At 41.5% G+C, this 72,089-nt stretch overlaps 1 long non-coding RNA gene and 1 other non-coding gene across 2 annotated transcripts; one reads left to right on the top strand and one right to left on the bottom strand.

The window, feature by feature from the left end:
* The first annotated feature begins 20,738 nt into the window (after positions 1-20,738).
* Positions 20,739-20,845, top strand: LOC123643036. Its single transcript, XR_006736613.1, has one exon. It is a non-coding gene; the product is annotated as a U6 spliceosomal RNA (small nuclear RNA).
* A 13,350-nt stretch (positions 20,846-34,195) lies between these two features.
* Positions 34,196-45,733, bottom strand: LOC123642257. The gene is made up of 4 exons (XR_006736416.1): positions 45,541-45,733; positions 45,261-45,353; positions 44,599-44,663; positions 34,196-34,353 (listed from the first exon to the last, which is right to left on the bottom strand). It is a non-coding gene; the product is annotated as an uncharacterized LOC123642257 (long non-coding RNA).
* Between the last annotated feature and the right edge of the window lie 26,356 nt (positions 45,734-72,089).

Here is a 72,089-nt window from a genome sequence, read left to right as displayed (position 1 = left end):
AAAGCCTGACAAAACCAAAAGGCAGATTTCCTTATGATCTAATAAGATAATTTTGTCTTCATAGTTAGCAAACTGCTGTTGCTAAAATAGCACATGAAAGAGTATGCTCAAATATTCCCTCAATAGGAACAATGTGCATGATTCAGACTATGAGCAATGACAGCATAGGATAACTTTGGGAAAATGCACACAATTGCCAAATCATATCCTCAGGCACCAGAATGTGTGTGAATCTTCTACCCACTACCAACTCATGTCTCTAAGATATGTTGACACATTTATTTGTCATGTTTCTTTAGTCTGCAGTGTGGGGTAATACAAAAATCACTGGGTTCCAGGTCAGAAGTGTTAAGAGTTCCAGTCCAGGCTCTAATACTTACAGCCTTGTTCATGCCACTTGACCTTGCCTGGTGTCAGTTTCCTCATCTGTAAATTGGTGTTAATAATACCTATACGGCTTTCTTCACAAGTCTGTTGTGAAGATCAAATGATATGCATCTATTAAAGCTTTGTAAATTAGAAAAGTTAAGCATTCTATTACTGTAGGTTTTTCTACTTATACCTTTGGCTCTACTTGTGACATTTCTTTTCCTCAAAATCTTTTTTGAAAATTAGGAGCCATCTAGCAGATCTTTCAGTGACCTCTCTCAAGATCAAATCACTTAACTTCTTGAGCCTCTTTATTTATAAATGAGGAGTTGGATTAGAGGGATAGGCCAAAAGTTTATTTAGAAGCAGAACTTTTTAAATAAAATTATTCAGAATTTCATCATGTAAAATGGACAAAAGCAGGTTTACTCTTGGGTGAGATGGTTGAAGCTGGAATGAGGAGAACTCAGAGTCTTATCTAATTAGAATTCCTTCCCCCTTTCAGGCATCCACTATGGTTCCTCACAACAAACCCAAGGTCCTTCGCACTCTAATCTCCTACAGTGTTGATGATATGATTCTAGTCCTTACATTTCTATCATTCTTCAAGCAAAACTCTCTAGTATAGAGAGGTAAAGAAAAGCTGTAGTATGTTATAGATGGACAGATGTCTTGGCTTCCCCAGTGACTTTGAATACCAGATAGTTCATCATTCCATCATTTGAGTCATTCTGAACTCTTTCTAGCCAATTAAAAAATTTGCTGAAATGTAGCCAATGCAATCTAACCAGAAATGTGTCAAATTCCTTGAGATGGAAGATGTCTTTACAAAGCTATGTAAAATATCTTAGCAGCCCTCATGGAGTGGAGAACTGTTCATAAAACTATACAAGTGAATATTAAATGGGCAATTCTCCAAGTTGTTCTGCACTAGTTATACAGCAAAACTGCAGGCTTTTTGAAACTCTTAAGTAAGAGTGACTCAGAGATGAAGAAGCCACTTACAACAAAGCAAGCAATGCAATCCCGTTTCTCAATGGCCCAAACAAGAGAGACTGCGTAGGGAAGTTGGCTTCAGGATACACAGATCATATAATCATAGAGTGTCAGAGCTGGAAATGATGTTAGAGAATAACCAGTCTATTTTACATATGACAAATAAGAAGTCCAGAAAGACTGTGAGCCACCCAAGTTTAGGGATTCATTCAAGCTTCATTTTAAATAAACATTACCTGAGTGCTAACTATTGCCCAGTGGTAGGGATAGGAAGGAAAATAAAACATGATCCCTGTCCATGTGGTGGGAGAACACAGACAAATAAGTCAATAATTGCAGTTATATTGTTGCAAAACCAGGAATCACACTCTGTGTCCAAGTCTGTAAGCTAGTGTCTATCTCACCATCGCACACTGCCTTTCAAATTTAAAAGCTTGATTCCAGGTGTGGTGGCCCACCCTGGTAATCCCAGTGACTCAGGAAGCTGAGGCAGGAGGATTGTTTGAGCCTAAGTGTTCAAGGCTGCAGTGAGGAGCCATGGTCAGTGTATCTAGAGGTATATATATATATACATACATATATATATGTATGTATATATATATATTTTAAATCCCAGGCTTGTTCTCTGATAGAGATATATTAACATAAACTAAGCCTAGGTCTTTGAGGTACAAAGGTACTTATCCACCTTTCTTGAGGACCTACAAATAACAAAGAGGACTCTATCCTTACATGAAAGGAAATTCTTACAAAGATTTTTCACCAGTACTTATAAAGACTTCTTAGAACACTGAGGAAATAAAAAATGGGAAAGTCTTACAAAGAAAGTTAATCATTTGCTCTAACTTTTGAAGAAATCATCACCAACGTCAAAGTCATGAAAAATTCCATTACCTACTGGCATACTTTTCAACTTACTTAAGCAAGAAAAGGAGATTTTAATTAGCTGTCTTCATAGGTTTGTTTTCCTTTAGTACATAAAATACTGAAGAAATATACAAATATTCAAAGATTTGTACCATTGTGCAGAAAAAAAACAAACATAAAAGCCAAACAAAAACCTATGGCACACCTATAAAACCTCATTTCTTCATTACTGGCAAGATTCTAGCATGAATTCTTTCTTATCAATTCCTCCCTGGTGTGTCCTTTATAAACTACATTATAGTTTTCAACTACAATGAAGTAAAACTAGCATAAATACCTAACAAGAAAACTCTAGGGAAAGACACCAAAGTCCTTTCATTTATTTGACAAAAGTCTAGCATTAGTAGACTGGAGGTCAGGCTGCTTTATAAGCAATTCATTATTTATCCATCCCTTTATCCATTCATTCATCTATCAAGCATTTACTGAGTACCTTCTACAGAAATACCATGGTACCAGAAGCTGTGTAGAATACTAAAGGCATAGAATAGAATTTCTCAAAGTGTAGTTTGAGGACTCATCTGCATCAGAATCACCTGGATAACTTGGTGTGTGTGCTTTTTGGTTTTTTTTTTTTGAGACAGAATCTCACTGAGTAGAGTGCCATGTCATCAGCCTAGCTCACAGCAACCTCAAACTTCTGGGCTCAAATGATCCTCCTGCCTCAGCCTCCTGAGTAGTTGGGACTACAGGCATATGCCACCACACCTGGCTAATTTTTCTATTTTTAGTACAGACAGGGTCTCAGTCTTGCTCACACTGGTCCCAAACTCCTGACTTGAAGCAATCCTCCCACCTCAGCCTCCCAGAGTGCTAGGATTACAGGCATGAGCCACCGTACCCGGCCTGGATAACTTGTTGAAAATGTGGGTTCCTAGACCTTAGTATTGAGCTATTATATTGGTTATAGTTCTGGGTTGCAAGCAACAGAAACCAATTCAGCTACCTTAGGCAAAAAAGGAACTCACTAGAAGAACATCAGAGGTTCACAGACTTGACCAGAGATTGAAACCAAGGAAGCTTTAAGTAGAACCACGACAAAAGTCATCCTGCAGGAACAATGTGGTCTGCATGCTGTCACAATCCCAAGTTCTGACCTTATCATTGCGTCACTGCTCTAAACTGAAAGTTCTGAAAAAGAGCCTCCATGTGAGGGAACCTAAGGCCAGACTCAGATGATTCTTTCTAAGCCTGTGCACGAAAGCAGATTCCCCAAAAGGGAGATGATGATAAAAATGGGAAGTACAGTTAAATGCTGGTTACCTATTAAATCAGAATCTCTGTGTGCTAGGCTGAGGATTGTCTACATTTTTAAACAAGCTTCTCAGATAATCCTAAAGTATTCTAAAGTCTGAGAAGCACTGAGGTAAAGGATATTATTTAAATGAAAGTGGAAAGCATAGGCTAGACATTGCCCCCATCTCTACTCCTTGCCCTCATTAGCTGTCCATTCCATCAGAAATGAGCATCTTTATAAAAAGAGATATTATGCTTATAAAGTCATTACAATAGAATGTATGTGCACACTCGCATTTTTATGGAAAAATGTCTATGTGCATAAAAGAAAGTTCAGAAGGCTACACACCAAAATAGTAACAATGAAAAAATTCCAAGGAAAATAAAAACAAATGCATGAGTTATGTACAATATATGCACAATAAAAATAAAAATATTTTCTGTTCATGACCTCAATTGATAAGAAAAAAAGGTAAAAGTAATCCAAATCCTTTATTTTAAACTCTTTTTTTTTTCCCAGACCTGGTGAACAGTAAGTATATTTTAAATTCTTATGTATACTTTTTGTATTTTCTAATTTTTCTGGAATGAGGAAAAAAAAACCCAAATCCAACGCATTGGTAGTACAATTGATAATTGTGAGTGACTGTGTTCAGATTTTCACATGGCTGATAGTTTTAGGCTTTCCAAAAACACTACATATCAAATTTTTAAGTTATAGAAATTTTCATCAATGTTACTGAATGTCAAATGAAGAGAAATAGTTGTCAACAAGAACCTATTGTGCAGTGAATTAAGTAATATATTTATTAATTCAATTCAACCAAAATTTGAATACCCTCCATATGTATAGTTTTATCCTAGGAAACAAATTATAGAAAAAAAATGTAGAAGGGTACTAGCTAAAGAAAAAAGATAATTTTAGTAGGAAACAACTAAAGAATAATGTGAAAGCAACTTATAAACAAACACATGATGGTATAATCTAGATTCTAGATAGTGTCTAATGTTGGTTTAACAGCCCTACAGCATATTCATCTCAAACTAACTCTAGTGGATGCGAGCAAAACAAACAATCAGCTTTTCTTGTGTTGCATGACACAAGATAAGCATAAACATAGGCATAAACTCACAGGCAGTTCTGAAACAGCATCATCCACTGTGTGCTAGTCGTGGCCCAGGGCAACCAAGAACATCCTGGCTCTTTTTAACAGAATAGTATCTACCAGTCACCAATAATTGCCATGCCTCTAGCTGATCACATGGCTCAGAGGCAAAACTGAAAACAGTGACCCAACAGAGCAGCTAGTAGCTATGTTCAGGCTACTAGGACAGTAGCTGGCTCCTAGTAAGAGCTCAGTATATGCTCCTTGTTGAGTAGTCATTCATTCTGAAAGAGCTGCTGGTGACACACTGATCTAGCCAACCCTTCTCCCACCCTTTCCTCCTCATTTTCTCACTCCTGTGGGTCCGTGATTCATAAAACACACAAAGAAAATAATCATCCACAATGTCATCTCTGAAGGACATAGGAAATGTATATCTGGATGTAAAACACTTAAAAATACTAAGGTCTCTAAATACATTGTGAAATATAACCTAAAATGTGCATTTAGCTAGAGGTCCATCTTAAAAAAAGAAAGACTAAAAAGCAATTCGGGTTCAAACCAGAAGAGATTTTGTGCGGTTTTTATTCATAATATTTCAAGCTTTGTCTCTAGGAATCTTAGAGAGATTTGCTAACAGCATATTAAAATGCAGGTAGCTGGTTAACTCACAAGTCAAGTCTTGTAGATGTAGACCATTATTATTATAATTATTACAGTTAATTATTATAATAAACATTTATGTAACACTTTACATTACCAAAGTGCTTTATAATATTCTTGGCTCTTATTCTGCTGATACTAAATCAGTTAAAGCCAAAAGCAGTTCTTTTTTAATTCATTAATGAGAATGAAGTTTGACTGTTTTGTGGAACCTACAGAGAAAAAGACAGATGAACTAGAAGTTTAGATATTTGGTATAAATTTCAGTTAAAATACTCAACTGGATGATTTATCTAGGAGTGTAATGAAGCTGTACACATTTAAAAAATTAAAATTACTAAATGTTATTTTATTTTAAATTTTCATTATAATTATAGAATACAACAGATATTGATAGTCTATATTAGTGTTTTCACAACTTTTCTGATGATATGAATCATAAAGAATGTCTGTTAAAAATATAGTTCCTTAGTTCCCAAGCCTTGGAGTTTCTGATTCATTCAGGTCTGGGATGAGACCAGAGAAATTATATTTTTTTAACCAATACCACAAGAATTTCTTATTATCAGGGAAATTTGGGAAACAGTAGTTTCTGTGAACCAGTATCCAACTCCCAGATGCCATAGACACTTGCAACATATAAATTTTACTTGTATAATCAATCTGTAACCCACTGGGCTCTAGACTTTCAACATTGTTTTTGATCTTTATAACATTCCATAAGATAGAGAGTGTTACCATTTCCAGGAATCAAACTCTGAAAGATTGAATAACTAGACCAGCAGAAAAGTTGACTAACTAGACCGAGATCTCAAACCCAGGTCTTCTTGTCTCCAAAGGCTATGCTGAATCAATATACTGTCTATATTTTCTTCTGTACATTGCCAAATCTCACATCTCTGAAAAGGAAGACAGGAGAGGAAGAGGAAAACAAAGTTCCATTAAGCGCACATCAGCTTTTCAAGAGGTTATTGAATATACATAGTAAGTTAAAAAAGTAAATCTACCTTAAAATTCTCCAGTTGGAATGTAAAATTGTTAAAAGAAGAATCATGTAGAAGTCCCAGGTCTACTGGGAAGTCTACTCTTTCAGAGCAGACCAGAGAGTAGATGATCACAAAATAGATTGAAGATTATAGTTAATTCTATAATAGTGTTGAGGTAGATGTTATTGTGTTTGGAAGAACCCCTTCCAGTTAAGAAAATAGAGGAAAGAGTAAATAGGTTATGATATTTGAGGGGATCTAATATGTTATTTCTCTGAAGTTGGCAATTCAAACTTTAATGAGATGGGCCAGGAGTGGTGGCTGACGTCTGTAGTCCTAGCACTCTGGGAGGCCAAGGCAGGTGGATTGTTTGAGCTCAGGAGTTTGAGACCAGCCTGAACAAGAGCGAGACCCTGTTTCTACTAAAAAAAAATAGAAAAAAATTAGATGGACAGCTAAAACTATATAGAAAAAATTAGCCAGGCATGGTGGCACATGCCTGTAGTCCCAGCTACTCGGGAGGCTGAGGCAAAAGGATCCCTTGAGCACAAGAGTTTGAGGTTGCTGTGAGCTAGGCTAACACCACGGGACTGTAGCCCAGGCAACAGAGGGAGACTCTATCTCAAAAAAAATAAAACAAAACAAAAAAACCTATAAGGAGATCATCATTTTCTGGTGTGCAACTCCTAGCTTCCACCAAAGGAGACTAAGACAAAAGCAAAGCACTGTATGTACGTCCAACCTCTTGTTCTGCCTTGTTGCTGAGAAGGGAAATTCTTCAAAGACTTTTTTTTTATATTATTTATTTCAGCTTATTATGGGGGTACAAAAGTTCAGGTTATATATATATTGCCCATGTCTCATAAGAATCATGTTGTCTTTTACACATGTAAGAAATAATTCACCTGAGTTGAGCTAACTTTTTCAGAGAATACAAGCCCTGAGTTGAGCTAGTTTTTGTGCAGAACACAAGCTCTAATGTTACCTTGAAAGACATAGCAAACAAAACCTTCAGCCCTTTGATGCAGAAATGGGACAGATAGTCCATGACAAGAAAGGGGGAAGTATGTCAGCAAGTTGCTACTGAAATTAATGTCTCCACCCTTTTAGTTTGTGGTATTGGTCTAATGTAGACAATGGTGATTATTTTTCAATTTTATTACAGGATGTGGCTGCTTCCTTGGCTTTCAAAAAATTCTACTTCCTTGGTTTCTTTCTATCAACATGTCATAATATTTCTGCTTTACAACCATGAGGTGAAGTGGTCTTGGAAATAGACTAGTGTGTACATGGGTGGGGTGGAGTGGGATTTATAACTTCTGGGAGACCCCAGTTTGGTAATGAGCTTAGCTCAGGGAGCTTCCAGAAAGGTACCAGACTCATCATCCAGGTGTAAGCCTGTATATTGAGAAGGTCATTGTAAAAGAATCTTATAGGCTGAGAAGGCCTGGCTATAAGGCAACGTCAAAAACCATGTTGTTCCATTTCTTCTTATGTAAATGGGATACACTAGAAATTAATCTAAGAATTTTGTGTTAGAAAGCTAAATGATATCCCAAGGGAGATATTTAAACATTTGGAAGAAAATTGTTTCAATCTCTTTCGAAGCACAATTTGCATGGGAGGAAGCATCCTAGTGATTAGATAACATTCTAGGTTCTAAAGCACTAGGATGTACCACTACTTTGTTAACCTTGACAGGGCTGGGTGATCTCTGGTCTGTGGACTGTCTGGCCAATAGCTTGATTCTTTTTTGGCCCCAAGATAATATTCTGGTCACTACCCAGTAGCCCGAAGAACATGTTTCCTTTGGTGGATTGACTTGACTGTTAGTGCCTTGGAAGGAAGGCTGAAAGGCGAGAGAAATGAAACGGCTATGAGCAGTGGTTAAACAGTTACTTCTTATTTCAAAGGACAGTGGGAGAGGAAACCATACTTGAAGTCCACAATGAACTGCAAGGTATGAGTGGAATAATTTGCCTGCTCACCACCAGCTTCTCTCTCTGGTCCTTTTGCTTTGCCTTCTCTTCTACTCCTTCACTCCCTATTTTTCTGTTTGTTTATGTATGTCTTTCTGTCTCCACTCTTTTTCTCCTGTCTCTTTCTCTCCTCCTTTATCAATGGTTCTTTTCCACGCATTGTTTCTTTCTTTGACTTCCTTCTGCCTCTTCTCTTTACCTACCTCCACTCTCACCCCCATCTGGAAACCAACCATAATATGACATTTAAATATAGCATTTGAGATAGTCATATTTGTAGAAGATAATTTTATGTTTGCAGTTCTTAATTTTAGAAGCATATAATCATAAGCTTGTATATAGCTTTCTTAAAAGAAAATTTCCACAGCCAAACAAGTTAAATTACTTCTACTTCTGACAGGACTTTTACTGTTTTCTGTAGGCCAGTGGGCCTTGGTAGACAAAATATTCCCTAACAAAGGGAACATATTTGTTACTCTATGAATTTAAGGTTTTTAAAAACATAATTTTAAAATAAATGTTTAATAACTCCTTTATGGACAGACTTTCTTCTAAGGCCTGCTATTTGGTGATATTTTGTTGTGTAAATATACTGGTTACATTAACATAAATGCAATCCTCTAGATAAATCAAATTGTTTTAATGAGTTTGTCCATATTGAATTTATTTTATTTATACTTCATTTTTTAGCATAAAATAAGGTTTTGAGGAAACTGAATGCATAAAGTAAGAATGTTGAAGAAAAGGGCCAGTTCTTCAAGTCAGAAAGCTCTGTTACAAAAGATGGTGTCAGTCTCCTAGGCCAGCGGTACCCAACCTTTTTGGCACCAGGGACAGGTTTTGTGGAAGGTAATTTTTCCACAGAAGGTGGAGTGTGGGGAGGAGCCCAGGAGGTGATGCGAACAATGGGGGACACCTGTAAATACAGATGAAGCTTCACTGGCTCACCTGCTGCTCACCCTTGCTTGCAAGCTGTTTTGTTGCTAGACTCCTGTCTAAATTTAAAGCATAACTCAGTGGTCCCCAACTTTTTTGGCACCAGGAACCAGCTTCATGGAAGACAATTTTTCCATGGATGGGGCTGGGGATTGCAGAGCTCTGCAGCCCGGTTCCTAACAGGCCACTGACCAGTGCCAGTCTGCAGCCCAGGGGCTTGGGGACCACAGTTCTAGGCATTTGCTGCCTTGACACTTTGTGTGCCTAAGATCAGTGGCTAAACCAATTATTCTTTGAGATACTCCCTATCTAAGAGCTATAAGTATATGAATCTGAAGTGAAAGAATCTATGTCTAAGAAATATTTTTCAGCTAGATTGTATTGGTTCTTTATACCATGCCATATTCTATCTACATGCCAAGTGGAAAATATAGTTGGAAATGTTTTTTGGCCAAATATAACTCTATTCTGGGAAATTACTTCCTTTATTAACCACAGGTATTTAGACACATTTTAGAATGTTGTATAGGTATCCATGGAATGCCTACCATGGTCCTCTGAGCCCAAGAATCAACTCCTAGGAAAAAACTGCAAGTTAATTACAAAGGCATCTGGACTGGCATGGATGTCTGCTCCTTTTTCATGCACATCCCTAACCTAACCCACATCTAGTTGCATGTGTAGTATGAGAGGGGAGTGGAAGTATCCTATTATGGCCAAGCAAGTTGGCCGTTTAGACATCCTCGCATGACTGTGTCATAGGTCTATCACACTTAACAATCCAAATCCAAATCCAATCCCCAAAAGATGTTCTATACCCAGTCTTTCATGTCTCAGTAAATAGCACCACCATAATCCCAGGAGTTCAAGCCAAAACCTAGGACTCATTCTGGTTTCCTCTTTACTTTGCTCTCAAAATACAATTCATCAACAAATCCTAGAGGCTATTCCTCCAAAATAAATCCTGAATTTCACCGTCACCACTGTTATTAACCCACTCAAAGCCACCATCATCATTCACCTGGACTTCTGCAAAAGTCTTCTGTTTTCACTGTTGCCCCTCCATACTCCATCCTCTATCCAGCAGATAGAGTTATCTCTTTAAAACATAAATCAGGCCAGGCGCAGTGGCTCACACCTACATACAATCCTAGCACTCTGGGAGGCCGAGTGGGAGGATCACTTGAGATCAGAAGTTCGAGGTTAGCCTGAACAAGAGTGAGACCGCATCTGTACTAAAAATACAAAAAATTAGCCGGGCATTGTGACGTGTGCCTGTAGTGCCAGCTACTGAGGAGGCTGAGGCAGGAGGATGACTTGAGCCCAGGAGTTTGAGGTTGCAGTGAGCTATTGTCATATCACTGCACCCTACCCAGGGGGTACAGAGTAAGACTCTGTCTCAAAAAAAAAAAAAAAAAAAAGAAACCCATGTATCAGTCAATATCTCTGGTTTGCTTAACCCAACTCCATCCATGGTCTCCCACTGTAACTAGAACGTAACCAACAATTTTGCTCTACCCTATAAGGCCCTGTATGATCTGGCTTCCGCCTACCTCTACAATCTCATCTCCTATCCTTTACCCCTTTGCTCAGTTCACTCCAACCACATTATCCTTTCTCCTGTCTCATGAACCTGCACACCAAACTCCTTTGCACTCAGGGCCTTTGGATTGCTATTCTCTCCACCTGATGTGGTTTTGCCCAGGTCTTCTCACAGCTGTCTCCTCATAATTCAGGTTTCAACTCGTGTCCTCAGAGGAGACTTTCTACCTCTCCTCTCCTAGTTATCAGACTTTTTTTGGAATTAGACACATTTTCAAAAATCGCATGCATCTATTATTTTGATTTTTAAAATTAAGGTAAAAATAAATATGTAAATAACTAAAATAGCCTCACTAGTGACTATTATATCACTTTGTTTTGTTTTCTTTATTGATGTCACCAGCTAAAATCATTTTAAGTTGGGTTTTGTTTGTTTACATATTAAGATACTATTGCCAATACCCATGCACATGGAATGGGTCCTTGATACAAATGAGAAATTACCAACATTCATATAGAACTTGTTAAAAAATCTGGTAAACAGATTGGTATCTATATCCATTTCAGTGACTGGTGAGATTCACAACAAAGTGAAAACTGAAAAGCAAAACTAATGTTGATTTGGATCTGAAAGCTCATACCTGCGTACTGCTTTTGAGGCAGTGGGGAACCGCGTGGAATTGCTGATGTGGCAGTTGAAGCTAGAACATGGGAATGCTATAGGCCAGTTTGCAGCACAGTGAGAATGGAAGAATAAGAGGTAAGGACAGTTGCCTAGAGACTCCAAATAGGATACATAGTTATGAGGAAGTGATTTAGAATTAGGGCTTTGAAAAACAATAGTTTTCATTGGTGGAGTGCCTACTATGTGCCAGGCTATTCTCTAAAAATCCTTACACAAACTCCCAAGATAGGTATTATTTCCCCATATAACAAATGAGTAAGCTAAATCTCAGGAGGTTAAGTGACTTGCCAAAGCCATATGGTTATATAAAAAGTGGAGCAATGATTTAAACTAGATCTTTCAAATCCCAAAGCAGACATGCTTTCCACTGCACCACACTGTCTTCCTTTGTCCTTGTGCACTCCACTTATTTCTGTAATTCCTGGCACCAATTTTAGAGCCTGGCACAGCATCCTAATGGAATCATGCCTAGCTGGATAGCAAACACCTCTGCTGCCAGTGGAGGGACAACTTAAGAGAAGTGGTCAATCCAAATTGGGTCCAAGGGTTGCTGACTAAGCATGTTTCAAGCTTTCTGCTCATACCTCTTCCTCTTGACTTTCTTTCCCAGCATCCTTCCACAGCTCACCTCAACCTCTATCCACTGGGGAAAGCATCTTCCAGGTGCTAATAAGAAAGTTACTCTGGCCATGGATTGAGGGGAAGAGGCAGGTCAGCAGAATCACTGCTGAAAGCCTGGCCAGACTTAGACAATGTGATCTGAAGAGCTGAAGTGTGCAGCCCACAGAGAGAAACAATTGGGTAAAATGCAAAACTAAAGAGGAGGATAAGCATAAGAGGAAAATCTTCCTGACAAAGATGAATTAATTATGGGACTAACTCCTCCATTCCCTGAGACTCCTTAAGCAGAAACCATACTACACAGGACAAGTAGTGGGGTAGTGATGGTGGGGGAGACATCAATGACTAACAGGCGCTTTCCACCTCTGAGTTTTATGAAGATGAATGAGGCATTTTTTTTTTTTTTTTTTTTTGAGACAGAGTCTCACTCTGTTGCCCGGGCTAGAGCGAGTGCCGTGGCGTCAGCCTAGCTCACAGCAACCTCAAACTCCTGGGCTTAAGCAATCCTCCTGCCTCAGCCTCCCGAGTAGCTGGGACTACAGGCATGCGCCACCATGCCCAGCTAATTTTTTCTATATATATTTTTAGTTGTCCAGATAATTTTTTTTTATCTCTATTTTTAGTAGAGACGGGATCTCGCTCAGGCTGGTCTCAAACTCCTGACCTCGAGCCATCCATCCGCTTCGGCCTCCCAGAGTGCTAGGATTACAGGCATGAGCCCCCACGCCCGGCCGAGGCATTTTTGAATAGAGGAAGAAATGAAAATAATAATAAAAATGGAGAGATGGGGCTGACTAAGGAACTCCAAAGATAGAGGAATGAGGCTTTTGGTCCCTGTACTGAGTAAGAAAAATTATTTCTTTCAACTGGAAGTTGCAGAGTTGATCAGTTCCGAGTGTTCGATATAGAGTCCGGGCTCTGCCACTTACCAATTGTATGAACCTGAGCAAATCACTTAGTCTTTCTGAGCTACAAAATAGGAATAATCCTCTATTTTATAGGTTATTTTTCACTATAAAATAGAAATAACACCACTGCAAATTAAATAAGATACCTCATGTAAAGACAGTGCCTATTAGCATGTAGTAAACACTCATAAATTACAGTAATTATTACTGGGGCATGGCTTTGTGTGGAGGGGGAAATATAGCTGGGTCATTATTATCAAGGTCACATTCTGGGGACAATTCTTCCCTTTAAACTTAATGATAGCATCTCCTTAGTTCAATTATTTGCTGAGTTGATAGCTCACACCCTCTCTTCTGACTTAGCTTTCAGCTCACAGGGAAGATGAAGCCCAGATATGACAGATACTACTTCTACTCGTAGGCAAGTTTGCCAAAGAGCAATACGACCCATACTGGTACTCCAGCTCATTCTGAGGATACAGCTATCTCCCCATGGAGAAGGGGGATATACACTAATGTGTATAATACTAATGATATTGTGCATTTATTTAGTCTTTTACAGTTTACAAAGCATTCTTACCTGGGAAAGATTTCTACAGTAATTTTATAGATGAGGAAACAGAGTCTTAGTGAAGCAACTCGATTATGGTAACAGAGATAATTGATTTTAGGAATTCACCCCCAAATCCTCTGATTCAAGTCTGGGGCTCTTTTATACCACAAGGTGCTATAGGGTACAGGAACAATCAGCAGATTAGAAAGATAGTTGCTCCCAATCATGAAAACAATGAATTTAAGAACAGGAAGAAGCTTTCAGATTACCTAATACTGTGCTTTTTAGACTGTGTCCAGGGAGGCCAGTAGGAGGTGGAGGGAGGCAAGCAGGAGGTGAGAATATATGCAGCGCAGCTTTTATCGATTAAATTTATAACATTAAAATGTTCTTTGAAAAAATCTTTAGAACTTTAAGATTGTCCTTAGAAAAGAAAAAGGAAGTTTGAAAAATCTGATCTAGCTCAACTATCTAATTTCTCTAAGAATAATATTGAGGACTAGACAGGTTAAGTAACTTGCCCAAATATCAGGACTAGTTAGGGGCAGAGCTAGGACTAGAACTCAGTCTTCAGTCACCTGCATGTTTGATAAGCATGTCATAAGTGTCCTCATGCTCCAAATATTTTCCTTTGATTACCTCAAGTGAGTCACTTACATACAACAATCAGATCATTGAGGAGAAATTAGCTGTGGCATTAGTCTCTCATGATGAACCTGTATGTGACCTTGGATCAGTCATTTGATCTCTGAACCCTCAGCTTTTCTGTAGGTAAAATTATAGGAATGATAATTCCTGTCTAGGCAACTCTTACTCTGTTGTGATGAATGTAAAAGAAAAGAATGTGTGGAGGCTAGTGGAGTTCTTCCATGGAAGGCGACTCAGCAAGTTCAATGTCTTATTATTTACAACACCTACCAAGAGTGTCATTGCTTCTAAGCTGATCTTTGCAATTTACCATCCTCATTTATTTGTGGATGCCTCAAAGGGCAATGAGGTTTGTAACCATGTCAAGTATAATATTATTGGTTTATGAAATAGTCTCAAAAACTTCTTTGTTTTATTTTTATTTATTTATTTTTTTGAGACAGAGTCTCACTCTGTTGGCCAGGCTAGAGTGCCGTGTTGTCAGCCTAGCTCACAGCAACCTCAAACTCCTGGGCTCAAGCGATCCTCCTGCCTCAGCCTCCCGAGTAGCTGGGACTACAGGCATGTGCCACCATGCCCAGCTCATTTTTTCTATATATACTTTTAGTTGTCCATATAATTTCTTTCTATTTTTTTAGTAGAGATGGGGTCTTGCTCTTACTCAGGCTGGTCTCGAACTTCTGAGCTTAAACGATCCACCTGCCTTGGCCTCCCAGAGTGCTAGGATTACAGGCGTGAGCCACCACACCTGGCCAAAAACTTCTTATTATATTGGCTTTATGATAAGACTTTGTGATTTCTTACCACTTACTTACACATGGAAGTAAATCTTTTCAGGTTAAACACCTTTCATTCTAGACAAGTTACTGAGGCAGCTGTCACTGAGAGGGTTCTGGCAAGCCTGGGTGCTCAGAGCATGCCGAGATCACAGGGCCTGTGTGTAGCTTACAGGGTTTGGAACTCTCCCATCTAACTGTGAGTTTCTTCCCCTTCAACAAGGATACTCAGAAAATATAATCAAAGACCTTCAGGCTGATCTTGAAAGCAGCCTAATTGCTTGTGACTTTGGCCAAGTTCTTAATCTTACTAAGCTTCAGTTTTCTCACTTGTTGCCTTCCCTTTCCACCTCATAGGACAATCAAGGATTAAAAGAGAGAACACAGGGTGTTTTTAAAATTGTGAAGTGTCTACTAACTAAAGGGATTGTTATGTTTAAGAGTGTGTAAAATGTTAGGATTACTTACAATGTGCATTTCAACTAAATCCTTTCAATTTATTAGAAATACCCACTTGGATTGAACAAATACTCGGGTTGAACAGAGATACGGTTTTAGTTTATTGTGGTCTCTGTGAAGAAACTAAATTTTGCAACATTGAGCAGGGCAGAGTTAAAAGTGAGGAGCCGGTTATCTCCTTACTTTGTATTATCACAAAAGAAGAAATACTTTGATATTTTCCATTAAAAAGTTTTAAATTAAAAAATAAGAAATTATAAAAGCCTTTACCAAAATTCCACTCTGAGTGCCCTAAATTTCTAACTACATCCCTTAGCAAACAGCATTTCTATGCTTACCCTTGTTGATACTTTTAAAAATCTGGACCTAGTTTCCATTCTGCAGGCAGCCCAGTCACAGAAGCCAACCAGTATTTTAAGACTGCGATGTTTACTAATGGACGTCTGGCTAGAAACAGTGTTGGCAGAATCCTGGCGGAGGCATTTACTCTCACTAATGATGTGGAACAGGGCTGCATAATTATGTCCACTTGTATTAAGTCTACCCAAGACTGTGATGTTTTGCAATGGAACCGGAAACAAACATCCCAAAAAGTCCTGGGATTTTCCTGCAAGAGGCATTATATCAGAACTGGTTCAGACTTTCCCAAAACCTTTGCCCTGCCGTTCATTTCGTTTAGGACCTTTTTCACAAAAATGACTTTACAGAGTACAGTGGATATCAGGCTGTTTTATAGAATATTTAGGGACATAAAGACAGTATATATCATATACGAACCATTCCAGGTTAGGAAAAAAACCTATCAAACGTTTCTTCGGAAACAACACCGAGTACTTTTCTTGCATTTCCTAACATATCCCAAATGTAGAAGGACACTCAATTTATACCCCATCTCCTACCCCAGGAAAGCTATTGTCAGTTATGCACTATCGTTTTCTTTTCTAGCTGTACCTGAGACTAGAAAAGTCAGCAGTTCTTCATCAATATGAAAGAAGGACAATGACATTCATTTTGACTGCCTGGACACTATTCTAGAGGAGAGTAATTTCTGTCTACTAAAAGAGATAGATTCCCAACTTAGATATGTGGGAAATCATTTGGTATTTAATAGAATTCAAATAGTGTACATAGTCCTAGAAGTGATAACTAATAAGGAGTGAGGCAAGGAAAAATGAATAACAGCGAGCTTTTAAAATGAAAATCCTTAGAATAAAGGGATAGCTGTTATTATCATGTTAGTATTACTCAGTATTAAAAATGTCAAGATATTATCATCAGATTTTTTTCCCTTCCGCCTAGTTCCTAGAGTCCAAGGAATCTTCATGCCATTTTGTGAAATAGAATGCTGCTTCAAAGATTTTAGAAGTAAATCATGAAATGAGAACACTAAAAAAGCATTAATTTCTACAGATTACTATTAAAAATCATCTTAATCCCTTATTAATAATTTAAGCACACGTTTGTCAAAATAGTCTAAAGATTTGGCTACTTTAGAAATACCTAGTATTATCTGAAACCAAATATTATGGTTATTTCAAATGGATTGGAACTTGGATCTGGGGTAAGAAAAGATCCTATGTCGTCCCTCCCTCCCTCCCTTCTTTCCTTCCCTCCTTCTATTTATCCTTCCTTTTTCCACACTTCTGGCCTTTTGGTGCTCCTTATCTAGGGCAACATTTCAGTGGAAGGAGTTCAGGAAACAATATGCTAACACGTTTGTGTGGTGGCATTTAAATATGGAGCTGTATTTGCAAGGCAAGATGCTGTAGCTGCTGCTGCTCCCAGACAGCCTGTATCAAAATGTTTGTCCTTCAATTGTTGATGCAGATGCAGAGATTATCCCTTTAATCTTTAACACCGTCAAAGTTAATATATACCCTTTACTTTTCAACATTGTCAGTGTTAATACAAACCTTTTAATTTTTAACATTTTTAAAGTTAATATAAACCCCATTAATGCTTCTCAGCTGATCAAACACAGGAATGATCACTATGAACCAGTTGTATCCATAGTTTTTCCAGGCAGTAGCCAGTAAATTTTTTTTGATACGATGTTGTCAATAGCCATAGTGGTAACTACCCATGGTTATAGCATTATTTGTATACAAAGTAATTTCACCCTTAAGACCTCATTTGAGACTCTCTTAGACCACTGCTCACCACTCCAGATGTCTTCTCTAATTGCCTCTGCCATTTGTGACCTGTGCTCTGTGCTGCTGCTCCCTCTCCCCTGGGTCATTCCCTAGATGTGCATCAACTGCCCCTTCTTTCTGCCAAGTAGAGTTAACACAGGCTATTATGTATGATAGACTTTACTAAGTGTATTAGTGCCCTAGGGCTGTCATAACAAAGTACCACCAACTGAGTGGCTTAAACTACAAAAATTTATTGTCTCACAGTTCTGGAGCTTAGAAGTCCAAAATCGAGGGATCGGCAGGCTTATTCCTTCTGAGGGCTGTGAGAGAAGGATCTGCTCCTGGCCTTTCTCTTCAACTTGTAGACGGCTATAATCTCCTTATGTCTCTTGACATCATTTTCCCCTCTAATTTTATGTGTTTCTGTGTCCAAATTGCCACTTCTATAAATACACCAGTCATATTGGATTAGGGCCCACCCTAATGACCTCTTTTTAACTTGATTATCTCTATCAAGACCCTACCTTCAATTAAAGTCACATTCTGAGGTACTAAGGGCTAGGACTCCAACATATCTTTTTAGGGGGACATAATTCAACCCATAAAACTAAGCCTTAAAGATAACAAATGGGAAACACAATTTAAAAAAGAAGAATTTAGGTGGGGCATGGTGGCTCACACCTGTAATCCCAGCACTTTGGGAGACCGAGGTGGAAGGATTGCTTGAGCCCAGGAGTTGGAGACTAGCCTGGGCAATATGGCAAGATCCCATCTCTACAAAAAATAAAAAGTTAGCTAGGCATGGTGGCACATACCTGTAGTCCCAGCTACTTGGGAGGCTGAGGTGGGAGGATCACTTGAGTCCAGGCATTCAAGGCTACAGTGAGCTATGATCACACCACTGTACTCCAGCCTGGATGAGTGAGTGAGACCCTGTCTCTAAAAAGAAAGGAAAAGAGGAATTTAAATGGAATCTCAAGTGTCATTATCCTGGAATCCACTGGCCATGCCTGGTACACAGCCCAATTGTTTCCCTCCTTATGTCCAATGTGCTACCATGTTTCTGGGGCCAGCTCATCTCCCTGGATGAAAACCTGGTAATGCCCATCACTTTCTTCCTGTGATGGTTAATTGTATGTGTCAACTTGACTGGGCCACTGGGTGCCCACATATTTGGCCAAATAGTCTGGGTGTTTCTGTGAGGGTATTTTTGGATGAGTTTAATATTTAATATAATACACTGAGCAATGTGGATTGCTTTTTAATACGTGGGTGGGCCTTATCCAACCAATTGAAGGCCTGAATAGAACAAAAGGCTGACCCTCCCTGGAGTAAGAGAGAATCCTTTTGCCTGACAGGAATTCAGCTGGGAACTCATTTCTTCCTAGTTCTACAGCAGCTTCCAGCTTCAGGACTCAAACTGGCACATAAACTCTGCAGGTTTTGTATTTGCCAGCCTTCATAGTCATGTGAGCCAATTCCTTACAATAAATCTCTCCCCCTCTCTTTGTCTCTCTATTTCTCTGGAGAACCCTGAGTAATTCACTCCCTAAGACCAGGTCCCACTTAATGAAGAAAAATCAAAAACCACGTAAGTATCCTTTCAGATAGCAACCTATCGGCCTCAGAGCCAGCCCTTTACCTTACTTAACACAATACTCAACACCCCTAATCTGAAGCCCCTACATCTGGGTTAGGCCTCTGGTTTTCAGTCATCTTTTTATGACTAAAAATGCCCCACCTCATTGATATTTCTGAAAATAATGCAAGAGCGGCCTGCCCCAAAGTCAATTCCAGCTGCCAGTCTTATTGTACTCATGGATTGAAAAATACTGAGATCCAAATGCAGAGCACTCTGCTACATGCACAAAACTACTCACATATCTTTGCATACACGTCAAACTATTGAGGACTTTCTCAAATTCTCCTTATCTGATTTCGTTTACGGCTTTTCATGTGACGTTATATATAATAACTGTCTGTCTTTTTTTTTTTTTTTTTTTTTTTAGACAGCATCTCGCTCTGTTGCCCGGGCTAGAGTGACATGGCATCAGCCTAGCTCACAGCAACCTCAAACTCCTGGGCTCAAGCAATCCTTCTGCCTCAGCCTCCTGAGTAGCTGGGACTACAGGCATGTGCCACCATACCCAGCTAATTTTTTTCTATATATTTTTAGCTGTCCAGATCATTTCTTTCTATCTTTTTTAGTAGAGACAGGGTCTCACTCTTGCTCAGGCTGGTCTCGAACTCCTGACCTCAAGTGATCCTCCCACCTCGGCCTCCCAGAGTGCTAGGATTACAGGCGTGAGCCACCGCGCCTGGCCAATAACTGTCTTTTATAGCTTAATATTGCATGTATGTGACTTTGTAAGGAATTAGCCTTGTCTAATTAACACTCAATACAAAGCCCTTCAAAGTTTTAACAGATCAGACCTGAACCTAATCAGTCTTAAAAGAGTGTTTCCAGGCTAGAAGAGGCTAAACCACTCCCCTGGCTCTGTGCCCCGACTTTCGTCTCCACTTTTGGGTTTCTATTTTCCAGGTTCTCTATGTCACCACATCACCTATTCACCCCTATCCCAAGGCTGTATCGTTCTCCTTTAAAAATTTCAACGTGGACAAAAAAATATTTTCCCTTGGCACGATTGAGACAGGCTGGTATTTTCAAGAACAGCTTTACTAAACAGGAGGGAAAACAAAAAAGAAATAATTATAGAAAACATACACAGTATAAAAATAGCCAAGTTTCCAACTGTAGGTTTCTGTTTCTAAAAATTCCATTTGAAGCAGGAAAGCTTTACTGGGCCTCAATCTCATTTACCGTTAGTCTACCACATCCCTTAATTTTGCTATATCCTGTCTCCCCTACCACCAACACCTCACCCATCCCTGTTGTGATCTTGAGCCACTATCTTGATTTTTCAAACTCATATCTCAAAGAAAAGAAACACCCAAGAACTTACTTTGAAAACTAAACTTACTTTTTATTCTCCTAATATAAAATGTCCTAGACTCACAAAGAGCCGCCAAAATGCTGGCTTACAAGAGATTTTCAAGTTTTGATATTTAAGATCCACTGGGTTTCAAATATTAGCCCTTCTCAATACTGGTATTAAACCAGCATAAACCAAAGTGTATTCTAGGAAATTATTCCTAGGATAACAAATATTCTTCACAAAGGCAGGTAGGATTCTGTGGTCAAATAAATTTGAGGTGCTCACTTCGGCAGCACATATACTAAAATTGGAACGATACAGAGAAGATTAGCATGGCCCCTGTGCAAGGATGACACACAAATTCGTGAAGCGTTCCATATTTATAAAAAAATAAAAATAAATAAATGAATTTGAGGAGCGTTGGGTTAATCTAAGTTTCATAATTTTCTCCACTGCATGATTTCTCAGACATTTTTATTCAGTCAACAAATATTTATTGCACACTTGTAATGTGTCAGGCACTGCTCTACGTGCTGAGGAAACTCTGGTGAAGAATGAACAGAACAGATTAGATCCTTGTGCTGCCCTCATGGAATTTACTTCCTAGGTGGAGTTCACCAGAAAAGGTAGACAAACAAAATCATTTCAAATAGTGGTATGGACTTTGAAGACCTTAAGGGGCAATGTTATAGAGAGTGACTGGCAGTGGGGAAGCCAGGCAGGCAGAGGGAACAGTGAGTCCAAAGACTAGGCAAGAAAAAGCTTGGCATGTTGGAAGAAGAGAAAGGAGCTTCTGTGGCCAGAGCTGAGTAACTGAGGGGGAAAGTGTATGTGATGAGGTATGATCTTAGAGGTCATGGTAAGAAAAAAAGAGGTTATTGTTGGCACAATGGGAAGCAATTTGAAAGGTTTTAAGCCTTGGCATATTTGGATTTGCCATTTGAAAAAGAAAAGTCTCCTTGGATGTTCGTGGTAAATAAAATTTAGGGGCCAAGATTACAAGTGGAAACCAGTTAGGAGGCTCTTGCGCTAGTTCCTCTGAGAGATGATAGGCGTGTCAGTGCAGAGAGAGAGAGAAGTCAATGGCTTCAGCACGTGCTTGAGGAGTAGAGACAGCAGGACTTCCTGATGGGTTAATGTGGGAAATAGAGGCCAGATAGAGGACAGTGATGACATCTAGCTTTGGGGCCTGAGCAATTAAATACACAGTGGTGTATCGACCCAGCAGGGATAGACTAGGGAAGCAAAGGCTTAAAGGGGTGAAGGAAATTAAGAGACTGTCTTATCTATGTTAAGTTCAAGATACCTACATGTGTAAGAGGTGCTATCAAATACACAGATTTTACTTACATGTATGAGTCTGGAGCCTAGGAGAAAGCTTTGAGACATAGACAGAAATTGGGAAATCATTAGCACACAGAAGACATTAAAGTCATAGAACTGGATGAGATCACTTAGGTAGAGTAGAGAGGAGCTAAGGCCCAAAGCCAAGCCCTGAGGCACTTCAATTAGAAAGCTGGCACAGAGGAGGAGCCAGCAGAGGACCCCTTCTAACATGTTCCTGTGCATTGTGACTCTGTAAGACGCAGATACAGAATACAGCATCTCCCCAATTTATTTGACTTTAGAAACTTTGTCATATAGCATCTCCCAGGGCTAGGGTTCCAAGGAAAATATTTTGAGAAATACTGTACCCTTCTAGCTACACTCCACTGTGGCATAATACCTTAACTTCTCGGGTGACCTAGGCTAGTCCTTTCTCTCCAAGCAGAGAGGTGTTTCACTAAAGCCCGTCCATCTCTAAACAAAACACTGCCCTGATGATCCAGGCCCAAAAATATGCCTGCAGGAAGTGCACACATGCCAAATGCAGTGAGGAGGAAACCAGGGCTGTCCCGCTACAGCCTCGCTGAGCCCAACCTCGAATGCTGGCAGGTTTTAGCTTTTTCTTTATAGTCATTATAATATTTTGGTGGCGGAGTAAGATTGAAGGTCTGGAGAGAGGCCCAGGAAGTAAATGCTCTTTTATTTTTGGTGAAGTATGTAACTTTGTTCAGGACATTAGCATTTGGTTGTTTCTACGTATATACACTATGCCAGAGTGTCATCTGATGCTCCATAAAGAGTTAAAGGTTATTTTTTTCTATTTTCTAGTTAGTGCTTTTTTTTTTTTTTTTTTTTTTTTTGAGACAGAGTCTCGCTGTGTTGCCCGGGCTACAGTGAGTGCCGTGGCGTCAGCCTAGCTCACAGCAACCTCAAACTCCTGGGCTCAAGCGATCCTCCTGCCTCAGCCTTCCAAGTAGCTGGGACTACAGGCATGCGCCACCATGCCCGGCTAATTTTTTCTATATATATATTTTAGTTGACCAGATAATTTCTTTCTATTTTTAGTAGAGACGGGGTCTCGCTCTGGCTGAGGCTGGTCTCGAACTCCTGACCTCGAGCGATCCACCCGCCTCGGCCTCCCAGAGTGCTAGGATTACAGGCGTGAGCCACCGCGCCCGGCCAGTGGATTTTTTTGTTTGTTTTTCATTTTGTTTGTTTGTTTGCTTTTGGTTATAAGGAACAGAAAACTCACTCAGAGGCCCATAAGTAAAAAATGTATGAGGGGATCCCTGGAAGGGAAGTCATCTGGTGCCAGGAATTTGCCTGATCTGAGGCAGCACTAGGGGCAGGTTTCTCTCTAGGACACGTTTTCCCTCCTCTCTCCTTCCTTCCTCCTCTCCCTCTCTCTCTGTCTCTCTCTCTCACACACACACATAGAGGCTCAGAGGCTCTGTAGTTTTTCTCTCATAGTATCTGAGACCTCTCACATTTTATAGTTATATACTAAGAAATAATAAAATCCTCTATGTTTGAATAGACACAATAGACACAATCTAAGCGGACCACACAGAAAGTCTTGAAGGTTTGCTTTATAAACGAGGAGCCCAAGGCCCGGGGAGAAGAGACATGACCCAGTGGAAGGAGCCCTAGATAGCTCTGGTAAACCTGATTTCTGCTCCTGTGTGATTATAGGCAGGTGGCTTCATCTGGGCTTCAAATCCTCTTCTGCAAGGAAAAGCAATTGGTTAGGGATGGCTGATCTTCAAGATGAATCTCACAGTGTGACTTGGCTGTGGTCATAGAGCTGGGTGGGTCATGGCTGAACAGGTATCACATCTATCACCTGGTCCAGTGTTTTGTTTTGTCTCCTCATACCACACTCCATTTCCATTTTTTGTTTTTTTAATCCCAACCCATTTTTCTCATCTATTTGGATTTCTATGGAAACACTGCAGGAAGGCCACATGATGCACAACTATTTTGTATCCATAATAATTAAAAATGAAAAAATTAAAAAAAAAGAAGGCAACATGTTGTACTGAAAAAAGTATAAGCTTTGAAACCAAAGAGACCTGGGTTTGGATCTATGTCCACTTTCAGTTCTATAATCTTAAACCAGTTGCTTAACCCTTTCTCAGTCTCACTTTTTTTATCTGTGAGACAGGTGTATATAACACCTACCCCATAGGGTTGCTGATCAGATTGAGACCATGACTATAAAGAATTATGGACATAGTATGTACAAACATTCCATCTCACACTTCACATCTCCTTACCTCTTAATTATTTGGGGAGATAAGGAATTACAGCAAATTGTTCATGAACCAAGATGGGAGTGAGGCATGTGATGGCTTCATTTTCGGTATAAGTAACATCTATTAGCCGGGCGCGGTGGCTCACACCTGTAATCCTAGCACTCTGGGAGGCCGAGGCGGGTGGATCGTTTGAGCTCAGGAGTTCGAGACCTGCCTGAGCAAGAGTGAGACCCCATCTCTACTAAAAATAGAAAGAAATTATATGGACAACTAAAAATATATATAGAAAAAATTAGCTGGGCATGGTGGCACATGCCTGTAGTCCCAGCTACTTGGAAGGCTGAGGCAGGAGGATTGCTTAAGCCCAGGAGTTTGAGGTTGCTGTGAGCTAGGCTGACACCACGGCACTCTAGCCTGGGCAACAGAGTGAGACTCTGTCTCAATAAATAAATAAATAAATAAGTAAGTAACATCTATCAGGAAAATATTTTAGTTCAATTCCTCTGTTGATTTTTCAAAATATTAGTCCACATTCCTTCTTCAGAAAGCACACATTCTGAATATAATTGAATCTTTTTTAAGGATTGAAGATCTTGCCATGCCTCAGGTTTATTATTCCAAACTTGAATTCAAATTATTCAGCTGCTTGGAAAAACATGCACAAGGTGCAAAACTTAGTTGGAATGTGTTGAACTCAGGAAATCTCTAGAAGTTTGTTGTTTGTTTTGAATTGAAATCCTTGTTAACAATTTCTTTGTGGTTCAGACTTCTAAATAGTGCAAACATTCCATTTATAGTTGAGGATCTTGGATACTGTGCTCTGATTAAACAAATGATCAACATATTTTTTTTTAATGCATGCCTACTTCGTTGAAGGACCTGAACCAGGCACCATTTTGGACATGAGAAAATATAAAAATTAGTTTGAGGCCTTTAGGACTATATACTCTCATTGATGAGGCAAATCATAAACTTAGAAGGAGCTACAACAGGAGCAAAACAAATGAGAGAAGGCTTTAGAAAGAAGGCAGTACTTGAAATGGGACTTGACCCATGGTAGGATTTGGACTAGCAGTCCTTGGCGATAGGAGGAATATTTGATGAGGAAGGATCTTTAAAGCAGAGAAACTACTTTATTAAGTGCATGGGGATGAGAAAGATTGGGGTACATCAAAGGGACTTTAAGTTGTTCATTTCAGAGATAATTAGTGCTAACACAGATATATAGTTGGGACATTCCTAGTTTTTCACTATATGTACTAAATATCCAGATGTCTTGAAATATGTTGCTTAGGCCCTTGTGATTATGGGAAACTGTGATCTGCTGTGCATTAGTTTATCTCTGCGGGCTGATGATACATAGGTCACAAGACAAATCACAGGGCTTCCAATCTGACTGCTGTTAGAGACCTAAACCTATCTATAGGACATCAGATAGCTGGTGCTCCAGAGACAGCCCTACTAGGACTCATTCTCCTTTCTAGAAAACCTTTAAGAACCATGGGATAGGTCCCGAGTTTGCACACCCATGGCTTGCCCCTCCTTAAACATCTCAACCCAGGACCGTGGAGGAGGGAGAGGCCAGGTTTCTCTAATCTTCCCTCCACTGGCCTCACCTGCTCCTTGTTTGCAAGCCCCACCCTGTACCCATTCCCATCCTGCACTGGCTCCTTAAAAACAAGGGCCTGGTCACTATTAAGAGTCTGAACATGTGGGTCAGGTGTGGTGGTTCATGCCTGTAATCCTAGCACTCTGGGAGGCCGAGGTGGGAGGATTGCTTGAGCTCAGGAGTTCCAGACTAGCATAAGCAAAAGCGAGACCTTGTCTCTACTAAAAATAGAAGTTAGCTAGGCGTGGTGGTGCATGCCCATAGTCCCAGCTACTGGGGAGACTGACGCAGGAGGATCGCTTGAGCCCATGAGTTTGAGGTTGCAGTGAGCTATGATGATGCCACTGCACTCTATTGCAGGTGACACTCCAAGCATTCACATGGTAGCCTCAGAAAACAGTTATCTGCCCTTACTAGAAAAATCTCACTACTTAGAAACTCTTACTACTTCGAAAATCATGGCATTTTCAAACCAAATGGAGATAAAAGTCATTGTCCAAACTTTGTATGTGCACAGGGCCACGCCCTCAGGTGGTGTTCGTTCAATGGACATCTTTGTGATGCAAGGTCAGGACCTGACATGATATCAACGTGATTTGATTTAAACCATTATCCTGCACTGTTTCCTCCCAGAAGTGTCACTGCCTCTCTCCAACCCCACCATTGTTAAGAAGTGGGCAGACACTTAGAGTTGAGGCACACAGAACAAGGAAATGTACTTGCCTGTAAATATGTCCCTGTGAAGTCTTCCTGCGTTGAAGCTAAAAGCAGCTCTCATGCAACAGATAAAACTTGTTTTCTGAAGTCTTCTATTCGTTTTTTTACCCTTCCCCCAGGTTTCTAACATTGTCTGCTGATTATCCCGGGCCTCTGTTAAAACTCATCCAGTGTGGAAAACATCCAGGCTTTCAGTTCAGTATCTCCTTTCCTTCCCCTTTTAAATGAAGGGTAGTGAGATGTAGTTGAAAAGGGTAAAGGCCTTAGAATCAAATTAGTCTGAGACCCAGCTCCTCCACTTATTGATGGAACCTCAGTTTCTATTATCTGCTAAATGGAGATAATACTTATCGCCTACCTCTAGTAATTACCCCCGAGTCCTTCACCAGCAAGGACAATGCATTCTTTATTCTTCTTTTCATGTTACACCGATCAGTACATAGCATGCAGCAGGCACTTGACACATGCCTCTGGAGTGAAATTGAACCGACTTTATATATAATCTTGCATGGATCATGAAATGCGGAATGTTTGGACTAAAAGGAACTCAAAGACCTATCCAGTTCAGTGTCAGCAAACATGAAGCAGATGCGACTTTCTCCCCACTTCTCTGCTAAATAGAAATGACTAAATCGTCACTCTATTCTTTCCAGCTGAGTGTCTTTCCTGACATGAGCTTCACAATCTTCAGCCGGGCTCCCTAGGAGGTCACTGCCATTAGATTGAAATTGTCACTGGTGAAAAAAAACTTATGTGCCATTCTGGATTGCATGTAACTTGCACATTATTACTGAAAAAATCCAGACCTAGAGAGCTGATATGATTTGGCCAAGGTCACAGAACTAATTGCAAGGTGAGTTGGAAATAGAATACAATCAGCCCTCCACATCGGTGTATTTGGAATCAGAGAATTAACCAACCACAGATCAAAAATATTTGGAAAAGAAACCAATAAAAGTAACAACCCAATGATTAAAAAATACAAATTTAAAAATACAGTGTAACAACTGTTTACATGGCATTTACATTGTATCAGGTATTGTAAGTAATCTAGAGATGATTTAAAGTATAGGGGAGGATATGTGTAGGTTATATACAAATACTACACCATTTTATATGAGGGACTTGAGTGTCTGCTAATTTTGGTATCCACGTTGGGGGGAGTCCTGGAACCAATTCCCCCCACACCCATATGTCTCCATGCTCTCCATCCAGTGCTCTATCCACAACTTACCATTTGCATTCTAACAGAAGTCTCAATGCGTTTAGGCCAAGGAGTGAGCACTGGAGGAAATTTCTAGCAAGGACAAATGAGTGCTTTGGGTGAAAAGGAGGTGGACAAGAGGGCTTTAGGGTCTTTTTGGTATTTCAGAAGGCAAGTCGATTATTCAACACACTTTCACTCAAGGCCTCTTCCAGGCAAAGGTAAAAGGCCCAGAGGCATAGGTGGATAAAATGAGGACTCTGCCCCAGGGCTTATAAACAAACAGTTAAAAAAAAAAAAACCAGGGTGATAAGTGAGCTAACAGAGATATGCTTAGAGCTCTGTAAGGACAAGAGGGCATGACCACTCATTGCCCAAAGGTCACAGAGGGCTTAACTGAGGAAGTAACTTCTGAGCTGACCCTTTCAAGAAGAGTCGTAATTGTCCCAGGCAATGAAGATGGGGAAGAATGTTCCATCAGAAGGAACTGTGTGTACAAAGGCACAGGGCTAGGAGAGAGCCTGGCATGTATAGGAAACAGCAAAGAGTTCTACGTGGGAGGAGCTTCAGGAGTGTGGTGAATGAGGGAGCAGAAGACAGGGGAGCGAGGGCAATGTCAGGAGAGGGATCTGCAGAGAGCAGCCAAAGCAGCCTGCCTTGAAGGAGTCTACAAAGGCCAATACGACATATGCACAAATCATTATATCACATGATAGAATAACCCAGTGCTTTTCTGAGGGTCACAGGAAGTGCAGGGGAGCTCAGAGAAATGACTTCCTACTGGGGGTTAAGGATCATGTCACTGATAAGTCAGGCAGGGTTTAAATTGGTCCTTTTCTACTACTGGAATTCAAGTAGAAGTGAAAGAACTGCAGTATAATTACCTGCCCAGGCCTGTTCTCTTTGAGTCATATCTTTACCCTAATAGACCTGATCCTAAATCCCAACATACTGCCCAGCGGGGTGCCCATTCCCATTACATAATGTGTTGGTCAGTTTTCTTCTCCACTCTGTTACCCGATGTCTACATCAGTGCCTGACACCCAGCAGGTGCTGAATAAATATTTGTGGAATCAGTCTCTTAAAGGATGAATTTTTATCATGGCAACTACACACTCTGGATTTTTTTTTTTTTTAGTGTCTTTAAAATATTCTGTACCTTAGTTGCCATTAGGACAACTGTATTTGTCATGCATCTGGATTTCTGACTTAGAAAATATGGTAACAGAACACACAGACACACATAGAAAAGCTTCATTCTCAGCTACAGTGTTTGGGAGGGAGGTGGGAAAGAAGTGTGGTGTAGTAAGAGCACACCGCTTCGGGCTGGGGGCCTCAGCCGCTCCTTGCTGCAGGGTTGGCTGCCCATGCAGTCTCACACCAGGGAAGCTCCTTCTTCTTCTTCTTTGCTCACTCAACACGCAGGCTTTGAGAATCTTGGGTGAAGGTGGAAGGCATTAGCATCTTGGAAAGGATGAAGCTGGGGTGCTTGTGGCCTTGTTTGATTCTTTCCAGAGCTCTGGCTGCTCTATTAGGAGAGCAAACCACTTCCATAAGGGATGAAAGAGCCTGCTGCTTCTAAATCTTAGCATCTGCCTGACACTGCTTGGAACGTAACATTTCGTGTGCTTGATTTTTACAGTCAAATGGATCATCAGTGAAAGTCATTATCAACTCTACACGTTCTATTTTTTTTAAAAACAACATTCCATTTATGTTTAATTTTATGTTCAGATGTCAAAAGTATTGGGTACACATAGATTGTTTTTTTTTTTTTTGAGTTGAGGAAGAGGCTTGCTTTATATTCTGACTTTTTGCAGTTTCTCTATCTCTTCTTGAAAATTTTGAATCCCTTCTGTATTTAGAAAACAATAGAGAAGGCTGTCTTTCTTAATGGTTTCACCATCCTAATGAAAGCCTTTAGAATTCTCTCCTCCATTTCTTTCACCACTCCATTCTAGAATCCTCTTGATTCTGTTCCCCAATTATTCTCACATGTATCCCCTCTTGTCCAGCACCTTAATTGAGGCTCTCAAACTGGGTTATCCTAACAGCCTTTTAACCAATCTTCCTGACTCCAAGATCTACTTATCAGGTCAGTCTTTGCACTGCTACCAAGCTGATCTCCTTAATACACACATTAGTCTATAGCACTCTCTTCCTCTGCAGGCAGCTCCTTATAACACAGGGTATGAAATGTAAAATTCTTAGCATGGTATTCAAGGCCACATTGAATCTTGACAATACTTTATCAGCCAATCTTTGGAAATGAAAAGTAAGTGGAAGAAAAATAAATTTATAAAATAAACTGATATATTACATAAAAACTGTTTTCCAAAACTCCACTGCAAAAAGTATATGTTTGTGTGTGTATGCGAGTGTGTGTATACATGTAGATAGAGATATGTGTACATATGCACACAGTGCTGTAAGTAGTTATTAGGGTTTCTAGGCAAGCCCATAATCTGTAAGCAATCTACTGTGCACATGCAATAAAACATTACTCTGCGATGCCAATAAATGAAACAGGAAACCCACTAAAATTTAAAGCAATTTTTAAGAAATATATCTTGACCACTGGCCCTTGAGGTGACAAGATGGACAGATAACTCCCTTTGTCATTATAGCTAACATTTATGATGTGCTTATAGTATATTAGGCCATGTTCTAAGAGCTTGCACACATTAGCTTTGTAAGTATTTGCTCTCACAACAACTTTATCAAATAGATACTATTTCCCCATTTATAAACAATGTACACATGCATCAAAACATCACATTTTACCCCACAGTTATGGACGATTATCATGTGCCAATTAAAAATAAAAACAATAAAACAATAAAAGTCCCCACTTTCAATGACAACGCTTTATTGAGAGCCATTGGAGATTCTCAGGAAGCATCGGGGCCATTGAACAGTGGAGGATGCACAGGAAGTGTTTGAAGCTATCAGTACCAGAAAGCCTGGGGAACAAAACTGGGTCAGGAGAGCATATTGGGTATACTATGTTTTGTTGAGGTAATTTTAATACCAGTAATATTTCAATATTCATAATTAATTCATTACTATAAAGAATAAACTATTACATTTTTCAGCTTTTAAAAAAGCATCAGGTAATTTGCGCAAGTAATCTCTCTAATATCAGGGTGCAGTGAGGGTCAGATGGGGGAATTCAAGAACAGGGCTGGAGACCAATGTGGTGAGAGATGGTAAAGCCTAGAAATGGGGTAAGGTTTTTGCCCATATCATTCATTCTTTTTTTAAAAATGATAGTCTATTGGCTTGATTTTTTAGGGTCAAAGTATCTATGCCAGCAAAAGAAAAACATATTACTTGAGAGGGGCGTGCAGGAGGAAGAGGTTAACCAGTGAGGGCTAACCGCAGCCTGCCTGGGGCAGAAGCAGAAAGAATCTTCAGGCCAAGTGATAGAAGGGAAGTCTCTTTCTGCCCTGGTTATCGGAAAGGTCAAAGAATCAAAACACCACTTTCGCAATGGATGATTTTACAAAACTGCAGGAGGTGTGACAAGACTTGAAAGAGAGGACACATTTTTGAAACATCTTCATGTAGTGTCTTCTTGTTTTGAAGTATTTCCCATCTGAAAATTGGGATTATTTGGTGAAGGGGCATCATCTCTGGTACAAAGACAAATACCAAGACAAATCTTGTAGGTCAAGAAAAATATTGTGAGGAAATTGGGATACAGAACCAGGTTCAAATCCAGGCTCTATCACTTGCAAGTTGTGTATTTTCAGGCAAATTTCAACCATCTCTGAACCTCAGTTCCTTTATTAATCAAAGGGGAATAATATTACCAACTAAATCTTCAGATCGTTATGGGCTTTAAATTGTGCTTCAGCTAGTCAGCATTCAGTAAATATTCATCAAATAGCAGGAGTGCTTAGTGGGATTACAGTTGATTCTTTATTTTACTTCTCTGCATTTCTTAAATTTTCTACCATGAACATATGCTGCGTTTTTGTAAGTAGAAACAAAGACAATAAAACTCATTCTTTTTAACAATGACAGGCATAATTTCTCATATTTTCACATTTACTCTTCCCACCTTTGTCTTTTCATGTCTCTTCCTGCTGTATAAAGCATGAGCCCTTCTATGCAGTGATATTCAGAAGACCCCATGGAGTAACAGTTACTCTCTATTCTCCGGCACAGCGTGATTGGGGTCAGCCGACTGTACCCAGCCTGTGCCTGCAGCACTGAAATGAGGCTGAGATCAGAGTGGCAGCTCAGTGTCCACCGGGAGCTCTGTTCTCTGTTACATATCGATTCCCATCCCGCCATGCCCACAGTCTGACACTCAGCAGGATGCTCCCAGCCATCCCCAGTCCTCAGACAGCTCCATTTTTCCTCCTCCTAGGTTCATTTATTCAGCACCAAGGCCTGGAGACCCCGACACGGGCTGCAGGAGTCAAGCCTGCAGCTGGTCTTTGGAAACCAGGGAGAGTGTGGGCGAGTGCATTAAATGAAGCAAAGCTCTGGCAGGAAACCAGCTTCTAATCTTGAAGCTTCCCCTGGTTCTCCTCTTTTCTTTATAATTTTAGGTTTGTGGGTCCCGGATCTCCATTTTTGCCTTCTGGAGCTGATTTAGGTATAGGAGAAATGACGGATGTAGGGATTTAGGGCTGAGTTAGTCCAGCCCCACAAAGCTCTGTAGCATCAGGGAGTCTAACCTGAGGCTCTGTCACTTGGAAGGTGCCTGGTCTGCCCGTCCCTCTCATGCAGGGGGCCTGTTCTCAGAGTCCCAGAGGCAGGGGAAGAGCCAGAGGGCCAGGATCTTTCTGAGTGTGGGGGCTTTGGGAGTGCAAGGTGCAGTTCATCAGCTTCCTCTCAAACCCACTCCGGCTAGTGTGTTCCCATCTCAGTAAGCTGCCGTCCACGCAACGGCCTAAGTCAGAAATCTAGGAGTTGCCCTGGGCCACTTTCCCTCCTTCATGTGCCACATCCAACTACACATACAATCCTATTTTCTCCTTTAAAATGGCCCGTGAAGTCATCCACCTCTCTTCCATTTCCACTGCTACTACCTAGCTGAGACAAACATGCTCTTCTGCCTCTATCACTGGTATCCCCAAAATAAGACAGTTGTTTGAAGGCCAGGCAGCCCCAAATGACAGCAAGAGAGAAAGGAACATGTAAAGGTCACACAGTCAATGACAGACAGATCCAGAGGGGAGCCCAGGCTTCCTGATTCCCAGTCCAGCTCTCCTCCTGGACAGCTCCATATTGCACGTGTTCATCATTCAGTGCACTGTATCAAGCCCCTGATGGGTACCAACACAGTGCTAGACACAATCATTTATCTCCCTCTGGGGTTTCTCCATTGCCACCTCTGGGGGTGGCTCATATTGGATGATGGTTTTCTGCCTGATTATTTATGTCCCCTCACTCCTGCATGTCCTTAATCACAGAGTAGGGCATCTCTCAGGCCCCTGCTGGTCCTTTCTTGCCAGCATTCCCCAGGTGGGCTTCTGCATGGTTTGCTCACAAGCAGCTTCTGAGCTAGTGAGGCTAAGAGAAAATACACACATTAAGGCACTTCTCCGGAGGGAAAAAACTCTACATGAGTCTAACACTTCAACCACAAATAAGTGGAAATATTTCCCTCTAGACTAAACTTCTCTACATAGGAAAGGGGAACAGGGAGGTTGCTCGGGTTCAGTTTTTGTTCCTGTTGCACTCCATGACTTCTTGGGAAGGAGAAGTTCAGCGTAAAAGTTTCCAGCATATCCGGGAGTCCACTGATTCATTTAGTGTGTGTTAATAAAGGTGTGCTATGTGCCAGGCATGGGGATGGGTGCTGGGAACACTGTGCCGTGTCACCTAGACAGAGATCCTGCCCTAGATGATCTTATCAGCTAACACAATCTGACCTAATCTATGACCTAGTTTCCATTTATTTATTTGTTTGTGTGTTTATTTATTGAGACAGTGTCTCAGTATGTTGCTCAGGCTGGGCTCAAGCGATCCTCCCACTTCAGCTACCCAAGTAGCTGGGATTTCATTTTTGAATACCATCTTCACAAATTTCAAGTACAGGATTACAGGATCATAGATTCTAGGATACATAAAAGAGATATTTCTTTAGCCCATTGCTTTTCCCCTCTTAGCCAATGTTTAAACTGGCTTTTACAATATCCCACGCAAGTGATCACGTGATTTCTCCTTGGACACCTCCAGTAACAGAGGATTTACTACCTCCAAGGTGATCTATTCTATTTCTGAACAGCAGCAGGGGTTAAATGTTCTTCCTTGTCTCAAGCCAAAATCGGTTTCCCTAAAATTTGTGCTGTGTTCTGCCCTTTGCGCCTATACAGGACAAGACAGTCCCCTGTACTCAGAGCGAGCCCTGACTATGTGAGGACGGTTATTGTCTCTCCCGAGCATTCTCCAAACATCTCCACCTGATGATGCTCCCTTTCCCCATAACACGGTTTTGAGCTCATTCTCTAGTCAAATGGGCAACGGACCTACTCCCTCCCACTCTGCAGAAGCATGAAAAGAATCTTCACATAAACAATCTTTTTCTCGATTCTCCCGTATTAAGTTAGAAAATCATGCAACTCGAGAACGCCCTATATATAGCTTTGAAACAAGCAGGAAAACTTTATTATTCACAAATTAGAGCTAAGAATATTGAGCTTTCAGGGTGGCTTTGAGTATTACAAGAGATAATAAACGCTGAATTAAATACTTAAACAAGTGTTGCTTGAATACTCATCATGTACTGGACACAGCGCTGGGCTCTGTGTGGGACACAATCCTGAAGAAGAGAGAAAAAACCTCTAACCTTATGGCGCTTACAGCCTGGACCCTGTAAACTAGCAGCTCTCCAAGGGTTGTGGAGTTTGAACTGAAGCTGGGGGTTCCCTGGAGGCAAATCCCCATAAGCTAAGCTGGAAGCTCAAAAATGGTACCCGCTGTTAATGATTATCTCGTGGTGAACATGGGGAAACCCATATTAATGCCAATAAAGCCTTTAGGCGTTACAACTTCCTTATAAGAGTAATACTTTTAGAAACAGAAGAAAGACCAGAGTGGTATTTCATACGAATAATAACCATTCTATCACCTACTGTCTTATTTTCTTCTCCTAGAAACCCCATATTTCCCATTATTCAAGGAGTTTTATAATAAAGGAGCTGGGTTAGCTTCCACTATGTGACTGTTTATTCCAATCTGGATCAGCTTCCTACCCGGGTCAAACCAAATGGGAGGTTCTGGTGTGGAGCAGCAGCTTCACCAAGGAAGGTACAGTTGTGCTGACAGGTGTGGTGCCAGGCTCCTTCCTCCTTCCACTGTCTGCTGCACCAATTATCCTGTCCACAGTTGTCTTCAGCCATCGTCTTATTCAGCATGCTGTGGATGACAGGATTTGCTTCCAACATCAAAGAGGCTTTCAGCTTTTCCAAAAGCTGTGCCTTGGCTTCCTTGTCATTTCACATCAAAGTTTGCTCAATGTTTGGTCAAGGAACTGATAGAAATGGAGGAGTTATTTACTGTGAAATATGTAGTCTCTTCTCAGTTGCAACCACGATTCTTCCTGTTTCTCTGTTACTGTCAGATAATCCGCCATCTTGGGTGGGGTGTGCATGAAACCACTACCTAACATCTGATGAGGGGAGGGAAGTGACCGCAGGATGTCACCATCTGTGTCAGAAGAGTGGCAGATACTTAACGGGAAGGACCTCACATTACCAGTAAAGCAGAGTTGCATTTCTGGGAAGAGGCTCCATGTCCACCACACTACTGGGATGAGAGTAAACATCTCTTTCATTAAGCCTCCTCCACTGACCCTACATGCTGACACGTTTTTAAGACTGTCTACATGGAGGCTAAAGCAACTCAATTTAGGATGCTAATCCATCATGTTGACTTCTGATTAACCCCTGTTCTGTGAATGCCTCTAAGATTTCTACTTTATCTATCATTAATATTACCATAAATCCCACCTTTAGGCAGATTCACATAGCATTCTTGCCTTTCCATGACAGGTTGCCTTCAATTGTCCTACACATTCCTTCCCTATGGTATATAAGCCTGAGGTGTTCAGGAGTAATGGTGTGAGTGCCACCATCTTTTCTGGTCTCTCCACCATCCACAACATGGCTTCTTTTCTTAAGTCCCTATTAAATGGTTTCTTTCTGAGAAACTGAACATGTTAGCCTCTCTCTTCAGCCTTTCAGCTTCCTTAGACTTTGGGGGAAGATTTGCATAGAACTGCCCACCATGAAACAGCCTTATGTCTTTGGGTATCAAACATAATGGTACTTATAGTGGCTAATATTATTTACAATTAGCCTGGCATTGTGTTTGGTACTTTATATACTCTATCTCAGTTAATCCTCACAATAATCTTCTGAGGTAAGCATTATTACTCTGTTTGCATATGAGAAAACTGGTTTATAGAGCAAGTGGCCTGTTGAGTGTGACTTCAATAAGATTCAGGCCCAGTCTGGTAATGCATAGAGCCTGTGATCTCTTCACTTTCTTTCCCCACCACCCCGTATATGTGAATCCCAATCCAGAAAAAAGGGGACTACCCTCAGAATGTACTTCCTCCCTTACTTGTTTATTCCACTCATTATTTATGTTCTTGTCTGTCTCTTACATAGGATTGCAAGTTTCTGTGAGGGGAAGATGATTATTAATCTTTGTATTCCTCCCAGAAAATAGAACACAGTAGAGTCTCAATAAATGCTACTTTAGTGAACACACACACAAACTATATTATATTCATGCTATAGCTGGAATTTCCAGCTCCTAGTTCAAAATTATGGAAAGGCCTCCTTTTTAAGATCAATAACAGGCTTGGCGTGGTGGCTCATGCCTATAATCCTAGCCTTCTGGGAGGCCAAGGCAGAGAATCCCTTGAGCTCAGGAGTTTGAGAACAGCCTGAGCAAGAGCAAGACCCCCATCTCTACTAAAAATAGAAAAAATTAGTGGGACTTGGTGGTGCATGCCTGTAGTTCCAACTACTTAGGATCTTGAGGCAGGAGGATCATTTGAGCCCAGGAGTTTGAGGTTTCTGTGAGCTAGGCTGATGCCACAGCACTCTAGCCTGGGCAACAGAGCGAGACTCTCAAAAAAAAAAAAAAGATCAATAACAAATCAAATCATCATATGTAGACTATGTGATTATAGCCTTTCAATGACTGAACAATAAAACCCCCTTTTCACTGTGGCTCCAAATTGCACATCCTCTTGCTGCCCAAACCAGATAGAAAAAATCCTCCCACCCATAGTGTGCCACTCAAAAGTAGCTGAGCAAAGATATGCAGTTGCTTAAATATGAATAGAAAGACTTGCTGCTCTGCATAAATAGAGAAGCTTCCTTAGAAGTACAAGAAACTGGTGGGAGTCATTGTGCAGAGAGCATAAGAGGAGAGATCACCCCTTTATACAAGATTGGCTTCACTTGGAGCAGAGGCAGACTGCGAGGCAGAGTTCTCAGCCGTTAGTATTTAAGGCTCTGACATCACAAAGTCATCATTCCAATTGGAATGGAAGAAACATGGAACAAACGCGTGTATAGGGATCAGCAAGCCAAGAAGGAAAACAGGCTGGGACAGTCTTAATAATAACTCTCCACAGTTATGGAGGGTTTCCTATGTGCCAGGCGCTTACATTATTTGTTTTAGTCTTTATAGTAGTCTGAAGGGTAGGTATGTTTTACAGATGTAGAAATGAAGCTTAGAGAAGTTAGGTAACTTGCCCAGAATTCTCCTTGTTGGTAAATGTAGAGCTGCGAGAATTGAACTCAAGTCTGTCTGACTCCAAAGCCTAAGCGCTTAACCATTAATGCCAATCATTAACTACACTTAACTGACCATTTCATCTATTCCTTGGTGAGCAAGAAGTAGAGGTTAAACATTAGAACCTCAGGGCATATTATTTATTGTCCTTATTTACATTATATAATAGCTAAATGTATAATCCTCATTCAGTGAGATAGATGCTGTAATTCTAAATTCATCTTTTTGTTGTCAAATTAAGCTCTAGGCTAACAACATTTTCTTTCTTTTTTTTTCTAGCTTACTCTGTCACCTGGGCTAGAATGCCATGGCGTCATCGTAGCTCACAGCAACCTCAAACTCCTGGGCTCAAGCGATCCTCCTGCCTCAGCCTCCCGAGTAGCTGGGATTGCAGGCATACTCCACCATGTCCCCGATAATTTTTTCTATTTTAGTCACCTGGCTAAATTTTTCTATTTTTAGTAGAGACAGGGTTTTGCTTTTGCTCAGGCTGGTCTCACTCCTGACCTCAAGTAATCCTCCCACCTCAGCCTCCCAGAGTGCTAGGATTACAGGGGTGAGCCACTGCATCTGGCCACATTTTCTAGATAATATAAAGAAACATCTGGACTCAGTATCTCCCTTTGACAATTTTAGTCAAGAAACTGATACCCAGAATGGGCAGACCAGATAAGCAGCAGCCATTACAGACTTGACCCTGATGAAAAATGCTACTTGTTTGACTTATATTTGTAGAATGGATTATGGTCTACCAGGTACTTTGTATCTATTATTTCATTTGATCCTCTAAGAATATTATGTGTTAGGTAAAATAAGGAATATTATCCCTATTAGACATATGAGGAGACTTGCCCAGAATTATAAAATTAGTAAGTTGTGGAATGGGACTCCAGGTCCTGAGAATTCAAAACCCAAATAAATGAATTTCTAGCCCTTTAAAATGCAAATGGAGCTGGTATGGTGGTGCACCTATAATCTCAGCTACTCAGGAGGATCAGGAGAATCGATTGAGCACAGGTGTCTGAGACCAGTCTGGGCAACGTAGCAAGACCCCTTGTCTCAAAATAAATAAATAAAACAAAACAAAAAGGCAAATGGAACTATGCTCAAATTTGGACTTTATTGCATATCTATCTTTGCTTCAGCTTTCTCATCTGTCAAATAAGGGTGAGGATGTCTATCTACCTCATAGGATTGTGAAAGTAAATGAAACCATGTAGGTAAAGCCCCTTCAATAAAGTAGTGAACAGAACAGACACGGATCCTGTCCTCATGGATTTTATAGTCTGGAGTTAGGAGGTGGGGAGTGAGAAGAAAATGTTCAATAATTACACACTTAACTATCAAGTTACAATAATGAAAAATGTTATAAAGGAAAAATTGGGTGACTTAACCTAGTGTGTGGCTCAGGGCAGGCTTTCCTAGGCAGTGACAACTAAGCTGAGACCTGAGGGATGTGTGATAATTAGCCAGGGGACGTGGGGTGGGGGCATAAGGAGCATCCTTGATGAAGAAGGTTGGTGCCCTTGAGGAAAAAAGAAATGACTTGTGTGGCTCGAGTTAAAGAGCTCCAGGAAGAATGATGTGATGGGGTGCTGGTGAGGTAGGCAGCCTCCAGGCCATGCGGGGCCTTGAAGGTCAAGTTAGACTTTTTGAACTTAATCTTCACAGCAATGGGAGGTAATCAAAGGGCTTTAGGCAAGGAGTCATCATGATTAGATTTGAGCTTAAAAAAAAAAAAAAAAAAAAACCCTTCCAGTTCCTAACTAGGGTAAGTTAGGATCTTTTAAAAACCTTTCCTTTATTTTTTTGAACAAACACTTCATTTGCACCCCTTACATTGCAAAGAGAGCTATAGGCTGTTTATTTCAAATGTAGAATCAGAGACTTATTAATAGAATGGGCAAGTACCACTTCCTCCCTTTACTACTTTCAAGTTCTAGGACAAGTCTCCTCAAAGGTGTTTCTGCTCCTACCACCTAAAGCAGTTGCTTCTTGCTGTAAGCAAGAATTAACCTCCAAATCCTGAAAGCACATTGAGAACCAGTGTGACATTATCTATTCTTTTTGTTGGGCAGACATTTATTAAGCATGAAGTGTGGATTCAGCACCATATTGGGCACGGTGGGGGGGTACGAAGATAGGTACAATAGAGGCTCTGTACTTTAAGAACTCAGTTTGGAGTAGATGTAGGCCAAGAAAATAAATAAGTAATCACAACAAAGTAGGATCTATTACAAGAGAAGAAGCAAGGAGGGAGTTACTCACAGAGCCTAGAGTCAGGAAACTTTTAGAAGAGTTGATTAGCACATGTGCTAATCGGTACATGCTGAGTAATTAAAAGTTTGAGCTGAGTCTTAGGAGGATGAGGGGAAGTTTAGCAAGCAGAATAAGAGGAGTAGGGAGTAAATAAGATCACGCATACCATAAAAGTGGTTTTTAAGATTATTTTATCAGCAGTAAACTGGATGGGTTGAAAAGGAGAGATTACAGGCGAGGAGGCCAAGTAAAAACCTGGGGCAGTAATCCCGGTGAAAGATAAAGAAGACTCGATGCTCACTCAGCAGTAACTGGGATTGTACTCAGTTTGCCTCCCGTTAAGTTGCACTCGGTAACACAGCACAGCGTAGGGCTTGTCAATGTTATTTGCATCTCCCCGTGAATGAGCGCCTGTTCTCCCTCACTGGGATGGAGACCATGTCATCTACTGAAATCCTTATACACCTCAAAACATGCACCCATCAAAAGCTGGGACGATAATTGCATTCCCTGAGCTGGGATTGGAGTGGGAGAGCTGGAAAGAGGGAGGCAGAAGAGGTAGGAAACCAGGGCTGGCAATGAGGGTCTAAAAGGATTTTGTGTTATCTTAAATTGCTTAGAAATATTATTAAATCAATCATGATACTATTCTAATGGCAGAATTTAATAAGAATAATGTTGCTGAGGTATGTTCACAGATGTAAAGAAGTTAGTAATTTATAGTTCCATTTAAAAGGAAGTAGACACTAATTATTACATTATGAATTACCCCATTTTTTAAACAAATATATGCACAAAAAGGTTTGGAATAATTTTATATAAGAAATTTATGGCTGGACACGGTGGCTCATGCCTGTAATCCTAGCACTCTGGGAGGCCGAGGCAGGAGGATCACTCAAGGTCAGGAATTTGAGACCAGCCTGAGCAAGAATGAGACCCCATCTCTACTAAAAATATAAAGAAATGATCTGGACAGCTAAAAATATATAGAAAAAATTAGCCGGGCATGGTGGCACATGCCTGTAGTCCCAGCTACTCGGGAGGCTGAGGCAGAGGGATTGCTTAAGCCCAGGAGTTTGAGGTTGCTGTGAGCTAGGCTGATGCCATGGCACTCTAGCCCAGGCAACAGAGCGAGACTGTGTCTCAAAAAAAAAAAAAAAAGAAATTTACAATTGTTTCTACATAGGTGGGATTCTGGTCATGCTTTTTCCCCCTCTCTGTTTCCTAATTTTTCTATGCGAAACAAATAATAAGGAAAACCCTGTTTTTAACAATGTAAATGAAATGAGAAAACTGAACTAAGAATGAAGACAGCAAGAAAGGTAAAAGGAAAAAGTGTATAATAGTGGATAGGGAATAGAAAAAAAGAAAGTAGAGAAAAGAGGTTGGTGGGATTGTTTTTTTAAAAACAGACTTTCTTATTTTTCCAGAAAGTTAAGGGGAAAAATATTTTTGTTCTCAGAGTTTTTCAGCATGCTTTCCAAGCCATCAAATTCCTAAATATAACCAAAGATGATTCTACAAGCAAGCCAATATAAACACAGTAACTGTTTATATTTCAACATTAACAACGTGACATCGGAGCTGCAAAAGATCTTTCAAATTAGCTATATTTGATTTTTCTCAAAAGTTTCCATTCTGAGTCCCCTTTTAAAGCACACCCCCTCCACACCCTGCATGGCTTTAAAATTTCAAGAAAAGGCAGAACCAGATTAACATAGTAACATTTGGGAGTGAGGATGTGAAAGAAAGGAACAAGAGGGAGGTGGTAGGTGGTTGAGCATTTGGGTAGGAAGGGGAAGGAGAGGACTTTTTCAGAGCCTTACCCAAAGAAGCACGACCCAAACATTAGTATTTGTTCAGATCATCTGATTAAAATGCATATTTTGATTCAGCAGGTCTTGGGTGGGACCCCCCAGGGGATACCCACGCTATTGGTACATTAACGATTTGGAGCAGCAAGGCCTTAGAATCTGGGAATTTGCTCTTCCACCCTAGTTGCATTTCACATTGGTAGCCTCTGGTTGTGACAACTTGTTTCTTTCTAACCTAATGGGTTTTTTGGGTTTTTTGGTCAAAATATCAAATAGTGGAAACTTTTCAGAAACTCATTTTGCCACAAAGCAAGATACAGTTCAAGGCACTGTGTATGGAAGTAAGTAAAAGGGGAAACAGAACATGGGCAGGAGCCCCTGATATTACATGTTATAAAGGGAACATTTGTACTGAGGAAAAAGCCCTGGACTGGTTGTGGGCAGACCTGGTTTCAATCCTGGTGATCCCTAACTAGCTGTGGCCTTTGTGCCAGTCATTTCTCTCTGTTTCTGTTTCCTTTCTGTTAAATAAAAGAATCAGTCTCTGTGGCTTCTAAAATCTTTTCAGCTCTGACACTTGAGGAGTCTCCAAAAGAGATCCTGTAGCAATAGGAGGGAGGAAAAGAAGGATGTGCCACCACACACACAGCTGCCAAGGATCCTGTACCTGTGGTATAATGGTGGAATTTCCCCCTTGTCTGCCCAGATGCAAAAATGCTAGTGGCGTGAGAGACTGGGAACTTGGCCTGGTATGAAATCCCAGTACCCTGACTTCCTGGTTTTGGCAATTTAGTCTTAGGACTCTGTCCAAGCCCCTATAAATAAGGCAGACCTTGTAAACAGGCCCTCTAGGAGTCCCATTGTAGCTCTGGCAGCTTTCAGATTCTAAGGTCCTCCATCCCCAATTCTAAGGCCTCCCTCGGGTGTCACCTCATTCCCCTGTACAGGTCAGCAAGTCAAATTCTGCCTCCTCTTGAACTTAAAGTCCCAGCCCAAAGGCCCGACTGCCCTCCTGCTCATGAACAAATCCAATTCTGGAAGCAACTGAAACGCTCCCCAACAGCACCCCTCTGGACCCTGAGGTTCCCAGGCAATGCAGACCCCATTTAGCCCCGGAGCAGCCAAGCCTCAGGGATTTGGGCAGGCTGGAAGATGACAATTCTTTCTCTGTGTTTAAGGCAGTCCCATCTGCAAAGTGGGGATCAGCCCCTAAGCTGATAAGCAGAGTGGGAAAGGGACCTGCTGGAGTGAGATTACCCGGACTCTAAGGTCCTACAGCTCCACCTCCTACCTCCACAAGCCTGTGCTCCTTAACTTTTAAATTACTAAACAGGCCTGTTGCTATTCTAACAGTTTCACAAGTCACCTATAAACATGCCAGCTTCAGGCCACTTCCTGTGGTTTGCCTAAGGACAGCTGGGAGGGCAGCCAAGTCCATCCACAGCCCCGAGACCCCCTCCCCCCGCAGACACTCACTCGGGCCATGACCTCCCAAGGTGCCCACTTGGGATGCAGGGACCTTAAGTGGCTGCAGGAGTTGTTATTTTTCCCTCCAGCCCCAGCCTAGGCTGAGCTGAATGATGTGGCTGTCTGGTACAAAGGCTGCTTTTTATAATGTTCTTCCTTGGTATTTTTGGTGTCTGGAGAGGGCTTCCTTTCCTCCCACAGTTAATTAGCAGCATCAGAGCATTTCCCTTTCCTCAACAGAAAGTCTGTTCCCACCCCTGAGGCCAGGCACAGGGGGTGGCAGGTGTGGCTAACTACTCCCTGAGGTTAACCTCAAACTTAAGCTTTAGAGCCCTACTTGGTTAGAAGCGATGTGAAATGCAGGGTTAGCTTCCATTCCGGGCAGCCTGCAAGCAGGCACACGTCCCTGGCAAGCTAGCATCCCAATCAGGTGAGGGGACAGAGAAGGGGGTGGGGAACCAATGTGTGTTTGACACGTTTGTGAATTGTTTCTGCAACAAAGACTTTTTTAAAACAACAGAGTGAAGCTTTATATATTTGAATGAGAAGCACACAGAAGGACCTATTGTCTGGAGGAAAAATTGCATGAGTAATTGTGCATGACTTCAGTCTTCCCGGTTGAAATGTTAGGCGTGTTAAGGATGATTGTGGGCATTCCAATGCATTCAGTGTGGGGAACAGGGAAGAAGGAGCTCCTGGGAGGAGGGGAGGCAGGTCGTCCAGCAAGACAAAGAAGGAAGGAACCTGAAGAGCTTTACTCCCTGCCTTGCCTTACTGGTTCCCATTTTTCCTCTTTTAATTGAAGTACCACCTCCTAGAGGAAGCCTTCCTGACCCTACCTCCTTCCCCTACCTCTCACTTTAGGTGTTCCTCTTGGTACACATCTTCTGTCTTTTCATTATTTACTAGACTGTGATGCTATTGATAAGCCATAGAGCAGTGAGCATGGACTCCAAGACCAGACTGCCAGGTCGTAGATGTGTCACCTTGGGCAAGTTAGTTATCTTCTCTGTGCCTCAGTTTTCTCACATATAAAATGATACTAACACATACCTTCTAGGGTTATTGAGAGGATTAAATGTGTTAATACATGTAAGAGACTTAGAACAGTGCCTGACATACAATATGCACTGTTGGCAATTATTTTTATTTACATCCCATTTGTTAGCACAGGATGTAATATATCATGTGTCCGTGGTTGTCAACCCTCATATGCATCATAATTGCTTGAGGAGCTTTAAAAATATATAGGCCATGGCTGAGTGTGGTGGCTCAAGCCTGTAATCCCAGCACTGAGGTGGGAGGATAACTTGAGGCCAGGAGTTTAAGACTGGCCTGGGCAACATGGTTGAGACCCTGTCTCTATGAAAAATAAAAATTAAAAAGTATCAGCTGGGCATGGTGGTGCACACCTGTAGTCCCAGCTACTCGGGAGGCTGAGGCAAGAGGATCTCTTGAACCCAGGAGTTCAAGGTTACAGTGAGCTATGATCGTGCCACTGCACTCCAGGCTGGATGACAGAGCGAGACATATAGGCCTGGACTCCATTAACTTAGGTGTGAAACTTGGTAATGGCATTTTGGAAATGTTCCCTGGGTAGTTTTCTTATGCAGCCAGGTTGAGAATCAGTCATAGATGTTCAATGAATATTTCTTAAATGAATGAATAAATGAATAAACTAAATGATATCAGAAAGAACAAACACAACTTACCCCATCATTAGGAATGTCAAGGCATGATTCCGTTTCCTTCAGAAACTTGGCTTTCCAGGGATGGGCTTCAAGAGAAAAACGTGACAGAGAATACAACGGAATATGTGAAAGAATGAATTACAATTCTAGTCATTTCAACATATTAAAATATTGAAGAAAAAGGAAAACAACTAGCTAGAGAAAATATTAGAGATTAATAAGTATTTCCTTTTGCTCTGCCTTCTGTTTATGCAGTATTACTGCCCAGAGTTACTATGACAACTGTAGCAGGAAGCTGAACTTTGACCTTTCCTCTGTTTTAATTTCATTTGCAACCCAATCTTTAATTTAGTGAGCATAATAAAAATTTTAAAGATCTCAAATAAAGCATTTGCACCACTTTAATGTATAATCAAGCATGATAATAGCATAATTATATTGAACTGCTTTACCTAGTTGGTCTACAAAATTTAAACTGCTGCTTATAGAACATGAAATCAGATGCCTCAAAATAGAAGTGAGAAACTATAGCCAGGACCCCTACTCCCAAGGAATTTATATATTAGTGGGGAAAATAAAAATAAATATACTGAAAATTAAAGAGAACAAATATAACAGAAACATTTAAACACAGTACAGTCATGTAAAGTGGGCTTTGGAGGTTAGACCTGGGGTCTACTTACTAGCGTGTGATCTGTTATTTCACTTAACCTTCCTGAGCTTCAGCTTCCTCATAAACCAAAGCTGTGGATTTTGATGCCTGCATCACAGGATCACTGTGAGGATTCAAAGCAATAATATATGTAAGTGTCTGGCACATTTTATTAAACGAGATTATTTTCATTAACAAAGACACTGTATTCCAACAGCACTTTTGATTGTCAGAAGTTTTATTATAAAAGGAGAGATAATATGGAAAGAGAGGAAGCAAATCAACATAGAGAACTAAGCACAAACACATACCTGACCTCCCACCATAAATCTCTTAAAAGGTGGAAAAGTAGCTCTTAAAATCAGGAAGTCCCTACCAGCACCAGCATACGAGAAAGGAGGTAGAGATTATGATAAAAATCTGGATGGAGACCAGTTGGGATCAAACCTCTGAAGAACCCGGACCAGAGTTGTTTATACCCCAAAACACTCCTAAGAAAAAATGTCTTTGGAGGCAGGGGCAGTGAATCCCCAAGCTCAGAGGAAACAAAATGTATAGGAGGAGTTGTGAAGCAATCATCAGGGTTATTAATCTTTAAACTGCCCTCTGAACAACAGATCCCTCTCCTCCTTCCTTCACGTCAGGGAGCTGTAATGATTGGTGGTGGGGTGAGGGCTGACCCCAGATAAAACACAGAGCTTCATTCTAACAAAGTAAATCGCTAGTCTGGGGAGGGCACCTGTTGGGGTGTGAGAGCCTGAGAGAAAAGGAGGGCAGGACTGGAAGTAACCCCAGCCGCCCTCCACAGGGGCGGAGCAAGGAGAAAGGAAAACTGTGTCTGCCCAGGCTGCCAACTGCAGCTTCATCAAAGGAAAAGCCTCCTTATGTTGCTGTTAGTGATAAGCAAAGCGAAGAGTGGGAAGGAAGGTGGTCTCCAAGCCTGCCTCCCTGCCTGCTCCGTGCGTCTTACAGAGAAGTCAAAATGTTCTTCTCACTCACAGAGTCCCAGCTGACCCTCCTTTCATCAGAGGACCTTGTAGGGGAAACAGATACCTCAAAACTGAGGTAAAAACTTAGACAATGTACCTATTAATTAACCTATCCTTCAAACATAGATATGAATAGAAAATCTAGGATCACCAGATACCTGAGGAAATTCAACAGCTCTAAAAAAAAAAAAAAAAAAAAAAAAAGATTAAGATGAACAAACTGAAAACTGATCCCAGAGGAAAGACAGATACTCAAATAAACAGAAAAGAACATTTAAAAAATTGTATTAATAAATAGCATCATCCTTAGAAAGATACACAAGGATATTGTAGCAGGTTGCTATAAAAAAGGAACAATAATTTCTACGACAAACAAAAAGCAAGAAATAAAAAGGAAATTTAAAAATATGAGGGTAAAACTAAATAAAGCAATAGATGGGATGAATAATAGAATGGATATGGAAAAAAATTGGGGATATAATCTGAAAGCTAAATGTGAGAAAAAGTCCCTGAATATACAGAAAAGATCAAGAATGAACAATTTAAGAGACTAATTAACAGACTGTTATGGACTGAATTGTATCCCCTCCCAAATTCATATGTTGAAGCCCTAACCCTTGATGTGACTGTATTTGGAGATAAGGTGTGTGAGGAGGTGACAAAGGTTAAATGAAGTCATAAGGGTGGGGCCCAAACCCAATAGTGATGGGGCCTTCGTAAGAGGAGGAGGAGATACCAGAGTTTTCTCTTCTCCAGGAAGACATAGCCAGAAGGCAGCTATCTGCAAATCAGGAAGGTTGTTTTGGACTTCCCAACCTCTAGAACTGTGAGAAAATAAATTTCTATTGTTCATGTTCATGTTCATGTACCTAGTTTATGGTATTTTGTTATGGCAGCCCTAGCAGACAAAAAGGATTGATTCAGAAGAGACTCCATTAATTCAAAAGAAGTGCCAGGAGAAAACTGAGAATTGGTGGCGAGGAGATCCACAAAATAATAAAATTAATTTTCCCCAGCCCAAAGAAAGGCTCAAGACTTCAGAGGGCTTGCCATGTGTCGGGTAAGATAAATTTTAAAAGATCCTTACTTAGACAAATCCTAGGCATGTTTCAGAGCCAAAAGGACAAAGGGAAAACCCTAAAAGTATTCAGAGAAGAAAGATAGGTTGTCTAAAAGGAGCAAAACTGAGACTGACTTTCAGACTTTTGAAAGGTAACTCTGAATGCTGGGCAGCAATGAAACAATAACTTCAAACTTTGAATCCAGCATTCAAATGAGAGAGCAAATTAAAGCCATTTTCTAACCTGCAAAAATTCAGACAATTTATCTCCTATGCACCATCTCTGAAGAATTACTTAAGGATGTACTGCCATGAAAAAACAATTAAATTAAGAAAGGAAGATATTGTATACAAGGAACAGTGATGAGGTGAGAAACTAGCAAACTTACAGTTAAGTAGTTTTTGATGCCCAATGTGGAAAAAACTAGAAACAATCTTGAATCAAATCCCAGATGAAGAGAATACAGGAAGTTTTATAAAATAATATTGTAGAAAAAAAGATGTAATTCATGAAAGCATCAGCATCTATAAAACACTTAAATCTAGAAAGAAATGTTGTTTATGAGTTTACTAAAGGACAAAAAATAACTGGAGAGACGTACTATGTTCCTGGATGGAGGAACAATAATGTAAAGATGTCAATTCTCCTCAAATTGATCTATAAACCTAAAAAAGTCTCAATTTAAAAAACCCAGAAATAGTTTTAGCAAATCTTGGTAAGCTGATTCTAAACCTCATCTGGAAAAGACAGAGAATAATGAAAACAATGCCTTAACAGAACAGGCTCAGTAAACTCATTCTAGAGTCCAGAAACAAGCATGTGTATGGGAATTTGCTAGAGACAGAGGTGACATTTAAAATTGCAGGAAAGAAATGGATTATCCCATAAGTCACACTGGACAATTGGCTTTCCATTTGGAAAACAAAAATTAAGTTTTCACTTCATACCACACACAAAATAACTTTCAGCTTGACTAAAGAGCTAAATGGAAAACAATTAATATTAAGAAAAAATATAGGGGAATATTTCTAGAATATGGAAATAGGAAGTCCCTCTTAGGTAAGTCACAAAACACAGATAGCATCATAAAAGATAAAAGGGACAGATTTAACTAGATGGTTTTAACTTTTTATTTTTACAAAAGTGGAAAAAATAGTGCAATGTAGCAATCTATATGCATCGCCAAACTGTAACAATCATCGAATTCATGGCCAATCTAGTTTCATCTATCTGCCCACCCTCACTGGATCATTTTGAAGCAAATCTTAAATACTATATCATTTCATTCACAAATATAGTTATCACATCCAAAAATATCAATAATTATTTAATATACTTAAACATACAGTTTGACTATTGTCTTAATTGAAGAGTTTCACACATCAAAGATACCATAACCAAAAGTTAAAAAAGAGTGAAAAGGACAAATTATTTGCCAACATGCAACAAAGGATTAATATCCTTAATATATAAAGAATTCTTACAAATAAATATAAAAGACAAACTAAATTATTAAAAAATGGGCCAAAGAGTTGAACAGGTAATTAACAGAACAAGAAATATAAGTGGCCAATCAACATATAAAAATGTTCACCTTGTCTCTAAATATAAAAGAAATGTTCAGTCTCATAGGTACATAGGGAAATCCACTTAAAATAAGAATGGAATGTTTTTACCTTTTAGGTTGTTGGAAATGAGTAAACTTGATAAAATCCAACATTAGCAAAAGTTCAGGGGGAATGGCACTCTCAAACTCAGCTTGTGGGAGTATCAATTGGTACAGCAGTTTTTAGAGGGCAATTTGGCTGTATTAAAATTTTCCATTTTCAGCCATTTAACCTACAGAAAAGCTTGTATGACAGTCAATTTTAAAAATTAATTAATTAAGAAAAAGCACATCAGGAGGCTCGCACAGCAGGGTAGGAAGTGCCAAGTGCTGTGGTTCAAATCCCAGGTTGGCCACTTACTAGTCATGCATCCTTGGGTAAGACTGCCTTGGCTGCCTTGGCTGCCTCAGCAGTGAACTAGGGATGATAATATGTAGTACCTATTTCATTGGGTTGGTTTGAGAATTGAATGCGTTACTATATGCAAAGTGCTTAGAACAGAGTCTAGTACAGACCAAGCAAGCAAAAGGTGAGTATTATTATTACACATTATATATGTGGATATTAGATGTTATATGAGGACATTAAGCTTCACATGACTTCCAATTTTGTGCTACTGGAAATAAGTGATGCTATGGTGTTTGCAGTGACACAAAATTGGAAGACCTAATATTAATATCTTTGAATAGGAGAATGTTACTATCATACTATGGAATACCATGCAACTGTTTAATAAAAAGGTGATAGAACTATACTGATTCTATCTGCTGTCCTAGAAAGATCCCAAGGACATATTGCTAAATGGTGGTGAGAGGGACAAAGCAAATTATAGGACAGTACTACAGCATGATCCCATTTTTTAAAAACTGCATGTCTGTATGTATGTATTGGACTTGTATCCAGTGGTAAACCAAGGTGGGGCAATGCAGGGGGAGCCATCAACCCTGGGCATAGGCAATAAGGGGGTGCATCAACTGAGGATCATTTAAAACAAGAGTTTTAAACAATAATTTAAAAAAATTATGAGTAATAATAAAACTTACTTCATCTGCTTTTTATTATCACCGTGTGCTGTGAATCTACTTTCTTTTTTCTTTTCTTTTTTAATTTGCCGGGAATACTGTGTTGAGATGTGCTGTGAATCTAAACAGTGAAAATAAACTATGCCAATACTTCCCCCTGCCCGGACAGACCACTCCTCCCCTTCCCCCAACCCCTAACCCCGCACGCCACTGCATGTTCCTATGTGTGTAAGTGCATAAAAAACTTATTGCAGATACTTATAGACAGTACTTAACAAACAGCAGGATAATTTACAGAAGAACGTGAGGTTGAGTGGGGGTAAGATTTTTACTTTTTATTCTCTACTTATTCATTTTTTTTTTAAAAAAAATTGCAAAGACTATATTCATTTATTTATAATTACTTGTATAATTAAAACTTTTTGAATGTCACAAAAGAGATAGCATGGTAGGAAAAAAGATTTATTGCAGGAAGTCATAAAAATGGAGTACAATGGTAGTGTACATATACCATGCCCACCGGTATTTGAGATCATGGAATATGGGTTAAGGTGCAATGACTGGATTTTCAGACGTGAAAATCAGAACCCAGTGTCTGCCAAAGGATTTTTAGTGTGATTTCTGAGTAGGAGAGGCAGCCTGGGTCATTCACTCTAGATGCCAAAATAATGGAATTTCTGAAACAATCTGAGGGTTTATTATTACAAATAGATTGAAACTGGGCCTGTCCAAAAATCCCCAATGCCATTCCCTTTTTGGATCCTGTTGGAACTGAATTCCTCCTGACACAATAGCAGTTTAAAAGTTAGCATTCAGCCTGCTTTATCCTAACTCCCCTAGGTGCAAGGGCTCATAGCCCTTCCTCCCTGTGCGATCTCCCAGGAGTCCTGATGGAGCACTCCTAACTTTTCAGTTGCCTCAGAGACATCCCCGGGCACTCTGTCTGCCTTTACCTGCCAGAGTAGCTGTTTTCTTGACTCTGTCAGCCCCTCTGATTCCCTGTGAGCACCACCACCCCCAGCCCCAGCCCAGGCAGGGCTCTGATAGCAATCCTGCTGAGGCTAGCACAGCTGGTCCCGGGCCAGGGTAAGCTGAGGCCATGGGAATGAAATTGCTGGGTAATGAAAGGAGGGCGATAGGCCCAGAGACGGAGAAAAGAGTTTGCCAGGAAACCAGACAGAGCGGGGCTGAGTGGAAGAGAGAAGTTGGAGCAGGACTCACAGCACATCTTGGGGCCACTAAAGGAAGTGGGAGAGAGGTAGGAACTAAATGTGCACAGCAGTGTGGTTTCTCAGTGTGAGAAAGGAGGGCAGTCACAGAAACATCAAGGTAAATGCATGGATCCATCACTGGAAGGACAAGCAAAAGGTTCCAGTGGGCCCCAGGCTGTTCTGCTGGGCAACAAGGAGAGAACATGGGTCAGAAAGACCCGCTCCGCACCCTGGCTGTGTGACGTGGAGCAAGCTCCTCTATCCCCCAAGCTTTACCAGTAAGTTGGGGTCCTTCTAAACATTAAATGAGTTCAGGTAAGTAAGGCTCTCAGTCTAGGGTTCAGGAAATCTGAATTTCTTTCTTCGTCCATCAAAATGTTGGTGATGGTGATGAAAACTCACCTGCAGCCTCTTGCTGCCTGTGTTTTCCTCAGTGTGAGCACTCAACACACCAAATAATAGTTAAGTATGAGAGCTATCATTTATTGCACGTGTATTATTTGCAGGCTCTGTTCTAAACCCTTTGCAGTATTAACTCAATCCTAACAATAGCCCTATGATGTTGGTAATATTATTATTCCTAGTTTACAATTGAGAAAATTAAGGCTCAAAGAAGTTCAGTAATTCTGGGAGGCCAAAGTGGGGAGGATTGCTTGACACCAGGAGTTCGAGACCAGCCTGAGCAAGAGTGAGACCCTGTCTCTACTAAAAATAGAAAAATTAGCCAGGTGTGGTGGCACATGCCTATAGTCCCAGCTACTAGGGAGGCTGAGGCGGGAGGATCGCTGGAGTCCAGAAGTTTGAGGTTGCAGTGAACTATGATGACACCACTGCACTCTAGCCCAGGGCAGCAAAGTGAGACTGTCTCGAAAAGAAAAAGTAGTTCAGTAATTTGTTTAAGATGACTAGCTAATAAGAGGCAGAACTAGGATGAAAATCCATCTCTAACAACAAAAGCCATGCTCTTTAGCATTGCACTATATTCTTTCCCAAAATAGGGAAAAGGTGAAACAAAGGAAGGTCCTAGCAAAGGCATCGAGGGGGACGAGGAGGGCTCCGACCCTGCATGGGAGCAGCTGCTGGAGGAGACGTCCTAGAAATCTCCCATCTGACCGTGGGATCCAAGGCAAATGTAACTGCCAAGATGAAGGAAGAACCCCTCCCCCACAATTAAAAAGATTTGTTCTGTAAAATTTGGATTAAGTCAAAAGGCCACATGAGGCCCCGAGGCCGCAGGTTCCCCCACCCCTGGAGGACATTGGCTCATGTCATGAAAGTATCTTGCAATAAAGGAGGGTAATGTGGTAATGAGTCCAAACAGAAGGGTGATGGGTCAGCAGGCAGTCTGAAACAAATCGAGTCAAAGTTTGTCCGTGTGTCTACAGCTCTGCCCACTCTGATTCCAAACATTCTGTCCTGGTTCTATAGGTAGAAAGCTCTGGGAAGAGAAGGGGCTGAAGGAGATACTGCCTGGGGAAGGTTAAAGCACAAAACAAGTAGAAGAAATTACTACTGTCAATGTCGTAATGTCAAGGGTATTAGAGGTTTTCATTAAGGTTATAACCATTGCCACTACTTCATTTATTCACACATTCATGTGTTTATCCAGGAAACACAGAGAACCTACCATGTTCCAGGCCCTGTGCTAGATACTGGGACACTGCAAGGGATCCCCAGGAAATTACAGTGTAGTCAGCAGACAACAGAATGGGCTCTTCCAGTCTAACGGGGTAAAAGCTCTGCGCTCAGTGAGGGCCTGTCACATGCACACACATGACCCTTCCCGCAAGGAGGCGATTGTGCTAGTAGGGAGTCTGGAAACACTTCCTACAATGTGCAAGACAGAAAGCTTCTTTGAGAAGTAGTCCAACTCTCACTGTATGGAGAAGAAAACTATAGACCTGAGTTATAAAAAGGATAAACTGCAGCTCAAGACTTCTGATGTCAGTTACAGCTGAGTGGCACCCTCACAAGTGCAGCAGGAGTCTGAGGGAGACACGAAAGGCTTCCTGGAAGAAGTGGGACTTAAGCAAGGCTTTCCCAGAAAAATAAGTTGCGTGTATGTGTGTGTGGTGGGGAGATACCTGGTTTTAGATACTGGCTAAATTATCCCTTAAGGCTGTTTAATTTTTTTTTTTTAAGTTTTTATTTATTTACTTTTGAGACAGAGTCTCGCTCTGTCGCCCTGGGTAGAGTGCAGTGGTGTCATCTTAGCTCACTGCAACCTCAAACTCCTGGGCACAAGCGATCCTCTTGCTTTAGCTTCCTGAGTAGCTGGGACTACAGGCCTGCACAATGACTAATTTTTCTATTTTTAGTAGAGATGGGGTCTCGCTCTTGCTCAGGCTGGTCTCAAACTCCTGAGCTCAAGTGATCCTCCCGCCTCGGCCTCCCAGAGTGCTAGGATTACAGGCATAAGCCACAGCACCCGGCCAGATTTTTTTTTATCTGTTTTTTTTGGTCACCAAAAGTCCTTCAGATCTGCAATTGTTTGTTTGTTTGAGATCTGCCACCACATGTCATATGATTAGTTGCGCAGGCTTTGGAGTCTGACAGACTTGTGGTCAAATCTAGATTCTGACATTTTTTATCTGTGTAACACTAGTTTCCTCCTCTGTTAAAAGGGGATAATTATACTGCCATGGGATAGTGATGAATATTAAATGAAGTGATACATGCAAAGCATGTTGCATAGGGCCCGACACTCAGGAAACACCTAGTATAACTCCACAAACATGATAATTATTTACCTGTATTGATCCTATGACATTTTCAGTGTGCCCTGAATTCATTCGATTGCCATAAATTCTTTCACCAAACAGGCATGGTGGCAGGTATCATGCTGGATTCTGGACACAAAGCCCCGTACCAGACAGACATGTTCCCTGCCTACTCATGGCAGTCTCGATGTCAGACGTGTAAACACTTGAGTGTAGGACAACATGAGGTGCACTGGTTTTTTACTTCAAAGCATTACAGGTATACAAATGTTTTTGGTTATATGTATTGATTTTGTTATGCTTGAGTCAGGGTTATAAGTGTACCCATTACCCAGATAGTGTTCATTGTACCTGTTAGGTTTTCGCCTCCTACCCCTTGTGTCACCCCTGTCACCTCCCCACACTTGATTTTCTGCTGAGTTTTACTTCCCTCTGATGAAGTGCACTATTAATAGGGGCAGGTGGCAATTATTGGTGGTCATCTCCACGGGGGCTCTGGAACTGCAGGGCCACGCTGGGGGCTGATGGGGCCTGACCTCACCAGAGTGCAACCACCCTGGAGACCCACCAGTAAAGTCCTTGCCACTTTTGGACAGCTTTAAGCTTGCTCTGTATTATTTACAATGTCATTTCCACTTAGCAGCAGAATAGTCTAAATAGGAAAAAAAGTTTTCTCTTACTAGTCCAGTATCCAGCAGAAACTGCGAGAATCAGTAAAAATGTGCCTCCTCTCTCCCAGTGTGTTGGGTGCCTGTGGTAGCAGGCATCCAAGGTGGTCCCAGTGATCCCCACCTCCTGGTATTCACACCCTTGTGTAGTCCCTTCCTACTGTGTGGCCAACAGAAAATGGCAGAAGGGATGGCAGTCACTTCTGAGATTAGGTTACAAAAGATACTGCAGCTTCCCTCTGGGGTACTTTCTTAGACGTACTCTCTGTCACATCACTTGCTTAGGAAGAAAGCTGTGTCTTGAGCAGACCTATGAAGAAGCCCACATGATGAGAAACTGAAGCCTCCTGCCGACAGCCATATGCATGAACTTGGAAGTGGATTCTCCATCTCCCAGTAGGTCTGTAGAGACTGAAGCCAAAGCTTAACTCCACGAAAGGCCCTGAGGCAGAACTACTCAGCTGGGCCATTCCCAGATTCCTGACTCTCAGAAGCATGTGAGATAATGAATGTTTGTTGTTTCAAGCTGTAAAGTTTTAGGGTAATTTGTTTTGCAACAACAGATAACTAATGCAGTGCCCCTCCTTTGTGCTTCAAGCACTCTGCTCCTCCCCTGATAAGGCATTTGCTACACTGTGTTGCAATTACCTGTTTACTTGTCTGTCTTTTGATCAGACTGTTGGCTTAATGGAGATCATGTCTACTATCTACTCATCGCACACGCCCAACCCGTAGCAGGTGGTCAAAAACTTTGTTGGATGAATAACTTGCATTTGTATAGCATATTAGAAATGACAATGCATACTAATTAATGTGTATTCATTCTGTCATGTAATCTTCAGGCAACCCAGGAGGTAAGTACTACTATCTTATACCCATTCAGTGGATGAGGAAATTGAGGCTTATTGACTCATTTATTATAATATCTCACAGCCAGCTATTAATAAACTCAGGTCTCAAATCCAAGTCACCAAGTTCCTAGTCTATGCCCTTTCCTCTATACTGAGCTGTTCTTCACCTGGCTTGGTGGGGGAAGGGGTGGGAGAAAAACTAATCTGGAAAATGGGACAGTATCTAGTCATAGATGGAGTGCCAAAGAAGTGGCAGTGCAGACACAGGTGGCTCCTTTATGGTAGGCCCAGTCTCTGCAGGCCTCTTCACCCCACATGATCATTCGGTATCTCATTTAAAGCTCACAAAAATCCTAAGATAGGAGATTAGTAACTTTCATTCCCCCTTTACAGATGAGAAAACCAAGGCATGATTTCATATCTGCTAAGTAACAGAGCTGGGGCTGAAGCAGAGGTATTCAAACTCCTAGTTTAAGGCTCTTTTTGTAAAACCCAAACTTCTTGCTTTTCCCAGGACTGGTTAGCTAGCTGGGTTTGCACTCCAGATTTAATTTCTTTTTTTTTTTTTTTTCTTTTTACCCCTCCCTTGTGCCCCCTCCCTTCTTCCAGATTTAATTTCTGGTTCCACCAGGAGCACACAGGGCCAAATATCAGAGTCTCAGATAATGAGCACACCTGCCTATCTAATGCAAGAATGCTACCTGTGTGGCTATGTCCTACCTCATGCTGAGCTTCCATCACTGATTCTGGGGGCCAAGGACAAAGGTTTCACAGTATCTCTTTTATTCATGAAAGGAAACGTGCTGTTGTGCTTAGAGTCAGCTTGAGTTTGTACATCTTTCAAATGACAAAAATAATTGCAATAATGATTAAATGAGAAGATGTATGTAATATGGCTGGCACATGATAGCTATTCTCAAGCCTGTAAACACTCTCTCCCTCTTCCAGCTCCCTTAAAATTCCTATGAGACATTTTTTAGAAGAAGAGCACATATCCTTTTGTGAGCCTCTCTTCTCCACATGAGCTGAAGTCTTAGCAACAGGGTGGAAGGCAGAGGGGAGAAGAGGAAACTTCTGTGGGCTCTGCACAGTCTCCAGACTGAAGGGAGCTCTGCCCTGGGATTTCTGTTTTATGTCAGCTGCACAGTGGGGCTGCAAGACCTCCACTCCTGGGGGGCAGTTATCCTGCTGAGGAGCCAAGCCTGGAGGAGCCCCGGCTGCTCTGTGGGCCCTAGCGGAGTGTGGCTCAGTGCTGCCTGACACCATGCTGGGCTGGGTAAACTTGGCCTGTTCACTTGCATCCAAGAGACCTTTCACTTTGAGGGCTCAGAGACCAGAAAAACATCTTAGAAGCCAATAATTTCTCATTCTCCAGGGAGCCAGGGAGCAGACAGTTTCTGGGCTGAACATCAGGGATAAATCAATGAACTGTGAGAGGGTCTCTGTGCCGAGGCCTCCATACGGCCCCAGGAAATGGAGTGCTGGTTCCATGTGCTGGAAGACACTGCTTCCCACCAGGAAGAGGATCTGGGCCTTTCTCCATGTGCACCAGCATTCACATGTGGCTGTCTGGGCTTTCATGGATGAGCTGTGGCTCTGGCCAGGCCTGAGCTGCAAGTTGGGGTGAGCCTAACTTTCATAGTCCTACTCAATGCAGCTTGGAGCCATTAAACAACCAAATGAGAACCCAACGGGTGCAGGCCTTTGGGGAAGCAGGAGATATTGTGGAAAAGTCACAGGCTCTGAAGTCAGGAGGCTTCGATTTAAATCTCAGCTCTACCACCTACTAAGTGTGACTTGGGAAAGATACTTAACCTCTTTGGGCTTGAGTTTCTTTATCTGTAAAGTAATAGTAATAATAATAGTAATGCCTGCTCTGCAGGGCTGAGATAAGAACTAAACGTTGTTACCAAATATAAAGGATGCAGAGTAATGCCACTGCCTAATCAGTGCTCAAAGAATCAATATTTATTATTGGCTTTCATGAAGAGATAGAGACGTGAATAACCATCACAGTTAGGAAAAGCGTACATGTAAAATTCAATATAACTCATCTGATATTTTCAACCAGCATATATTGCAGAACTTCGTAAGTGCTAGCAACTAACAATGGCCCCTGGCCTAGAGTAACTCAGAGTTTTGCAACTGAGCTGGATGGATGAGGAAGCAAATAATTTCCGTCAGGGTCATAAGTGATCTGAGATAAACAAGTGAAAATGCTACTGGCCAGGTGAGGTGACTCACACCTATAATCCTAGCACTCTGGGAGGCCAAGGCAGGAGGATTGCTTGAGCTCAGGAGTTTGAGACCAGCCTGAGCAAAAGCGAGACCCCCATCTCTACTAAAAATAGAAAAATTAGTCACGAGTCATGGCGCACACCTGACTCAGACCTGTAATCCCAGCACTTTGGGAGGCCAAGGTGGGAGGATTGCTTGAGGCCAGGAGTTTGAGACCAGTCTGGGCAACATAGCAAGATGGCATCTCTAATAAATAAACAAATAAAGTTTTTAAAAAAGAAGAGGACTTGCTGAAGAGGCAACTCTTGGGCTCCATTGGCTGGGTCTTAAAAGATGAACAAACAGGAGTTACCAGGTAGAATGAGCGTAGAACGTCATTCTGATATCAGACACAGTGTGTAGGAAAAACACAGAGGCATGAAGGAGCTGGATTAGGGGAGTGGGACCGTGGAGTAATGGATATAAGGAACGTGATAAAGGACAAACAGCCTCAAGAAACCTTGCTTGACTGCAAAGGAGTTGAGACTTTGTCTGGAGGTAGCAAGGAGGTTTTAAAGCAAAAAACAAGATGACTAATTCCTTTTAAGAAAGATAACTGCGTGGAGGATGGGTGTAAAGGGGAAAGACGAGAGCCCAGGAGACTGGAAGCCTAGGGAGATAAGAAGCTCATCTAAGTCACATAATCGGGAAGTTGGTGGGGGACCAGGAAGAGAGGCTAGACCTCCTGGCTCCTAGTTTGAGCTTTTTGATTAGACTGTTCCTCCTTCTGTATCTTTGAAACCTGCCTTCTAAGCAAACCCTGGCCTAAAATTACAGTGCTTATATGAATGGGAACATAAAACAACAAAATTGCAACTAGGTTTGAATTGGACTGAGACACTTGCTTTCTATTCATGATTTGCCACAGCTTTAAAATATATTCAGCATTTTTCTGGGCACCCACTCCCTGAGGTTTGTATTCCTAAGGAGAATGCCAACCCTTACTCCCTTACTGATTGATCTGGGTCAATCATTCATCCATCCAGGCAGTCCATGCATCTATCCATCCATCTGTCCACCCACAGAAATGTGTGGGCAGCTACTATGTTCTAGTCCCTGATTAAGTCCTGGGAATATAGAGATGGAAGGTGATTTTTGCCCTCAGAGAGCTCACAGCCTACTGGAAGGGGAGACAGAAAATACACAGGAACAATCCAATCGATGAGTGCTAATCCAATGAGGGGGATGTGCTAATTGCTGTGGGGGCTGGGAGCAGGGGCACCCAGCAGTCTGAGCCATCAGGTAAGGAGGGACCCTCTGCCAAGTCTGGAAGGGCAAAGAAGAGGGCACAGAGGTATTCTAAGTAAAAAGAAGAACGTAAGTTCTTTGGGGGTACACTGTAGTGGTAGGAGTGATTATAATTTGGGAACTCAGCAATCTTCCTAGTCCTGAAGCCAAACACATGCTTTGCCTATTTTAATTACATAAACCACATTAATTCAGATCTAATTTATGTCTTCCCTCTGGCATACAAACCTGGAAGCCAGTGCCCACTTTCCCCAAAATTACCAAATAGGTAAAGTTTGCCTGGTATTTTCTGGCCTCCTCTTTTAGTGCCTGTCTCAGGGCACCCTCATCTCTAGCCCCAGTGCCCTAAGTTGATCAAGAGCCACTTTGTCCCCTGTTGGGCAGTGGCCCAGGTTCCCAGTCTCTGTCTATTCTCACTTATTTTCCTATCAAGTCTTAGCTTGTGGGTCAAATTCTGCTCAGCTTTCAGATGGCTCTTACACTATGAGACTGGAAGGCTGCTGTTCATTTTCCTTTTGAATAACTACTAAGCCAGCTTAAAGCATCCATCCTGACAGAGGTATCTGCACTCAACACTGTCTTTACTCACCATACTTGTGAGGGACATTTTTCCACTGTGCACACTCTCTCCCTGTGGTTTTCCATGGCATCCCATTCTCTGGGGTCTCCTCCTACAGCTCTGGCAGCCTCATAGGTACAGCTTTGTCATACTTGTGGAACACACAGAGTTTTAGCTATCTGCCTATTTTGATCTTCCCACCAGACAAAAAGTTCTATATCTTACTCATTTTTCTCTTCCTAGTTCCTGCACATATTTGCACTGGTAAATATTCGAAGAGTTAATGAATTAGTAAAGGAATGGACAGAAGTCTGTGAAACAGGCCAGGCATGGTGGCTCATGCCTCTAATCCTACTGCTTTGGGAGGCCAAGGTGGGAGGATGGCTTGAGGCCAGGAGTTAGAGACCAGCCTAGGCAACAGTGAGACCTTGTCAAAAAAAAAAAAAAAAATTAGCCTTGCTTGGTGGTATGCTCCTACAGTCCCAGCTACTCGAGAGGCTGAGGCAGGAAGATCCCTTGAGCCTAGGAGTTTGAGGTTGCAGCAAGCTATAATGATACCACTGCACTCTAGCCCAGGCAACAGAGTGAAATCCTAGCTCCAAAAAAATAGAAAAAAAAAAAAACAACGTCGTCTCTGAAACAAACTCCTGCCAATGGAATGCAACTCTAGAGGTAGGATCACCAAACATAAGAAGCAGATTGGAGAACTAACTTTCGAGACTTCTGGCACCCCTCTGTGCTATAGGATAGTGCCTATTTGCCTGTGTCCCACGTTAGTGATGAGAAAAGAGATGCTGCTCGTGAGAGGAGAGAGAAGACAGCATCTTATGCCTTGGTTTCTTTGATCCTTGTCTGGCCTAATTTCTCCAGGCTCATTTCTGTGGGCCTGTGCTACTTTGCATGGGTCTTACGCATGAACTAGGTACTATTAATGACACACCAGGAGCTGATATTCTAACTGACCTGAATTATGCTTTAACATTAATGCTGCAAAATTCACTGAAGAACTAAATTAAAGTTAATACACACACACACACACACACACACACACACACACACACACACTAAAACTAGTCCCTGGTTTATTATTAGAAAAATCTTGGTCTTTGGTCTAATTTTACTTTATTTTTTTGTATTAAGATCCAAAAATAATAAAAAGTCTGACGGGCTAGCCACACATAAGGCATATGCTGAGAGTCCTCAGCTGAGGCCAAATATGGGAAAAGTCAGACAGTGCGTAGAAAACAAATAAATGAATCATAGTGTTGGGTAAACTGCTATTTGGCATCAATCCACAAACACAGACCAAAGAAGTGTCTCTGCAAGGATGTAAGAAATATCTGTATAAACTATCTCAGAAACAGATCTGAATTTGACCTGAAAACTTGACGACAACTGAACTTTGCCCTACAGGGCTAATACGTCATGTTTTCCATTAGCACATGTTTGTTCACCAATTTGTTCATGGATCACGGGAGAGGCTGCCCCCTGCAGAGTGAGCTGTGTTCCATGGTGGCTTTGGTTGTTGCTGTGCACAGCCAGCCAGAGCCAGGCTGCCCCGCAGCCGTGGGAAGCAAAGGTAATACGATCCAGCAGCTTGGAGCAGCGGAATGGACCCTGGGCTCTGTGTCAGGAGCCCTGGGCTGGAGTTCAGGTTCTACTGCTAAATAGCTGGATACCACGTGGAACATTCTTTAAAAAGGCCTGTCGTTAGCGTGCAACTAACTATAGGCTGTTTAGTCTAATACCCAATTTGACATTTCATTACAATAAGCCTCTTTAATACACGAATCACTTATTTCATGGTTAAAGGCACATTGTGGATATTAGGAATGAAAAGGAGGAAAAGACTTGGGCCTACATTTTCCAAAATCTGCCAGATAACTAGTTTTGTGTGTTGACTATGTTCTAGGCACAAAAAAAGCTTCAGAAAAATGAACAGAAAAAAATCCTTCTGCCCTCAAGGAGTGTAGAGTCCAGGAGGGAACGTAGGACAGGGATGTTGTATCTGTAAAATGAGTAGAAAGAGAGAGGCGTAGTAATGGTAGCTGGCATTTATCGAACACTCACGATGGCAAAGGTGCTATTCTAAATGCTTTATATTTACTGCCTCATGTAAACCTAACTAAAGCTTTATGAGGTGGGTAATCCCATCAGCTCCATTTTACAGATGAGGAAACTGAGGCATAGAGAAATTTTTTTTTTTTTTTTTAATTTGCCCAAGATCACAGGCAGTGTGACTGCAGGTCCTGTGTGTCCATCCTCTGTCTGTCAGGGACCGTCTGAGAGGTACATATCAAAAGTGTCCTGGGAACTCAGCTGAGGGAGACGTTCAGTCCATTGAAGGAGAAAGATCGCCCACACTTTGTGCACTAAGCCTTGAAGGACGAGGGGGATTGGGACATACAAATGTTGGCAGTGAAGGGGGAGGAAGAATTCAGTGAGAGGGAGAGAAGTGCTCCCAGGTGGAGAGCGGCATCAGCAAAACATGCAAGCAGTAAACATGCAAGACCTAGGGAACCAGCCAAGGTCAGCCTGGTTGTACTGTGTGAAAAGTAGTGGAAAGAGAACTGGGAGAGTGAGCTGGAGCTGAAAGGCCGGCTCATGATGATGATCTTTCTAACCCATTCCCAGTATGTTGCCAAACTTATTAACTTATTACCAAAGACCTTTCTCAGAAGGAAACTTTGATGAGTTTGAGCAATACAAAGGAACTGATGAGAAAGCTCAAAGAAAAAGTCACTTTCCCCCAAGGGCCAGCAAGTGCAAGGGGACTCAAATTCTGCTTCTAGTTTCCTGCTTCTCAGCTGTCAATAACCTTCCAGATATTCCAGGTCAGATACACATTGGCAAACCATTAGATAAATAAAGTACACAATATATAATAATAAATGGTAGTCAGATTTTTGGCAATAATCCTTGATACTCATGGAGGATTCTAGAGCTTCTTTAGAACTAATTAGGGTTTGATTTATTGTTATAGCTATGCAATATGTAATTGGAATATAAAATCCGAGTACTTATTTTAGACTTGGTAGGGCCTTTAGAAACCATACAGTCTATGCCCACTTACTTTGCAGAGGGGGTAAATGAAGACAAAATGATTAAATGGACTTATTCAAAGTCACCTGGCAGATCAATAGCAAAATCACTTTTGAATACAGAATTTTTTAAAAGTAAACCAAATGCCTTTATTGCACATTTATAAAATTGGCATATACAGTTGCTGTATCAAATGTTCTTCTGTCCCAACACTCATCCATGAATCTTTAAACTTTGGTTAAAACACAATGTCCAAACAGGAGTATTTTTAAAATGTTGAACACAACATTTTTACACTTAGAAAATTAATCTTTTATTTATATTCTATGCTAAAGAGTAATTCAGTAGAGATATTAACATTAACAATAGAGAATCCTTGAGCACTTACCATGTGTCAAACATTGTTCTGAGCACTCAAAATGCATTATCTCATATTATTAGGACAACAACCCTTACAGAGGTACTACAGTTATTCCCCTTTTTATGGTCAAGGAATCTTTAAAAAGAAATTTAGTAATTTACTCAAGTTACACAGCTTGTGAGTACCAACCTGGGACTCAAACTCAAGACCGCCTGACACCAAATTCTATGTTATTAACTGTTACAGCACGTGACCTCCACAGCTGGTAAAGGATAGCACATGCATTTTTTACCAGGAAATTTTAATTATCCAAACAAGGCATAGAAACTAGGAGGTTTAATTTTTTTAGAATTTTTGCCCTTAATTGAAAGCCTCTAGGTAAATAACACTTCTAACAAGACTTTCTATCTGTGAGTCATGACCAATCATCTTTGCTACACTTTGCTGGGGAAACAGATGCCCTTGGTTTATCTCACAGTCAGAATTTCAGTGACTGCTAGTGACTGTTAGTGACTACAGTCTGTGGCCTTCCCAGTGTTGTGCCTGTCAAGTAGCCATGAGTGAATCCTGCTTGGTTAGCCTGAGACACTGGGCAGGGGCCTAGGGTCTTGCAAAGTTGTGCTTGGTTTGGCCTCAGGCCCAGCCTCCTGCCCTACTCAGCCCCACCTGTCCTTCCACTGACCCTCAGGTCCCATTGACTGCATTTAGGAAATGGCCTTTGGTAGGTTCTCACTCACATGTAGAAGCTAAAAAGAGCTGATCTCATAGAAGTGGACAGTAGAACAATGGTTACTAGAGGTGGGGAAGGGTAGAATGGAGGGAATATAGCCGACAGTTGGTTAACAAATACAAAAGAAAAGCTAAATCGGAGGAGTAAGTTCAAGAGTTCTATAGCACTATAGGGTGACTTTAATTAACAACAATTTATTGTATGTTTTCAAATAGAGAGAAGAGCAAATTTTGAATGTTCCTAACACAAGGAAATGATAAACATTTGAAGTGATGGGTATACCAATTAGTGTGACTTGATCATTACACATTGTATGCATGTATCAAAATATCACATGTATCCCATAAATATGTACAATTATTGTGTGTCAATTAAAAATAATAATCAGAGAAACAAAAGAAATGGTCTTGGGCTCTCCCACTTCCTCTCTGTCCTTCCTGCCACTGCCCTTCTTTAGACATCCTTCAATCACCTCTTGCCAGGACTACTCTAAAAACCCCCTAAGTCCTTGGGCATCTGACCTGACACCTTCCAATCCATCCTCCCCTCTGCTACCAGAATGATCTCTTTAAAACTGATCATGCCAATCCTTTTCTTTGCAATCTTTGATGGAATGTTGCCTATAAAATAGAATCAACACTCCTAAGCCTGGCATTCAACACCCTTCACAATTTGGCCCTTACTTACTATATGGGACTCAGTAAATATTTGGTGAATAAATGAATGCTCTCCTGCTTAGCAATCCTGTCAGCAACATTCCCTCTACATGTTTTTCGACAATCAAATTTAGTGAGTGCCCGCAATGAGTTGAATTTTAACAACTACTATTTTATTATAGGATAATGGAAACATTTGGGGACACGGAGTTTAGAGTCCTGCATTTGGACGCAGTTCTGGCCTTTTCTCTCTATGTGAATCTGGGCAAGTCATTTCTCTCTTCTGGGACTCAGTTTCTCCATCTGAGTAAAAGAGGGTAGATCTAAATGATCTCTAAGGCCCTCATAGCCCATGTCTGTGCTGGTCCCTGACACTAGCATCCCCTTAAAGGAAGAACCAGGAAGGTTAGTCCCTAACCAGTCAAAGATGTGTGTCCTCAGCTAATTTCTGTGCCCAGCAGCTTGAAGCCATCTCTGTTTCATCCCTTTTACCCCTTCAGTGCTGCCTCTTAGAATTTCCTGACTGGCCCTGCCCTGAGTCACAGCACTGGGGTTTAAATCTTCTGTTAATATACAATGGCCCCTGCAGCTGAGACAATGGAGGGAGCTCTTGGAGCCTTCATCTATGATCTCATCTTCTGACCAAGATTTTTCTTGGCCTGTGACTGCTCAGCCCTGACCAGAAAAGAAAAAGAAAAAGCAAAAAAATAAAAAATAAAAAGCCCTACTCCAGGAAGTGCTAGTGCTGGTGCTGATTCAGCGTGCTGTAGGTCTGGAATCGGAGCAGGAACTTGTGCAGACTGGTGGGGACCCTACAGGCTTATGCAGGAAAGAGAGGGAAAGGCCAGGCAAGCCCAAGGGAGACGGTCCTGAAGGCAGAGACTTGAGGAAATGAAAGACAGCAGGCTTGCTGTGAGGTAGAACTCCTTTTCTGAGAACCTTCCATGTAACAGACACTTCAGTCTGGACTACGACTCTGCAAGGCAAGTATTGTTATCCCATTTCACAGGTGTGGGATCCAAAGTTCAGAGAGATTAACTTTTTCAGAACCACGCGAATAGTAAATAGCTGTGGGGTTCAAACATAGGTCTCCAAAGACCTCTGTTTTTTCTTTCACATACCTGACAAGCATCTGGGGGGAATTTAGGAAATCTTGAGAGTAAAACTAGATGCTCGGGGAATACTCACTGGATGGTAATTGCAAAGGAACCGGCAAAATAGCAATGGGATAATACTGAATCCTAAATCACCAGCACTAACCAGGAGAAAAATCCAATTACGATCACCATACTGAATAGCTGTAGGTCATAAATGAATGCTGTCCTTTGGAGGACGTAAAATGGTATGGTTAATTTCTTGAACACGAATGTGACTAATAAACCAGGTGTGGCACCAGTCAGTCGTCTCGTCCACACAGCTGTCTGGGTAGGCTAATCTCTGGCTGGAGTCTCTAGCTCCTGCCTGCCCAGTGGCAAGCTGCTCTCTGATCTCCTGGCTTCACGGTTAGCTTGACATTTTTGCTGAGTCTGACTCACTTGCTCCTAGCCTCAATTGTTCTGTGCCAATGCAGACTTCTTTTACGGTTGGCCTACTTAGAAACACAGGATGTTAGTGTTGGAAGGGAGCTGCTTTAGAAGTCACCTAGTATAACCCCCTCATGTTACAAATGAGGAAACAGGCTCCAGACAAGGCTTGGTAATGACTTGTCTGAATTCTGTGAGTTTAGGTACGGGCTGTGATGGGACCTTAGCAACATGGCCCGTGGCGCAGGAGGAGGAAGCCGGGATGGAGCGAGCTGGAGCCGGCCATGCTAACTCAGGGGCAGGACTACTAGAGCTGGGGTGGAGCACAGGGAGTGGACCCAGCCCCCTGGAAGAATGGGTTGGAGAAGGGAAGCAAAGTGTTGGGAACCCAGCCAAGCAGTCTGGAGTTCAAGGTAGGGCCTCTGTCCCAGCAGGGAAATGTGGGGCTGGGGAGGGAAATTAGGCTGAAGGACGGCTGTGACAATTGGACCAACGTGCCAAGAAGGGTGAGGGGATATGAAGAAGCGAAAAATAACTTGAGGCAGTCAAGACTGTGCAGAGTTCACCAGAGACGTGACAAAGTCCAGATGGGTGGCAGCATACCCCACCCCCGTGGTGGGTGGTGGCTGATGCACACCTTGGCCTCTTTAGGAAGGCTCCAGCCCACAGCTGGGGGAGCTGGTGACCGCACTTCACAGCCAGAGAGCCAGGAAGGACAGCACTAACATACACCATCCATTCTGCCTCCCAAATGTCTCCAGGATGTCCCTTCCATTTCCACTGTCACCACCCTGAGCCCTGGTCATCACCCACCTGAATTTTTACAACATCATTTAAGATCATTGCATGTCCTCTGTCTGTATTTTTTCTAAAGCACTCTCCTTGCCACCAGAGCAATGTTTCTATGGCATGTGAGGAGGCCACCTGCTTTCTGTAAATGCTGGATGGCTTGCTTCTGCCCAGCAGCCTTGCTCTGTTGGGCTTCCATGTGAGAGTCAAGCCCTACAGAAAATTATTTGAGTGACTATTTCAGTTCTTTCTGGGATGGCACATAGTATCATTCTAGGTGTACAGGGGAGAAATTTATTTGTATAATGGATGCCTTAAGTCATCAGGGCTTAATTTTTCTTGTGCAACCCAGTTGAGAAGGGCTGGAGAGAATAAAGCCCACACGCCTAACCCTGGCACACCAGCTCCAACACACCGTTAGCCCAACCTTCCTTCTAGTTTCAGCCCCTGTTCTCCCGACTATTCATCCTATGCTCTGGTCATACTGAATTCTTGCCATTCTTTTGTCTCGCTGTTCCTTTCACGTTTCTCCTTCAACCTGGTCTCCTTCTTGGACTTTTAAAACCTCAGTCATCCTTCAAGGCCTAGCTCCTCTCTGACTTGGTGCCTTCTACAGCCTTCAGAGGCCAATCAAATTGTTCCTTCCACTATTTTGTGTGTGTGCCACTCACTGTGTAGCACACTGTTCATAGCTGGAGGTTTGCATGTCTGTGTGACCTACAAAGTTTTGAGTTTTTGCACAGCAGGCAATATGCCTTCCACCCCCTGACCTGAATAGATGTCCCTTGAACCGAATGGCCTGAAGCCCCCTGGATAATCAATGACAGTGCTAATTCTGGAACACATGACTACAACTAGATCAAACATTAAATATGCCACTGTCAGATATGCAGCTGTGCATGGTGATAGTGTGGGCTGGGAGAAGACTTCCTGAATAATTACTGACAGAGTGAGGGAGTAAGACCTGGCAGGCCTAACAGGGAAGGGGAACAGAGCCAGAAAGGTGGCTACGGGCGTAGACTCCAGCAGGAAGAAGGCATGGACCAACTTTATAATTTCTCCAGGAAACAAGAAAAAGAAAAGGAGAAATAATTGGTGGTAGGGTTAAGTGAAGGACAAATGCATCAAGAACTGATGTCTGAAATGACTCATTGCAGCAGAAATCTGATAATAAAGAGAACTGAACATTTGCATAGTGCAGAATACCGTCACATAGATGATCTCATTTAATTCTCAGAACAACTCTGTGTGTGCTGGGGGGATGTGGGTGTGTGGGTGCTGTTGTTACAGCCCTCTCCTTACAGAGGAGGTGGCCAAGGTCCAGAGAGGAGTTACATGCCACACGCCCACTGTCCCTAAGTGACGCGGCTGGAACTAGAGGCAGGTCTGCCTGTCTCCTGGTCCAGAGCCACATTCACCTTTTTTTTTTTTAAAGAATGGGGAAGCAGCTCCTCTGAGCTAAAAGCTGAAGGCCTTCATAAATCAAATGTAATGACATGCAGAGGTTTTTCTGAGCTGTAAGTCAGAGAGATTCTCCATAAATTCAATTTTTTTCTAGGCTGTTTTAAAACAAAGATAGAAAACCATTAGCCGACTTGCAGGGAGTTGACTGATACAGAGCGATTCTCTACTTGAACTGGGCAGAAGTCTGGCTTGACTGGAGAATCTGGGGTGGGAGAAGAGGTCAGAGGGCCGTTTGCCGGGAGCCTGCCTGAGGTGTCAGGGGGTACACAGGGTGGCTGAAGAGGACCCTGCTGCTGCACTTTTTGGTCAGCTCCAGACTCTTTCTGCTGTATTTAAACAGAATACAACATTTCCTGTCTCCCCAACAAAGTGGTAGGACCCTCAGGGGCACAGAGTTAGTTTAAATAACTTTCTACCCCACTATGTAGTACTCTGGTGATATAAACCAAGTCTCCGGAAATGACTTTGGATTACAATAAAGATTTCTAGTTTGTTAAAAACATCTTTGATATGCCTGCACAGGATGAGATTCCCTGATTTCTTGTCCCTCTCCCTCAAATGTTACCTAGATAGTTTTTTAAAAGTCCTCATTGATTCATTCAATGCTAGTGTCACTGTGTGCCCTGAATGTGCTAGTGCTACTACATGGTAGTTCCTACGCTAGGTGCTGGGTAGGTCGAGAAAAACCAGACGTAGCCTACCTTCATGGAGTTTAGAGTTTAGGGCAACATAGACGAGCGTGGTTGGAAGAGACTGCAGAGGCTGATTAATTCAAATGCCTCCTGTTAACAGAGAGAACACAAAGGCCCAGAGAGGGAAATGTCTCGCTCAAGCTCACACAGCTAGTCTGTGACAAAACCAGATAAAGAAAATAGTTCTTTTCAATTAAGATCCTGATCCGAAGTTATTCAGGAGGCCAAGAAAGGCATTATCTTCCTTCCCTTCTGGAATCACAGCTCTGTCTTGGTTTCTTGATTATTGGAGAACTTGAATATTTTTCTACCCTGTTTTTTCTGGGACTAAGCATGTTCTGTTCGAGAGTTTCTTCATTCTCTGGAACTATATCTTCTACATCCTTTGGAAAGTCCACTCTCTATAAATGCTCTTGGTTTTATGACTGGAGCCCCAGGACCTAGGAAAACATGCTGCCTGAGTTTGCTTTTTCACAGGAAGCAGATTATGTCAGCCTTCTGTCAGAAAACACCGTGAAGTTCTGTTTCACTGTGGTTTAAGAGAATTAGTTCTTTAAGAAATGCTGATGACATTTGCATTAATTAGGGTTCTCCAGAGAAATGGAACCAATAGGATGTGAGTGTGTGTGTGTGTGTGTGTGTGTGTAGAGAAAGAAAGTCAGAGACAGAGAGATTTTAGGGAATTAACTCATGCAATTATGGAAGATGGTGTCAGTCCATTTTCTGTTGCTATAAAAGAATACCTGATCCAATGTATATTCTGTATGATAAACAACAACAACAAAAAGAATACCTGAGACTGGATAATTTATAAAGAAAAGAGGTATATTTAGCTCATGGTTCTGTAGGCTAAGAAGTTCAAGGGCATGGCCCTGGTTTCTGGTGAGGACTTTTGTGCTGCATCACAACCTGGTGGAGAAGGTCAAAGGAGTAGTAGACACCTGCAAAGAGAGGAAACTTGAGGGGTGCCTTGGCTTTATCCACTCTTGCAGAAACTAATCCATTCTTGTGAGAACTAATCCAGTCTCTTGAGATCAAGAATTCACTAACGGGATAACAGCACCAAGCCACTCACAAAGGATCTGCCCCCATAACCCAAACACCTCCCTTTAGGCCCCACCTCCCAACACTACCACCCTGGGATCAAATTTCAACATGAGCTTTGGTGGAGACAAACAAACCATATCTAAACCATAGCACATGGCAAGTCCAAAATCTGCAGGGTAGATCAGCAGGTTGGAGACTGAGGAAAGAGCCAACGTTGCAGTACAAGTCTGAAGGCCATCGGCTGGAAGAATTCCCTCTTGCTCAGGGGAGGTCAGTTCTTTGTTCTATTTAGGCCTTCAACTGATTGGAGGCCTGCGCACATTATGGAGGGCAATCTTCTTTGCTTTTGAGTCCACTCATTTAAACATTAATCCTGGCTGGGCGTGGTGGCTCACACCTGTAATCTTAGCACTCTGGGAGGCCGATGAGAGTGGATTGTTTGAGCTCAGGAGTTCGAGACCAGCCTGAGCAAGAATGAGACTCCGTCTCTACTAAAAATAGAAAAGAAATTAACTGGACAACTAAAATATATATACAGAAAAAATTAGCCAGGCATGGTGGCACATGCCTGTAGTCCCAGCTACTTGGGAGGCTGAGGCAGGATTGCTTGAGCCCAGGAGTTTGAGGTTGCTGTCAGCTAGGCTGATGACATGGCACTTTAGCCTGGGCAACAGAGTGAGACTCTGTCTAAAAAACAAAAAAACAAAAAATTAATCCTCATCAAAACATCCACAATAATATATCTGGGCACTATGGCCCAGCCAAGTTGACACATGAAATCAACCATCACAGGCCAGGAGCAGTGGCTCACACCTGTAATCCTAGCTTTTCCAGAGGTTGAGGCCAGGTGTTTGAGACCAGCCTGGGCAACATTATAAGAGCCCATGTCTACAAAAAATTTAAAAATTAGCTGGGCTTGGTGGCACATGCCTGTAGTACCAGCTACTCAGGAGGCTGGGCAGGAGGATCACTTGAGCCCATGAGTTCGAGGTTGCAGTGAGTTATGATTGTACTACTGCACTCCAGTCTGGGTGGCAGAGTGAGACCCTGTCTCTAAAAAATGATTAATTAATTAGTTAACCATCAAAATATTATAAGCTGAAATTTTTTCAACCCCAAGTGTCATATCAGAATTCTGAAGTAGCTATGTGAGTGCCAGTTGCTGGAGGAACCACTGGATGTAAAGGCCTTCACAATACTGGACCTCACAAAACTATAGATCCACATATATACATATATGTATGTATATATGTGTGTGTATATATATATATATATATATATATATGGAGAGAGCGAGCGAGAGAGAAGCCTGGTAAAGATAGAAAAACCATCAGGTGGACAGAAAGGTTGTGATTGGAAAACCATTTTGGCAAACATAGCAATTCCCTAGCCCTAATTCCTTTCCTTCTGTTCTGTTTCATAGATGAAGAGGAGGAAAATCCAGAAACCAAAGACCAGATGGGGAAGATACTGCCTTGTTCTTCCTTCAATTATGCTTGGTGGACCAGAGTTCCAACAACCAGAACTTTGGAGCTAAGTTCCCCCTTTTAACTCCTCTGTATGGCGAACTGAGACATCTGGCTTTGTGTTTAGGGAGTTAAAGCCTGCGACTGAAGAAGAAGGTCTGTAGAAGTTATGACCTGTGGTGAAGCTGCAGAAGTCTTAGAGCTCTGAACATACCCCATGAATGGCTTTGAACGTGGAGATTCGTGTATATGTTCAACAAGTAGTCCTTGCACCAGGCTCTGTTCTAGATGCTGACAATACTGCAGTGAAAAAAAGTCACAACAATCCCTGCCTTCCTGAAGTTTGCATTCTACCAGGGGAGACAGACAAGAGACAATATAAATAAGTGAAATATAACATACAATATGCTAATCACAAGTGCTAAAGAGAAAAATAAAGCAGGGAAAGGAACCAGGAAATGCTGGGGAGTGAACATTACAGTTTCAGATAAGGTGGCTAAGGAAGGCCTCACTGAGAAAGTGACATTGGAGTAAAGACTAGAAGGAAGTGAGAAGGCGAATAACGGAGACATCTGGGGAAAGAGCACTTGAAGCAGAAAAAATAACTGCACAGGCCATTGTTGTAGGTTGAATTGTGTCCCCCACAAAAGATATGTTGAAGTGCTAATCCCTGGTGCTTGTGAAGTGTGACCTTATTTGGAAATAGGGTCTTTACAGATGTAATCAAGTTAAGATGAGGTCATTAGAGTGGGCCCTAATCCAATGTGGTTGGTGTCTCTGTAAGAGGACACATAGACAGAGACAGGCAGAATGGTATGTGATGACAGAGGAGAGTTTGGAGTGCTATAGCTACAAGCTACAAGCCAAGGAACACCAA

This window comes from Lemur catta, chromosome 7, assembly GCF_020740605.2.
Source record: "Lemur catta isolate mLemCat1 chromosome 7, mLemCat1.pri, whole genome shotgun sequence".
Lineage (NCBI taxonomy): Eukaryota > Metazoa > Chordata > Mammalia > Primates > Lemuridae > Lemur > Lemur catta.
This window is presented reverse-complemented; position numbering and strand designations above follow the sequence as displayed.